Raw genomic sequence first — 72,089 nt, forward strand, 5'->3', positions numbered from 1 at the left:
TTATTGATTTCAAATGTATAACAGAAAGAAGTGTAAAAAAAAAGTGAGTGGGTCTAAAGCCTCTGCACTTCATTTGTTGATGGCATGACAGAAAAATAACAAAATGACAACGTAGGTCACAGACAAGAGGTAACTTTAATTCAACATTGTGAGAGTCCAAAAGTTATCTTACAGCTCAATTTTCATCAAAAACAATAACAATCTATACAGTAGAATTTTTTTCTTCCCTTATATCATAGAGCTGTTCAGTGTATTTGCAGTCAAAGACAAAACAGAGGAAAAAATAGACACCAGCTATTTGGTTTGCATCTTTTTTTTTGTTGTTTGTTACCTAAATACAAAACTTTGTCACCCATTACCAATATTTATAATCAGGATGGAACTTTGCTTACAAAGAAGCCATTGTATGACAACAGACCTCTGTAGTTCATTTGAAACAGATATGGTGCAGCCCCTCCCGCCCCGGCCCAGACCAGCGCAGGCACACAAGTGCCTGAAAAACACTCGTCTGTCAGCAGGCGCCTCTGTTAAAACGGTCCTTTCTATCCACTTAACAAAACCAGGCTCTAGAAAAGAAAAGCAGAGAGAAAAGCCCTATTCTCTGTCCAGCAACAGCTTGAAGACACACGGCAGACACAAAGAAAAGACTACAGAAATGGCTGAGGGGCCAAGGAGCTCCCTTTCATGCTCCCTCACTTCTTCTCGTTCTGTTTGGCTTGTAATGAAGCTGTATTGTCCAAAGGCTAATACAGGGAGAGGACTGGGGGGGTGGGTCGACTGTCAGATACTAGAGTCAGACCTACGACTCCATGTGAGAGATTAAAATTGTGCTGTGACAGTGCTCATCTTCACTGTGCGCCCCTTTGTACTACAATTAAAACAGCTCTGTGTTGTCATACCGTTATGATCCTGTGGTTAATGAGAAATATTACCATCATGCTGTAGAAATGATTTCATTAATCAAAGAAAGGGGGAAAAAAGCTACATAATTGCTACAAAAAAGACAAAGTGTTTCCGTGAACACTAAAGTGCAATGAGCACAGCTGAGACAGACCTCTCAGCGTTGACTGTCCTTCAAAGCATGCCATTGCTGTAGTATTATAGTACATGGGGGTGTGTGTGATTGTTGAATTATGGCTCTTTGTATTCTAGTCTGGCTTCACCACCAAACAGAGTGGGTTTGTGCTTTGTCCCCAAGTTCCCATGAATTCCTCTGTGGCAATAGACAATTGTGGTGAGGGTAGAAAACTGTACACGTGATTGAATGAAGAATGGGTTTGCATTGTTAAGGCATCTAGACTGCTGGTAAAGATTACAGTGACAGAAAAAAAGAAAGAGTATATAGATACAGTATGTAAGCAGGCATAAATAACATAGGAAAAGAAAGAACAGAGGGGGAAAAAAGAGGAACACAAAGAAAGAAAAACACGGAGCATTTTCTTAGTTCTCTTGGTTTCCACACACACAAAAAAAAGAAAGTGTCACTCAAGAGAAGAACCCATGCATATTATCAGTTCAAGAACAGTATCAATCTGAAAGCCTCAAAGAGTTGAAACAAAAAGATATAGATTTACAGTATATATTAATGTGTGTATATATTCTTAAAAAATCTACTTCAACCAAATACTCTGATAAGATGCTACTTTTTTTGCCATACAATAAACATTTTCATAAGGAAAAAAAAAGATTTTTTTATTAACTTACAAATAATACAAAAATAGACAATGGCATGTTTTGAATCAACAAATGAAAGCATGTTATACCAATGCAAAACAATCAACATACAAAACAAACAAAACAAAATCAAAGATAAAAAAGTCACATTTAAATAGTGAGAGACAACAGTAGATAATGAAACAAAACACTGTGAAATATGTTCACTTACTGTATTAAACTTACACAACACAACTAAACGGGGGTGAGAGGCAATGTACAAATACAAGGGATAAATACATTATTTATAGGATATTTTACAGGAATCCCCTTTTTGTATCCAAATCCGTGTTTCTCACGTTTAGCAGATGAGATATTGACAACACACAGTAAATCTATCTTCTGTACTGAGAAGCTGCCTTAAGACATTTAATGTTAACATTTCAAACTAAAGCTATTGCAAAAAGAAAAGAAAATGTCAAATGAAAATTTCAACATTTTTTTTTTATATACAAAAATATATCACATATATCACGCATTTATTCTAATCTGATATTTGCTAGACTCCTTCAGTACAGTGCTGGCTGAACGCACACATCCTCTGGCTTTTCAAGTCTTCACTAAAATCTCCGACAACATGTCAATTTGGCTAAATCATCACCTTTTCTTCACATGACAAGCAGAAAAGCATATTGCAAACAGCTCAATCCTCACAGTTTTATTAAAATTCAAACAAACAAACCAAACAAAAAAGAAAAGAAAAAAAAAGGCATGGTTTCTGATGTTGAAAATAGCATAGGGCGATTTTGATACACCATTTTTAGTTCTAGGGATAATTAGCAGCAAAATGAAGGGTTTGATTTTTGTTATTTTCTGTATTTCTTTGCCGTTTTGTGTTGTTGACCTTAGTTTCATTTGGACAGTGTGTTGTTATGTGGTTTGAGTTGAGAAGTGGCTGAGCTAAGGAAAGCATCTTCTATTGTGACAGAGGTTACGTAAACTCTGCGGCCAAACCGACACTTCACCGTTGTCTATGCGAGTTATGGATTTGCAAGACGACGTGGGGCCTCCAGTAATCAAACCCAAACTTTACAGGCATAAACATAAAGATAAATAAATGCTCTTTTCATGAGGTCAGTGTCACACTGTGGGCAAACTATCAGTCTCTATACACTCCATCCAACGCAGTGTCAGAGAAGCTACACTAATTCAACCAAGAGGGAAATAACATCACAAAGGTTCGTATTGTTCCTTTTTTTTCTCCTCCCCTATCCCTTCAGATGAAATCCCAATGGAAAGGCCTGAGTTTAACAGAGTCCTGCGTCTTATCTTGACTTCCTTCAGTTCAGCTCCGGAGCATAACAGAGACTCGCCAGACTCTGCTACTGTGTCTTTTCCTCTCAACATTCCCAAATCTCCAGCTATCCCAGATCCTCTACATGGGTGGAACGATCATCCCGGGAATCGCTGCTTGGTGGGAAAAGAGGGGGAGGACGAGGGAGAGAAATGGGAGATTGCAGAGTGGGGGTAGAGAGAGAAAGACAGAAAGGGAAAAAAAGAGAGACAGAGAGAGGGAGAGAGAGAGAGAGAACGGTCAGTCATATGATTGCTGGGTTTCATCTGTCATCACAACAGTCACATAACAGAAATGTACTCCAGCATCTGGCGAACAAAGACGACTCTCCCTCATTATCTCTTCATTCCGAGGCCCCGAAATCAAAACATTTTCCTCCGCTGCGGCGCTAACTTGGCGCGCACCGACAACATCATTCAACTTTTCGCAGGTTTTCTGAATTGCTTCATGCGAGTGCTGCCACTGTTAATTGTTAGCAGTTACATTGTGTAAGCCCGTTGTGCATCACGGAGCATAATTCAGACACGAGAGAGAGAGAGAGAGAGAAAGCAGTGACGTGGGATGACAGAGGTGATGAAATTACACTCGACACTCGAACATGGAGATGGAATCCATAAACCTTCACGGGGAACTTTATTCACATTTTTACCTTCTTATATCATGCTCTGCCTCGCCACCAGATCCTATCCTCACCTCCTCACTCCCGCCTCCCCCTCGCCCTTCCCCCCATTTCTACACTGAAGCCATCACAGGGAGGAATTTTTCATATAACATATTGGCTCTCTATTGATTCCCCTCCCTCTTCAATCCACTAATTCCCTGGTTATTTCCTAAGTGTCTCCGGCTTGTTGGGATTAACAGAGTGGTGTGTGTGTGTGTGCGTGTGTGCACTGTGTGTGCACTGTGTGTCAGTGCACAGTGGCCACCAGCCCCTGGGTCACCGTGGTCAGCGCTCATCAACGCCGACAGAGGAAGTGAGGAAGTGCTTAGCTTGGGGCTCTGATAAAGATTCCCATCCATCATTTTTCTCTCTCAGGATCTCAACACCATACAACATCCTGCCTAGACGAACAGACCCCGCGCTGCTTTCGATGGAAATGGGAGAACAGAATGACCCTCGGTGGCATGACACCCCCCCGTCCCACCCCCCACCCCCCCCACCACCACCAGTGCTGCTGCGTCTTTGCAGAGACACCCACTGGAGCGCGGGCAGGAAGCAGGAAGCGAAAACAGGAAATGGAACACATATGGTGTGGCATGCTGTCTCTCTGACCAGTCAAGAGTGACAAATAAAAACAGAAATGAGAAGGCAGGGCAGGGCAGGATGAAGCCGTCGTTCGCAAAATGAGCGGTGGGATAGTGCAGAGTGGAAAGAATACAGAGAAAAAGAGAAGATGAAAGAAAGGGATAACATACTTCAGGAGAAGGCCAGTCCCTGCAGAGAGCTGGCTGATGAGTACTTGCTAGAGTCCACAAAAGACTGATCTACTGTGAGGGAGGAGAGTGGAGGGTTCAAGGAGGGTAAAGAAAGGAAAAACAGGGAGTGAGGAGGAGGGAGATTGGAGGAAAAAGTGGGAGCAAAAGTGAGAAATTGTTACCATAAGGAGGTGAAGAAAAGCAGGATTAAAGCTTGACGATGAACGTCTCTGACTGAGTAAATACACTTCTAGCTGCCGAAATCTTTCACAAATTCATTGGATACCATGTAAATATTGCCAGGTGGCTACTTGTCTGCCGGCTTACCTTGCAGGCTGTTAGCATTAGTGCTGGTGCACGTGGGCGGAGGGGAGTTCTGGGGTCGAACGACGGGGGCAAAGGCGCTCTTCTGCTTGACAGCGGCAGACACCATGTTGGCTGGAGAGAAGGAGAAGATGCCGGAGGAGCTGCTGCAGTTGGAGGGGAGGCTGGTCGACGAGGCCATGGTGGGGCTTGATGGGACGACTGAGAGGAGGGGGTTGGGGGTAGGGAGAGGGTCGGAGGTGGAGGGGGTCACAGGGAGCGCATCAGGGAGGCGAGGCGGGACGGGACGGGGAAGATGGAGACGGAAAGGGAAGAGACGGGGTTAGAGTGAAGGCCGTGGGCAGAGGACAGGCAGGCGGGACGAACAGAAAGGGACTGGTCAATGGACGATGGCAGGAGGGACAACATTTTGGACTCAGATCAGCTGGCTGAGACTTTTTACTTTTAGTTTTTTAAAGTAATCACCTGGCAATGAGATATTCCATAGCTAAGACAAAAATGTGTTTAGCTGGCACTGAAAACAGCTCGAAGCATTTTCTTCCTTGCTTATTTTGATGACTCATCCTCTGCTCGGGGGTTGTAACAACTTGATAAACATCTCACAAACTTGGGGTGCTGTACCCATAATTTGTCTCCAGAGCAACTTACAAACCACATCAGCGCGATATCAAGACATCAGGAGATTTCACTCAACAGCCTGAGACAGTGGCTCCAATAAATGAAGTTTGTATTTCCAACATCAACATGGGTTCATCAGCAGTTGCTGTACATTCTTGTCATGCGTGTAACAATCTGAATGGTCACAACAGAAAGTTCAACAACTGTAATCTTTGGATGTAGACACTTCTGAGCTGTGAGTACGTAAAGCTAGTGAGGTAACTGCTAACTGTTTAGCTCTAGGCTACCATCTAACAATTGAGGCTATTCAAGGTTCCTCCTGTCTTCTCTTTACTGAGCTGTTTACTCACCACTTGTGTTTTGTTCTCTGGATTTTTACCACATTTCACTGAATACAGTTTCTTTGAAAAAGGGCCAAGAAATCTCTATGCTAATGTGGCTTTGCTTACTCAACACTAACTGACATTTAGTGCAGAAAAACAGGACTTACAGACTCTACAGTCAACTGTATGATGTCATTGGTGTGAAGACACTGACATGCAGACAGAAAGGTTCTGCGTGAATAATGCGCTCGGCCTACACCTCTAATAGTCTACTTGCCAAAAATGAGTACCCGGAAATGTTGAGTACCCCAAAGTTTTATGTTAGAAATATATAGTATGGGTCCCCAGTATTCAGAAACTGCCGGATGCTAATTTATATATATTGGGCAATTAGCACAATTGACATAATTAGCATAAATTAGCATAGTTTCCTATATGGGCAATATTTCTGCAAAATTGACTTGGCTGATCTGGGCAATATTGGAGTGGTTTTAGGGGTTATTGATGATGCTGAATCCATTTCTGACATTTTCAAAATTCAAAATGGCTGTCTAAACCGAAGGGACCAGATTGAAATCCATCAAAATCGGCCCACTGGCGGTTTAAATCTGGTCACTACCGGTTTAGACAGCCATTTTGAATTTTGAAAATGTCAGAAATGGATTCAGCATCATCAATAACCCCTTAAACCACTCCAATATTGCCCAGATCAGCCAAGTCAATTTTGCAGAAATATTGCCCATATAGGAAACTATGCTAATTTTTGCTAATTATGTCAATTGTGCTAATTGCCCAATATATATAAATTAGCATCCGGCAGTTTCTGAATACTGGGGACCCATACTATATATTTCTAACATAAAACTTTGGGGTACTCAACATTTCCGGGTTCACAATGGGGCCCTATGGGCTGGCAAGTAGACTATAATGTCTGCCTCCACGTACGACTCTGCACTTTGCTATTGGTGCAGTTTTATGTTTTAAACTTCAACGAGTTGAACTTTGCTGATCACTGTGATTCCACTGGAGCAGATTATTAGGACTCAAACCTTTACTGTTTTTATATGCTGTGTCCAGGATTTGGAGCCTTGAATGTGCAAAATCCTGAACTTAACTTCCACATCATTATTGGAGCGCTGCCTTAGACTGTGAATATTTCACAGCTCAAGAACATTTTGAAAAGAGCTTAACTTAGATTTTGTGGAATGAAGACTGTTAGCTGGATTAACTCTTGCTACAAATTCCCACCTACTGTAGCCTAAGCCACAGTTATGTACAGTCAAAAATGAGCCGAGGGTTATCGTCACAACGAACACCCTGTCTTCTCCTGACATCATACCATCCATCCACTTCTCCTGGGTTTGTCTTTTGTCTGCTAATACACTAAGAGCATTTTCCCCCTCAGTGATTTTACAATCAGCCGAGTCGTATTTCACCTGCCCTCTGATATCTGCTTCTGCCTTTATTGTTGTTATTATCCAACACTTAGCTTTTATGGCTCTTCCTGACAAATCCTCGCAATAAAGTCATAATCCATTTATGAAGGGGCCTAACTAATCAATTAATGAAAATTGGACCTACAAAGGCAGGCCGAGGGGCCATTGATTGAAAGTGTCTGTGTGGGGCCGATGAGCCTGTTAAAATACTTGTTAACACCCAGGAATCAAAGAGCTGAAATGGAATTGCTTCTCTAGCAATTAGTTTATTGATTTAATCAAGGGTCTTTAATGTAGAGGGTGAATGTGTGTGTGTGTGAGCAAAGGTGGTGGGGTGTGTATGTGTGTGTGTGTGTCAGGGGGGTGCTAGTTGGTCTGCTCCCATGGCCAATAAAGTGGGGATTTGCGTTTGACTCTGTTCTTAAAGAAACAGATGAGCCAGCTGAACTGAAAGACTTTCTCCTTATGTGTCACTTCTTGTTTATACCTCCCTCTCTCAATCCCTGACTTATTCTTTCAAGTTCAAAAGGCTCATATTCAATCTTTTCTGCCTTCCGTGCGCTGACTTTGTCATCCCCATCCTGGTATCGGATCTAGGATGTGGTGTATTTACTCACTAGCATAGGGCGAGTTGCCTGCAGATCCATTGAGGAAGTTGGGCGAGGTGCCCAAGGTTGCCATGCCAGAGTTAGCGTAGCCATTCATGCTAGTGGAGACAGAGCTGTAGCTACTCTGCTGGGGGGTGGAGCTGGGGACATAACCATGAGGGGACACACTGCTTGTACTCCTACTGAAACCTATGGACAGGGAAAGAGAGGGAGACGGAGAGAGAGTAGGTGTTAGAGGGTATAGCAGATGGCAGACAAAACAAAACAAGGAAGCCTACATGCAGCGCTGCCAAAAACTCTTTTCCTCGCACGGCTAATGGACGTAGCGGTATCAGCCAAAAGAAATTTTTGAAAAATCTTAGACGGCATATGGCAGAGCAAGAAAGCAATGAACAGAGCAGAGGAAGAATAATATGAGAGGGAACAAGCCGCAATCCAGCCCCTTAAAAAAAAGAGCCCTTTACCCTTACTGGCTCATCTCCAGTATTAAATATATTGATAAGGCAATTAACACTAAAAGGCATCTGCAGTTCTCCTGTAATTTATAAAGAATGAAGCCAGTATCTCTGACAGGACCTTTCTCTCCTTTATGCTTCACAGGGGCAGCGAACAGAAGGAGGACACGATGGAAAGATGACTATAAATATACATCTCAGGTCCAACATGCTGACACTGGAGAAAAAAAAATACAGCTGGAATTGAACATCAGGAATTTCTAGTCTCTAGTGCAAAGAGGGCTGCACTTCACCACTGGAGTAGCCTCCTCTTCTATAATTAGGCACCACCGAGGCCCTAATCTCATCTGCTTTGGGTTGGAGAGCAGTGGGCCACAAGTCAAGCAGCTGAGATCTGTTGTTTTCTTTATATCTGAGGATGTGTCCGGATGAAGATGAAGGGCGGAGGAAAAGGTGAGGAAGCTCGTTGGAAGTATTGAGACACATCCAGAGGCCCGGTCCATCCACCCTCCTCTCCTTCCCCTGATACATGTGATGAATCACCACTGACTGCACCCACATCTCTCTCTGTCAGACAGGGGCCGACCCCAGTCTAATATACACACCCCTAGGACCCACTCATATTTCTCCATCTTACTCCATCCCTGGCTCTCTTTTTCTCCATTCTTCACTCTCTTGTCTTCGTTCTTTCCTCCTCTCAAGTTTTCCCCTGTTTCTAGCTGCCGTCTTCCCTCCTCCTCCTCCTCCTCCTCCTCCTCCTCCTCCTCCTCTGCCTGTCCTCTTTTTTCAGATTCTCCCTTCTTTGCTCCGCGCTCTTAAATCACCCTCTCTGAATTTCCCACATGAAAAATAAAATTTCCCTATCGCACTACTCATCTTTACAATCCATCCTGAAAAGAAAAAAACAAATAAATCTCCACCACATTTCCCATGATGACAGACTTTGGGCTGTTTCCTCTTGAGTTCGCTCACCCTGATTGGCTGTTTGCGCCACCTCTGACCCAGTGAAGGAGTTTACGGCCATCATGCCAGCATGGACGGAGCCGCTGCCAAGACTGGCTAGCTGGTTGTGCCCTCGTGGCACTGTTGTGTACAGGGCCTCTGCGATATCCGCTGCTCGTTTCAGAATCATCTCCTGACAATGGGGGATAAAAAAAAAGAGCTGTGGTCAGCAACAGAGGCAGGAGAAGAGAAGAGAAGAGAAGAGAAGAGAAGAGAAGAGAAGAGAAGAGAAGAGAAGAGAAGAGAAGAGAAGAGAAGTCTGATGGAGGCTTTATGCTCTTACAAGAATGCTAGATCTGCTCTTGAGATATTGTGCATGTAAACCTAGCAGGCTGAGTGGTTTTTATCAGTGGTCACAGGGAGTGGTGGGATTGGTTCCAGTAAATGGAGGAAAGGCTCATTAACAGACTCATCAAATCTTTAGCCTGCCTCTTCCTCTCTTCCTCCCTGCTTCACATTTTTATTCTCCTCTCCACCTCCTCCTTCTCCAGAGTCCAGTGTTATAATCCCACTTCTCCGTCTCATCTGCCTCTTCCCATCCTCCCCTCCTCCCGCTATGTTTTGTTTCCCCTTTACTTCTCCTCCCTTCTTCCTCAGCCTACAGAGCTGGTAAAAGATTCGCATTCACATATTCCCATGTGTGTCTTTGCGGGTCCAAGATCTTGCGTGAACACAGCAGGGTGCTGTGGGGCCAGCGGAGACGCTGCCTTTGATGCTGCCAGTGGTCCTAACCACAAACATAATTCTATCTAAGAAAAGATATTGATGTTTGTGTACATGCTTGTGCGAGTGAGTGTGTGTGTGTGTGTGTTTCTCTTGTGTGCGAGAGCGTGTGCGTACCTGGTTATTGTGAGGCATCCCGTACAAGGCCTCTACCAGGTCTGCTGCTCTCTTTAAGATCACCTCCTGCAATCAAGCACAGAAAGACAAAGGGGATTGATCATCAGTGTGATGCCTCGACGAGTTCAGTCACTTTTATTACATTTCACTTCTTACATTATGCTGTGAATGCAGAACAGTGAGCGCGAGAGGGGGAAAGAGGCAGACAGAGGAAGAGAGAAGAAGAGAAATGGGTCTGTCCCGACACTTTGTTACTAGCCGTAGCAGTTTGGGAGAGCAGAGGGAAGATACCGTTATCTGTGAATAAAACATGAGCCTATATCTCTCTATCAGTCAACCATCTTCTACATCTTCTCCTCCCTACTGTCAGTGCCGGATCATGAATCTACTGCACATGATCACGCATCAATCTCATTTAACACAACATATCATCAGGTTGACGGCTATACAACTCCCCTCGTCAGCTGGGACACACCCGTCTCCTGCCCTGTATTAACCCTGGTAATGATCCAAGTGAATAGTCCTGCATTCACTTTGTGATGAATGTAGAACATCATTGCTCAGATGAAGACCGCCGAGTGGAATTTCCCACATCAAACATTTATCCTAACGCGGTGTTGCCGTTTCTCCGCGCTCATTTTCTACCGCTTACCCTCCTTTCTCTCCTCTCACCGTCTCTATTCTTTTCCCTCGCTGAGCGTATGAGTGTGTGACTCCAGGCAGTCGTTATATGTGCGTGTGTGATGTAGACACCTACAGCCCTACGAAACCCTTTTTAAAAGTTAATGTGCCGGGCCCAGGATATATGCTGGAGGCGCGACAACCAGAAAATTGCAGCCCCCTCTCCTCCAACCTTCCCCCTCGTTTCTTTCTCTCCCTCCTTCCCTTCCATCCGTGCACACACACGCTGTGCGTTATACCCTCCTGAGTGTATCCCTCGCTGTGAACAAGCCCTGGAGCATGTGTGCTCTCTGTTCCGTGACACACCGCCTTTCAATCAGACCTCATATCACACACACACGCACGCACACACGCGCGCACACAGGCGCAACCGCACATGCGGCCACGCATATGTGGAGGCTGTCGAGCACGCCCAGGACATGACGAGAGGGTCAGCAAAGCAATAAAGATTGTAGAGCGCTGTCCGAGGTGCTAAATTCACTCAATAATGGGAGCGCTGCCTCTGTGTTAACCTCCCATTACTAGCACTATCTGGGGGAAGCAGAGAGGGAGGTAAGAGGGTGGGGGGAGGAGGGGGGGAGACGGAAAGAGGGGAGACCAGAGAGGAGGCCTGCTCGAGGTGATTGAGAGATGTAGAGGCCCTAGGTAGGTAAGTGGTTCTTTAGTATGTATGCTCCGCTCCTCGCTTCCTTCTCTCTGCTTTTCCTCGACACCCTGTGCCTCCCAGGGATTGCTAGATAGATGGATGGATGGATGAGGGGAGGGAGGGAAGGGGAGGAGGAGGAGGAGGGGGAAATGAGGGAAGTGTGAGGCATTAGGACACAAACAGATCCACAGCTGGAGTGTAACGGTGTTCAGGGAGGACACATCACCTCATCTAAATTTTTTTTTTTTGCCTCTGTCTGAGTAGCCATGACTCTCATAGCTCTTCAGTTCATTCTCCTCAGGACCTGTGCTCCTCGCCGTCTGTGCATCTCCTCTTGTAATCTCTTCCCTCTTCACCTGCGCCTCCAAACTACTTTCTCTCGTCTCCCTCTCCTTCTTCTTCTTCCCTTTCCCCCCTCTCTCTCTATTAATCACTCTCTCGTGGTTCTGTGCCCTGTCTGTACCTATCAGTCTCTCGTTAGCAAAGGGATCTGTCCAGTAGCTAAACACGATTAGGCAGCGCTCCAGAGTCGTTCTGATAAACAGATAAATGTGGTTAGTGGCGTGCTGCCTCCCTAGCTCTGATGCTGTAAGGGGAGACCATTTCCTGGGCGCAGGGTCTCTTCCCGTAAAGTCAGGCCCACAGAGACGTCAACAGGAAGGGGAACCTGATCCAGAGCAGAGCCTGGCCTCGTCTGGCAGGGCGGTCGCTCATTAGCCGGCCCCAGACCCCCAGCTACACTACAGCCTTAGCTAAACACCCTCCAGTCTGGCTGTGCCTCCTCACTACGACTACCTGAACATCAGCCACAACACAGTATGGGAGCTGTTTTCAGCTGGACACTGGATCATTACCACAACATACAGAGATAGAGCAGGCACGGCCTGATATCCTGCTTGTTTCCTGTTTAGTGTGTATGGGTGTGAGGGTTCATTAAAAATCCCCTTGCAAAAGGTGCAACTAGAGCAGAATGCCTTATTTCCCCAATCAATTTAATCTCCATTAAAAACTGACTGAGGAGCAGCTACAATGAGGTTTTTTCTACGGTAGCCCTGAATAGACATTTGTTGCTCAAGAAGTTGCCAGTTTGTGCCCTTCTCTGTAATGATTGAGGCCAACAGTTGAGAGAAGTGTGGTCAACAAACTGTTATTACCTCAATAAAGGCACAAATCAATACAGCTGAAATGAACAACCGGGCCTGCCAGCTACCACTGTTCATTTAGAAGAGAAAGAGACACCACAGAGCGAGGGAGGAAGAGGAGGAGAGAAGAGATGGATGGATACGAAGATATTTAAAGAGATACAGGGGGTTGATAGGCTAAAGACCAGAACTCACCAGGACAAGTCTTGTATCCACCAGACATGACACACCGAGAGGACAAGTGATTTCTCTATCTTCCTTCTGCATCTACCTGGGCTCTCCATCTCTGCCTCACGGTGACTTCCCTCCGCTGTGTGCGTATGTGTGTGCACGCACATTCGCGGAGAAGCGTATATGTGCATTTCTATGTGTGTGTGTGTGTGTGCGCCAAAGCTGGCTTGTGTGTATGTGTGTGTGTGTGTGTGTGTGCTGGAAGTAATAAAGTCCACCCGGGGTTGACTTCGATCCACTGACCCAGCAGGAGGTAAGACTGGACAGCTATGATGGATCACCTAACCTGCTTCTGCCTCTCTCTTCCTCTCTCCCCTCAACCTCCTTTCCTCTCTCTCTTTCCCTCTTTTCCTCCCTCCATCTATCCCTTTCCTCTCTCCCACTTTGCCAGTCTAAATGACCTTACACTCAGTGGAAGGATGAATAGACTTGTTTGTGTGTGTCGCTGCGCAAATAAAGTGTTTGTTTGAGCAGAAAATGACCATGAACATATGATAAAATGTTTATGCGCACGCTTCGCAGTGTGTCCTGTATAGCCCACTGTCAGTAACACACAATCGCCCCTCTGTATGTGAGGTCATGCTGACCTTGTGCCATGTATAACCATATGTGCTATGAAACTCTAGAAGTTGTCAATACGTCTATGCACCTACACTGTTACCAAGACAAATTCCTATAAAATAAAATAATTGCATGTGGCAACCGGCATGGAGCGCTGACACATGAGAGGAGTAGAAGCACGGTACCTTGGGTAATCTCTCTTGGTCTCCGGGGTGTCTGGGGATGACCTTCTGTAACCTCTGGAAACCGTAGTCTATAGTTGGCTCGTTGAGCGCTAAGCACAAACAAGAAGAGAGAGAGAGAGGGAGGGAAAACAATGTTTAATGCTTGATTCTTGATTCTTAATAATGAAAAAACACCTACTGTTCAAGAGCAACTGAAGGAAGAAGCGGGAGAATGGAGTGACGGCAGAGAGGACTGAATTAAGCACGGTTTGTACATGAATATTTCAACATTAGACTAAACACGCTGAAAATGTGGGTGTTCTCTATTAAGTCTGGTGTGTGTCTTTGTTTGCCTGTGATGTAATGAATCTCTCTCTGTCGCCTGCTTTGGTGGTTAATAAAAAGACTGTCAGGAATCAGGAGTGAATGTGTATTTGTGTGAATGTGTGTGTGTGTGTGTGTGTGTGTGTGTGTGTGTGTGTGTGTGTGTGTGTGTGTGTGTGTGTGTCCTGTGGTCTTGCGTTGATCAGCGACTAATATAAGCAATTACAGAGCCTGGTTCCAATATAACAAAGGCTTGATCGCTCCGGGGAACAAGCTAAACACACACGCATACATAGGGATAGTTGCATGCACTCACACGCGCATACACACACATACACACACACAACCACACACACACACAAACAGAGTCAGATCATTGAGGCAGCAGGGAGAAAGCACTCTCTCAGCATGCTGTGGTCGTGCTACGGTAATTGAATATGAGAAGATTTACCATGAATATTTAAACATTAGAATAAATACAATGAAGATCTGAGGCTTATAGTACAAACACTTCAGAGGAGGATTGTTGGATAAGTGCTCTCTCCACATAATTCATTCCTAATGTACTCTCTCTCTCTCTCTCTCTCTCTCTCTCTGCTGTCTTTTGCATGCCCCCCCTGTGTCTTTGTGGGATGCCTGGGGAGTCAAAGCACATAACATACATGGAGAGCAGCCTTGACTACTTTTCTGGACGACAGCCTATAAGATGCTGCTCCTGTAGAGAGTATGTGGCTTTGGCATGTGTGTATTTGTACTTGGATGTGTGTTAAAAAAAAAAAAAAAGTGAAAGACAAGGAGCCATTATGCATGAGGATCGCCTGTATGAGTCTGTGCTGTCCGTCTGTTTCCCCTGTGGGTCGCAGCTTGGACGTTTCCTGAGGGCTGATGCCCTGCTCGCCTCACATCTGAGCAGCCAGGCTGACTAGGCGGCCCTCAGAAAAAAGGCCCCTAGAGGCTATGAGTACAAGCTGTCCTGCTGGACCTCTAGTGACTTCACCATGGCGCCTCCTGAGCCACTTACTCAAACACACAAACCGAAAGGAGAGCAAAAGAGCAGGAGCCTATGATGCTCTGTTTTGGCAACACAAAGGTATTTGGACAGCTCTCCCAGCGGGCCGTCCCGGTAATCCATAAGAGTGAAAGAAAGGAAAGGTGAAAAGCGGGAAGAAAAGACGGCACAGAGGGGAAAAAGTAGAAGTAGGGATGCCAGAGGCAGGCTCAACTTCTGAAGAATGACACACATTACAGGCCAGCTGGTCCACTGATAAAATAAGCCAAAACAATGAGATGATCACATGCAACAAATAAAGTATGAATTATTTCTGAGGACAAATATTTGACATTACTTCCCTATTCTCTGATCTCTCTAAAGCCTTAAGGAGGATTTGCCCTGGATTAGGCCTGCAGTTTGAAGAGGGGATTGTTCCGACAACATCCTCTCTTTCGTCTCAAAGGCTTTTGTTTTTATGATGAATTTTTTATCAGTTCTCCACAATGTGCCAAATGAGCCTCGAGTGAACAATAGCATAAAAACCCCAAGACATACAGAGATACCCCCTATTACAAATAAGGAGACAATTTTGGTAATTGAGAGAGGAAGTGATATTGTCTCTGCTCATTTTCAAGGACCATAAAGCAGGGGAGGAGTATGTGGGGGACAGCGTACACCACTAACTACCTGGCTGCATCTCTTTGGGGATTATCTTGGCATCTTATGCTCTTATACCCATGCTCAATATCTCACATTTCACAACAAGAATTAGTGCTGGAAGAAGAGAGAAAAACTCCCCTGCCTAGAAAGAGGAGTGGTGTGCAGGTACACTCCGGGATTCAAAGCACACTCTCCCATACAGGTATATTTATAATCCTTAGCTGTCGCTCTCCAGAAGAGCAAATCAAAGCCAGTAAAACATAACTGCCATAAATAAATGAATAGATGAGCAACAGCCCTGGACTGGAGGGATTCACCTAGCAATCACCCACATCAGATCAGATCAATGCTCATGGAAATTTCATGAAGCCTAGAATCCACACCGCTTCATATTTCACTATAATAACCCACAGAGCCGCAGGGGGAGTGTGTACGAAGGGGTGAGGGGGTAGCAGGAGGAGGAGGAGAGGAGAGGAGGCTAGGGTGGAGGGGTGGCTGGAGGTACGAGCTTCAGGGGAGGAGTAAAAGGGGGTGGATGTTTGGGGGGGGGCAAAGAGTAGGAGGTGAGGGGTGTGAGGCATAATTGAGAGGTCAGTGGAGGAGTCGTCCTGGAAACACAAGGGAGGAGAGGAGATGGGGGAGGAGGAGGAGGAGGAGGAGGAGGAGGGGAAACTATACAGCAAGTGTCCAGTAACCCTGTCTCCCTCTCCTCCTGTGTCACAACACTGTGTGTGTGTGTGTGTGTGTGTGTGTGTGTGTGTGTGTGTGTGTGTGTGTAGTACTTGCAGGGTTAGGTAATTGGCTCTGAGGCTTGATGTTAACACCTTAACAGGCCTTCAGACAGTGGGTAAGGAGCTGATCATATCACAACCTTCTGTTTCTCTCTCTTTCTCCCTCTCTACTCCTTCGTCCTCCCCTCTTTCTCTCTCTTTCTCTCTCTCTCCACCTCACCCCCCCCCCCCCCCTTTCCCCCTCCCCTCTGCAGTCTCCAGTGCTCAGGTGTGATCTCATAAGCGCTGCCTGGCGATCGATGCCGCCAGTGGCAGGGGGTTCAATAGCCCTGAATTACGGCTTCACCCCCCCCCACCCCCCCCACCACCACCCCACCCTGCCCCCACCCCTTCACACAGATGAGAGCTGCCCCCCTCATCACCACCACTGCACACACACACACGCACAACACCCCCACTGAGTACTCACAATCCAGATCAATACCTTACAATTTAATTTTTATCCATTTTTCCATAAACCCCAAGATTGCGTTTATTTGCAGAATCCGACAAGCTAAATAAAGCATCGCTTGAACATGTCAGGGAGACTAATGCACGGCTGGAAATTCATACACAGAAAACAGATGAGTAGAGCTTTTTGCTCCTAAAGCAAGGGAGAGGCTGAGGCTGAGGGAGGTGAAGAAGGAGAGGATGGAGGAGGAGGAGGAGGAGGAGGAGGAGGAGGGGGCACTAAGAGATTCTACAAATCAATGGAGGTGTGGATGCTACAACAATCTACGCTCTAATTATCTGTTGCAAAAAGTGCATGTTGACAGTTAACAATACCTGACAGCACGGATCCTCACTGGGAGAATACAAACTCTAAAAAAAATACGGATGAAAAGTGTACGCTTGAATTAAGATATAAGAAAACATAAGAAACCTTTCCCCCTGGTGAACGACGCTCATTTCAGCAGGGTATAAAATCATCTACATTCAAAATCCATTTACATCATCATCATGGAGCAGATGCTCCTGTAATAAGAAGGGAGCATGCTAAAGAGGGAAGACAAGCCACATGGTGCAGAAAATTAATCTCAATCTCAAATAGAGGTGTGAATTTCCTCGCAGTTAAGACTGTGTGCAGTAAATGTGAATGTGCAGCTATCTCAGCTGGCCCTGTCTCCAGCTGGAGACCAGCCGTTTTAATCAACAGCAGGCCTCCACCCAAGCTCAATAAAAGACAGCATTCACAAATAGGAGCAAGACAAGTAATTGACCAGCTCTCGGCTGCACCCCACTTTTATTACCAGATGACTACATGCTGCATGTGTGCCTCTATTGCGTGCGAATGTGCTCATGCGTGAGTGTAGGTGTACCACATGTGCACAAGAGTGTGGAATATGTATGTAAATCTATGCTAACTTTATATGTATCCAGGCAGGCGACAGATTTCGCTGATTATCACACAAATTGCACCAAAATCATTACATCAACAAAATCAGCCTCAAGGATGTTTCTAAATTTGAAAGTGTTCAGGCAAAAACAATGTTTCCCAGTGTGTGTGACAAGCTGACTTCATCACAATGTGGAACAACTTAATTAGAGCTAAAATAAATCTGAACTTTACGGAGCATGTTCATGCTTACAGCGCTTAGTGTGTTTCACTGCAGTGTCTGTGGTGTATGCAATGACAGACAACTGACAGTAACTTCCTCCACTCCTAAAACTAATTTGGGGCTCAGAGGCAGGTATAGAGAGAGAGAGAGAGCGAGACGGAGAGAGATGTCAGCAGCATCCCGGCTGGTTTAAATTCTGTTCTTGACTTTTGTCTTTTCCCTTGCAGTTCCCACTCCTCCTCGCAACTGAGTGATGTTTCCTACACACCTAATCTGCACTCAGCGCTGAAAAACTACCCCTAACGTTTGTGTGTGCGTGTGTGCGGATGCGTGTCGGTGTGCACGGTGCCGGCCTTAATGTGAGCCAGCAGAGCCTTTTAATATCAGCAGAGGCTGTAGTGGAAGCACTAAGCAGACAAGGCTGCATACTGAGGAGGGAGGGATTGCCTTTTGAACGACAAGGGTGATTCATCAACTCCCCCAATCTATGGCCAGTATCCCCGTGTCACACACACACACACACACACACACACACACACACACACACACACACACACACACACACACACACACACACACACACACACACACACACACACACACACACACACACACACACACACACACACACACACACACACACACACACACACACACACACACGGGTCCTAGTGGCAGAGAGCATTATCACTCTATATTGCATGGAGAAAAGAAAAGGGAGAGCTTCTCTGATGAATGTTACAAAGACAGCAATCCAGTAAAAGGTGATACACAACCAAACATGGAGATGCATTTGTACAGGAGGGGAGGGAGAGGGGGGCAGGCAATGACCTGATAATGAGAGAGAGAGGGAGAGGGAGAGGGAGAGAGAGAGAGAGAGAGAGAGAGAGAGAGAGAGAGAGAGAGAGAGAGATTAGGCAGAGCTCTCAGCCCCAGAGGTGCGTAAGGCAGAGGGCAGCGAGAGGAACAGAAGGGGGATAAGGGGATAAAAAAGACAGAAGAAGAGCAGAGAATGAAAAAAAACATTCTTTTATTCTTATCAGTGGAGAGCTTAATTGCCTTTGATGAGTCTAATTGGAGCTTTCTGAAGTCTAATAGCAGAGGAGTCCTCAGAGACGGCAGAGGACACATTACTGTAATAGCTCCTCTGAATCTCCTCTGCACCAAAAGTCCCCTGCTCGTCTCCTCTGTCCTAAACTACAGCTGATTTCCCCCCCGCCATTCAACAACGGCTGGTTATGGAGTATCAATGACCAGGCAGAGGAGGGAGAGAGTTGAAAACCTATAGATGGCTTATGTGTGTGTGTGTGTGTGTGTGTGTGTGTGTGTGTGTGTTGGGTATGTTTGCAAAGTAGCAGTAGCAGCAGTATTGGGTATGTGTTGACTTAATTAGGTCTGTGAGCTGCTCGCTTTCCTCTCCTCAGCAGAAGTTGATTAGCAATGCCAGCTGTCCCCAATGTAATTCAGTGTGCGCATGTGTGTGTGCACATGTAATATAGGAGTATATATGTGTGTGTGTGTGTGTGTGTGTGAGCGTGGGGCTGTGTTGATGTGTGTGTATGTGCTAGCTGCCAGCTGCCACGCCGTGCTGCCAATCCTCCATGATTAGTACCCACTGGCAACTGGGCTCAAACTGGTGCCAAACAGACCCAGGAGGGCAACATGGCCCATGGTAATCCTCCATCCCTCCATCCCATCCTTCCCATCTCTCCTCTTTCTCATCTACCTCTCTGTCTCACCACTCTTATCAATTGCTTTTTCCGTCCAAATGCTCTGCTGCTCATCCTCCCGTAGCGTTCTGCCGCTCCGTTCAAGACACCAAATGTGAGCAGGCTTCCCCCCTCGCCAGGATGAGGTAAAACGATAAAAATGGGCTGATGGAGGAGCTTTGGGAGACGTACAAATACCCACTGAGGGTACAGAGCAGTGGCTGAAGTGAAGTGTGTGAAGAGTAAAACTGGGATCTATGCCTCGACACGGTTGACTGTGTCACTGTGAAGGTGCCAGCGCTTGGCAAGCAGCAGCACAGTGTGTGTTCAGCTCCCAGTGGATGACCTCTTGCTACCTCTCACCTGTTGAGATTCTTCTATGTGCATCCACAGAAGCCAAGAGGCAGACAGAGAGAGGAGAGGAGAGGGGATGAATTCATTCAAAGGAGCAAGTTTTGAATAAGTGAATGTGACAAGGTGAAAGAGTGGAGGGCTGGGAAGAGATAGGGCGATTATGCATACGGTTCCCACATGTCTGGCACATTTAAAGGCTGCGCGCACACATACACGCACCTACACACACTTCTATACACACAGCTCTGTGAGTCTGGCAGAGTGCTGGCTGTTGGACAGCTCTGGCATGGCAAAGACTGCCCACCCATCTGCCCTCTGTCTTAGTAATGCAGTTACTCGTCGACGTGCATGTGTGTGTGCTTGGAGTACATTTACGCATACGTATAAACAACCGCAGGGCGGCCTATCGCAGCCGTTTCCATAAGTACACAAACACAGAGTCATAATTATGACGCATGGACATGGGTTTCGTCCACGCACAGTAATTAGGACACACATGAGATTCAGAGAAATGCATGCCGCTGCCGCCACAACGCACACGCTCTCCCTCATTTGTGATTTTGTCAAATGTTGGCAATTCCAGCCGGGGCTTACAGCCTAAGTCTATCAGTGGTTGAGATTACAGACAGATTTATGTGATTCACAATCTCCCCTGGGACCTGTGGCCTCGCATTGGTTAATCACCGCTTCGCATTCACTCTCTCTGCCGCTCTTTTCACCGCATGGCTATAACTCTGCACCGATACGGTCTGATGTAACACCCGACCCGAGCTATTCATGCCACCACGCTCAAAAAAAAAATCACACTCTCTGCAACGGACCTCTTCCTTTCTGAGTCATGTCTTTGACAGGGTTAAATCTCAATAATCCCACTAATCAAAAGGTTAAACCTCCCCCCTGACCTTCACCTGCTTCATAAAAGAGAGCAAACACTTTTCCTCCTTTGATCATTGGGCTTTTCTTTTTTTTGTTCTGAATTATTGAGTCATGTTCTTGTTTAGCATGCACATTTTTTTTCTCCAGAATCAGCGCTGAGAAAATGACACTTTTTAAACTCCACCAGGTTTTAGCAGATATTGCAAATGTACAGACACGATAAAACTTCAAAGCCACTGGGTAAAGGATCTTTATATGATTATACTCAATCAAATGATCCTAAAGGTAGCCTATATATTGTTTGTGGAATCCAGGGGGAAAACTGTATCAGTGCATCTGAAGTTGGATTATTGTCTGATGGCAGATTGGTAGATTTTCTGCATTGTATCTTCAGATTACACAGTAAATGAGTGTCTAATTATTAGTATGTGTTATTAGAGCATAGGTAGTACCTGTGTAGATGAAGCGTCCAGGTGTGCCTTTGCAGAACTGTTTGGATTTGTAGGACAGCGTGACCTCCACCACCCCGGGGATGTGCCTGGGTGGAGTCTGCACACGAATGGCATGGGGGGTGATCAGCTACAGAGAGGTAAAGAGGGCAGAAAGATTAATGCAATGAAATTTCACATCCAAACACGTGCTCTGGGGACCATTCTCATCTCGCCTCAGACCTTTCCCCCTGCAGCTTTTGACTTTTCTTTCTTTGTATAATCAGCCTGGAAAGGGTGCGTTAGCGCTGAAGCTCTCAGGTGGCTTCGTAGCCTGAGGCAATGTCACTGTGAGGCTTAGAATGGTTATCAGTGCTGACATGGACTCTGTAAGACGGGTTCAAAAGCAGTTATCTGTTTATGAATAAAACACACCTTCCCCCTGCATACGTCTATTACACAGTATAAGTAAACGTATAATATGCTTGTCTCCCCTGCCCCTGTCTCTGTGTTTGTCAGCTGAGGCTGTCTAGCAGCCGTTAGCCACATTAAAGCACCACTGTGTCTTAAACAGGCTCACTTAGTGTGGTTGATGAGACCACTCGCCACATACAGTACGAGTGTGTGTGTGTGTGTGTGTGTGTGTGTGTGTGTGTGTGTGTGTGTGTGTGTGTGCTGAAGGGTCTTTGAAGGAAAACGGTAACAAGACAAAACACAGATGAGACCTCAATGAGTGCTCGTTTTCTGCACGCTGTAGTGAACTAGCACTCAAAGCTAGCAGCGCTCAAAAGCTATCACTGCTGCTGCCAGTACCTTGTGTATGTGCATGTGTGTGCGGCGCTCTAACTGTCCCTTTCATTGCTCACTTAGCCAGGCTTTCATTCTACCATTGTCTGGCCCCACTCACCTCTCAGCGAGATAATATAGGTGCTTTTTATAGAATTATTTCTTTACTAAAGAGAAAGCTGTTTAGCTGTGCTGCTCACTGACCTTCAATTTCACACATCCACTGCATTTACATTTTAGTCATGTGGCAGATGCTCCTTACAAAGAGATTCATACTGTACGGTGAGCACATACTCCAAGGAGGCAGATACTAACATAATAAAAGACAGGAAGAGAGGCTGAGTAGAAATAAGAGCTGCCAGAGAGAGAGAAATGAGAGAGCAGGCTGCTGTTCAGGTTGTAAAATATTTCTCACATGGGCTTATACGGCTGCGATTAATTATTGCTTTCATTACTAATTAATCTATGGATTATTATTTCAATTACCTCATTACAATTTTAGTTTATAAAATGTTAAACATTATGCCTATTGCAAGTTTCCAGAGGCTATGGTGGCAACCTTCCCTGTTTTGTCTGAACAGGGTCAAAATCTCAAATGGATTGAATTTACAATGATGCAAAATAACTTACAGATGAGCGCCTGCAACCAGCTAATGTTTAGCATTTTTACTTGACTTGAAATGATAAACATGTACAAATTGTTGTTGCTGAATCACATTGGATTAAACATTTGAGCACTTATCATTTCTTTGCTCCTTTCTTGTGATATATTAGCTACACACTTCCAGGTTTTTAATCTTTGGTTTGCTCAAAGCTCCTGCATGTGGACATTTCTTTATTAAAAAGTGGCTGAAAGCCAAAAGCCAGTTGGAAACCATTGCTTCACAGCCCAGTGGAAGGCCTCTCTTCAATATTTTAAAATATGCTCAGGATCCACACATATGCACATGTTCTTTCAGGTGACCGGATGGTGACTGACCTCGCTCCAGACCAGCATGGTTCCAAAGATGACCTGCAGGCCGTCAAAGAAGTTGTCCCCGATGATGATGACTGTAGCGCCCCCTGTGGTCCAGCCTTCACTGGGGCTGATGGCTTTGATGCTGGGGGTTGCTGCAGGATTCACAGACAAAATAGATTAGATGTTAACTGACCTAATGACAGCCCATAAAGGTCTCTGCTATTGGCACCATGTACAGTCCTCTCTTCTTCCTTCACACACACACACACACACACACACATCACCTCTCTCCTCTCTCCTCTCTCCCAAGGGTCGGGGCCGAGCGAGGAATACTAATCAGAGTGATTATACGCACCCCGTTATTAAACATCACCCCTGCCCTGTGTGTGAGGGCAGCGGCAGTGCGCTTGTTTTATGACACGTGGCAAAGCGTGCGGGCGTGTAAATGTCAGGTGTGCTGAGTGTCTGATCAAAGGCCACGCGACCGGGGAGCAGAGCAGAGCCAACAGTAGCTCTGCCCTCTGAATACGCCGCCTTCATTAAGCAAACACTTAGCTCTTGCTCAGTTGTCTGTTTCATATATCTGACTGTGCGGCTCCGTCAGCGCTCGGCCGCTGAGGACGGGGCCACACAGGATCAGCTCCTGCTTGTATATATTTGCAATATGTTTTGTTTTGTAAGCTCCCTGTGTTTTCTCTTAAAGCATATTCTTTGTATCTTATCGGACAAAGTACATGGAATAACAACAGCAGACCACATTTTCAATAACTGGTATTCAGTGTGCTTTTTGACCTTATCTGTTGGTATTATGGACTTGAAGATTACTGGATGTGATTGAAGAAAAGAACAGCAATGGGGGAAATACATATTTGTACAAGCTAAATCTCCTCTCCTTAACAGATATGCAGCTTGTCAGACATGCTGTAATTCTGTAAAGCGGCATAATCCACTTTAGACTAGGCTGACTTTTTTCCCCGCAGCCTAGCCTTTGCTCTTTGCCTGACTCCCTGTTCTGTTGATCCTCCCCAACAAGCTGGAATGATATTTAGCCCCCCGATACGCCTGCAGAGATCAACGTTCACTGAGCAGCAATCTGTGGCCGTAATCATGGCCTAAGATGCCTCTTTTTCACAGCCGCTGATATTATGTGCGCTCCATGTGCATGTGTGGATGTGTGTGTTTATGTGTGTGTGTGTGTGGATTAACCAGATGGTGGAACGTGAATCCATGTGATAGGATTATACTTTGGGGTGTTCCTCACTGCCATCTGTTCAACTCTATGCACTGCTCATCTATTACCGCCTGAAATGGGCCCCCAAAGTTGTGTATCCTGCACACAAACTCAACACACACCAGAAAGAGAAGGAGAGCGAGAGGGGGGAAAAAAACAAAAAGAAACTTCTCTCTTCCTCCCTCTCATTTCTTTTCTCTACACGATCATTCACTTTTACCCCTTCCTCTCATCGCCCCCTCACTTTTACCCCTTCCTCTCTTCCCCCCCCCCCCCCCCCCCACGCCTCTTGTTCTTTCACTCCTGTCGTTCCTCCTTCTAACCCCCCATCATAAGGAGAATAGAAAATCAGAGAAGAGGAAATTCCCAAACAAATCTCCCCGACACAGGGAACATCTGTTAGCATACTGCAAGTGCTCTTCTTTCTGTGTGAGATCCAAGTCTCGCTGACGTCTCCAATATGTCTCGTCTTTGTGAACTTTTCTAAATCGTCTGTGAGACCAGTCGCAGGGACAAGTGGTCCACCTACCTCTGGAGAATAGACATTAGAAAGACTTAACCATAACATTCAATCTTAATGCAATCTACTGCAGGCCATCATGTAAATCCCTTCTTAGTTTTTTTGTCATTATCATCCCTGAGGTTGACTTTCCTCAAAGAAAAAAATATGTTTCTCTTATTCAATGTCTGGGAAATCGAAATGAGAAAATAACTGGATTAGGGACTTGGGAATCAGTGCGGGCTCCTAAATCATGTGCACATGTCATTATGAAGTATTAAAGGTTTGGGTCTGACTGTGCATGCGGGGGTGTGTAGGTGTGTGTGCATGGGCTTTTTTTGTGTGCGTGCATGGGTGTGTTTGAAAACCGGAGGGATGGGGAGTGATGGAGGGCTGGAGGATAAAAGCAGGTCTCCGAGGAAATAAAGCCAGTGTTGGCTTTAAGCAGAACAGACCTCATAAGACACATAGTGCTTATGCGAGGCAGAGTAGAAGGCCCAGAGGCAGAGACCTGAGGGGAGCAAGTCACAGGGGAGAGACGAGAGACTCACTAGCTACCACTCTCTCCTCTCTAAGCGCGAGTTAGAAACCCTACAAGAGAGGAAAGTGAGAATCCGGGAGGAAGCAGGAGAGAGATAAGAAAGAAAGCAAGAGAGCAGGTTTGAGAGGGATAGAGTGGAGACAGAGAAGGGTTGAGTGCAGAGCCAGACAGAGAAGGGGGGAGAGAGAGGGGGTGAGGGGAGACGAGGGGGAGCTGAACAGACAGAAAGAAAGTGAGGTAGACAAAGAAAAGCTAGGAAAGGGGGGAGAGAGTCTGGGTATTTTGTTCTTTCTTTTATTACCGTGTTCCAGGTAGGATGGAGTTCCTTCCGACGGGTCCAGCCTTCGAGCTCGGCGCCCGTGTTTGGAGTTGTTGTGCACAAACATGTTGTCGGACACGGCCAGCACATGACCCTCCACGCTCACCGTAGTCGACACCACCACCTGAGACACGGGAGAGATGGATTGCAAAGCTGATCAAAACAGATTCTGTGTGGGTTCGTCACTACAGGTGTCCCATCTGTCACCTCATCGATTATAGCTGCTTTAAACAAGAATCAAGTAAATATATAGACACTTTTTTTTCTTTTTGGAGCTTAAGTGTAATTCATTTTCATGAAAAGTTGTTCATGTGTGTAAAAATGTGTGTAACAGGGCTGCTGTGTTGCCTGCTATGCTAGAGTCGAGTCGGGTAGTTTGAAACTTTGTTAAAACACTTTGTTAAATTCTGTTGGGTGGATACTGTAATAAAGGGGTAGGGAGGTTATGTTGTTGTCACGTTTGACGCCCTGCAGTCCCAGGAAGGGTGGCCATTTCCCCTTTAACAATTCAATGGAGAATTATCACAGAGTGGACACGCAGACAGCGGCGTCTCACCTGAAAACGCCTCATGTCTCGAGGGTTCCCTGCGTTCTTCAGGCAGTTCTGGTTACACTTCAGGAAGAACTTGAGGAAGAACCTGCACACGTGAAAAAAAGAGAGAGAAACAGATGAGCGACTGAGAGAGCATTTGTTTGTCAATGAAAACACAGTGAGCCACTTTAATAAAGCGTAAAACACAAATAAAACAGACGAGCGGGCTCCTACGACATCCCCGCCCTCATCTATCAGTTGTTTTATGACAAAGTTATCAATGTAAAAACAGCTCGGGGGATATTGAGTAAGATGCTACCTTGTATATCCATCTCTGGGCTGCTGTCACAGCTTGCCATAAACTCACCGGGGCAGACGCAGACGCAACCCCCCCCCCCCCCCCCCCCCCCCCAACACACACACACCGCCACCCCCACCTCAGCTGCAGAGCGGTGTGACGGAGTCGGTGCTGTAGCTACTATGCAGCACAGTGTTGCCATTCCTGCCTCTCTCAATCTCAGTGTGAGAGACCACATCAACAGCACCTGCCATGCATTATTAATAGGCTGAGATGGCAAGTATGGCTACCCACATCAATACTTAATGAGGGAGGGGGGGTGGGGGTGGGGTCGGAGGAGGAGGAGTAAAGGGGGGAGTGTGTGAGTGTGTTGTGTAGGTTGGGGAGGAGGGGAGGGGCTGGTGGCTGACAATTTATTCCCTAGCCCCACCCCAAGGCTGTAGCCTGACAACTTCTTCTTTAACTGAAACTATAGTACTGTACATCTCTGTACTCTCCCCTCTGCATTGTCTGTCTCTGTGAGAAAAAAAAAACTATATCAAATGAACCGCGAAAATAAACAGCGCCGTGTACGAATAAACAGGAACCCTCAAAAGGGGGAAAATAAAACTACAACATTTCCCGGCCCCCTCCTCCTCCTCCTCCTCTTCCTCCTCCTCCTCCTCCCTTTGAGGTAGCTCAAAGAAGTGCTGACAGCTGAAACTGCTTACAATACAGATCTCCACCAGCCAGAGAGAGAATCACTCCTTTGCTCAGCTTTTCTTTCATATGTCTTATTTTCTCCCCTGTGTTCATTTGTTATGGCGAGGATTCTGCACTGGGCAGCGCGTTTGGAGCCAACTGCCTTAGATATAATCATGCACGAGCGAACGCATGACACACACACACGCACGCATAGAGAGACATGTCAAGAGAAACACAGTAAGCAGCGGCGTGCCTTGGACAATTGCTTCATCCATAAGGAAAAAAAAAAAAACAAGAGAGCAAAAGAAGATAAATGGACAGACCAGAGTTCTGTCTCATTTCAAGGGCCAGCCAACTGCTGTGCGCATTACAAGCATCTGATGTAACACAAGAACTCGTGAATTTATCCTTGACAACTTTTAAATGCATGACAGCTGGTTAGTGGTAGACGCACTTCTTCAACTAGAGAAGAAAAAGCCTCTTATGATCTGAATAACAAACTGTCTTTCTCTGGTGCTTTCTTTTTTTTTTCTTCTTTCAGCTTTGTTTGTGTTCTGATTTACAATCTTGCGGGCGCAGGACGCTAAATCTCAGTGAGAAGGGGTGGGAAAGGAAAAAAAACAGAGAGACAGAGAGAGAGAGAGAGAGAAAGAGGTAGAAAGTGATAGGAGAGAGTGATAGATAGACACAAGGACGAGGTAGAGAGTATGTGAAATCCGAAAGGAGAGACAGACCACCCTCCTGTATATTTTAGAAGCTGTAGGCCAATATCTCAATAATTCATGAAGAGGAGAGATGGAGGTTTTTCTTTTTTTTTTCTAACAGTGGCTGTTGGACCCCACAGGCTGAGGGTCTCCCAACTTTCTTATCTCGTCGAGGTCAAAGAGCAGCCTCGCAGACAGCTGTGGACTACATCCACTTGTCCGACATACCCCACCTTCCTCGCTGCACCTCCTGTTTAATTCATCAACTCTGCTCTTTCCCCAGCTGTCCTTCTCCTTCTCCCTCTGAGGTATTCATGATGGATGGATGATGGATAAATGGAAGGAGGAAAGTTGGGGGTCACCTGAGTCAGAGGTGACCAAATGAGAAGGTTAAATATTGGGAGTTGGGAGTGGGAGACGGGAAGAGGAGATGGTGGAGAAGGAAAAGTGAGACAAAAAAAAGAAAGAAAAGGAATAAGATGACGAAGAAAGAAAAGAAAGTCAGCATGCCTCATTCGCTGTGCCATATGTCAGCAAGTCCCCTCGATCCCCCCGCATGCGTGGATCATCTGATTCATTATTTACATGACTTAAGGTGTCTGGAGTCAGCCGCACGGAAACATTACAAAACTGCAGCATGTTGATTCCTTGGTGCTCCATCTCATCTCCCCGGGAGCTGGGGGACAGGAATCATTTCACACATTTACATGGCTCAACAGAGTGTGGGTGTTTGGTGGTGGTGGTGGTGGTGGGGTGGGGGGATAAAGAGCAGCGCGTGTTGATATGCAAAAGCAAAGAGATTACCATAAGGATTTATGGATAATCTGATTGACAGCTGACCGGTAAATATGGACAGGAAGCTGACAATAGCATCTAATTCTCTCATTTGGTCTGTTCAGCTCTCTATCATCATGTTTACTTCACTTTTTAATCAATACGAAAGCAAATCTGATCTCTTTTGACAGATAAACCCCCACATCCCTGTTTTGAGCTGTTTCAACTCTTAATCCACTACCTTTAGTTAGGCATCTAAACCGCTCATCCTTCACAATCACCATTTTTACTGCTCTGTTGACTTGCTGACTGGTTTTTATGCAGCCTTAATGGCAACATGTTAATATACTGCGTATATATTAACATTATAACCATATAGGTTGTGAGTCAGTATATTACCTGGGGGTTTAGGGATTTAATAACATTCAGTAGCATTGTTCACATCTACGGTTGCATATATGATGCATTTGTTTTAAGGCTGATTGTGGCATTTATTTTGTTACATTTTAACAATGTCACAATGTGAAAAAGAGTTTCAATCATTATGCACATTGAGATGAAATGTACAGTTGAATTATTACATGATATGATAAAGACAGCTAGGATCATGAAAATCTTTATCCGTCGTTTCGACTCCTCACCTCTGAATCTCTATATATCCTGGCTCACAACCTGTGTGCGATCTTTCAAAACACAGATAATGATACAAGAATGAAAGAATATCTCATCTCACCACATCAATTTTGAGTCGATAGACAATATTACCTCCTGCATTGATTCTAGCTTTGATTATTGCCTCCTCTACCTTTTTTGTGTTTGAGACTCTCGCTGGGTTCAAGGCAAGCTGTTTTACTGTGCACACTCTGCGGCTACAAATATTACCAGTGCAAATTGCTGCACCGACCGGATTAAATGAAATAAAACCATTTCGCTCTCACGTAATTACCCCCAAATCCAGGAATGGCTGTGGAAGTGAATTTGTGTAAATAACTGCTTGGCCTCTTGAAGCCTCATGGCATAAATTTGCAACAGCGAAAACGAACGAATAAACACATGCAGCCGGTCGCTGTAGTAATTTAATGATCTCACACTTTCATCATATCGTAACGGGCATTATTTGTCACTTTGGAGCAATTAAACATAAAATCACCCTCTGCCCATAAAAAACAAAACAAGGAAAGCAATTATAACACAACTTTTAAGTAATCCCTGTAGCATCTAAATATTATTACTGTAGTGATAAAGATTGTCTAAGCGATTAGCTAACAGCATGGAAGCCTCCGAGGGACAATTCTGTTATATTTTCTAATAATTTTCCTACATTAGCCACAAATGAGGTAAAGAGTTGTTTTCCTTGTCAAATTTAACATGGATAACTTTAGAACTGTGGTTTTATGGTCCTCAGTGCTTCTAGTTTATTCTTCTTTTCAGCCTTTTGTTACACATTGTGCTATACATCTTTGTGTCTCATTTCTTTATTCTTTGCCCCTCCTCTTTCGGCTCTCCCTGTTTTGTTCTGAGGCAGACACGATGTAAAAATGGCTGTGGGTGATGCCATAACTCAGCCTTCCCCTCTCCCTCTCCCTCTCCCTCCATCCATTCCTGCCGTACAGATCATCTCCAGAAGAGAAGCACTGTGTCTGGCTCCTAATATGCTTCATGAGGTGTGTAATTCACTGTGCTCCAGAGGGGAGCCATTTGTCTCGGGGGTTAACTAAGTGACACAACAGCACTTCCCCATTCCTGTTACCACCGTGGGACATGTTGAACTAATCTAGGCAGGTAGAGAGATGGAGGATCCTGCACTTTAGCAATTAAGCATTAAGATTTGTTCAGGAAATCGATCCTAATGAAGTCAGAGGGAAGTTCAAATTAAGTGTAAATATTTGTAAGCAAATATAATGTTACAGCAGAAAATAAAGGAGTGATAAATAGGAGACTAAACTAAAAGCGAAGTCTGGCTTTCTCCGAGCATCAAATATCTTCCTCAACCCCTGTTTTGTGTATTTTCTTTTCCTCCCCTTGTGTTTCGTTCTCATTTTCTTCCTCTTCTCTGCAACTCTTTCTTTCGCTTTTTCCGCCATGCATCACTGACACTTCAACCAAGAGCCTGACTGGCTTGTTTTCGTGGTGACCTGTCTCCCTGCCTGCAGTATATGTTTAAGCGTGGAAGAGAACACATACACACACACATGCACATGCACACATACACACACTAATTTAGGGAGATTTATGAGGGGGGCCTTGCACCAGGAGCCATGCAGGCTGACCCCAGGGGTGTAGGGGGGCACTGGGTGGGGGAGGGGGCTTGGCTCCACAGGGGGGGACATTAATAATCCAGAACCAGGTCTGTCTCTGGGACTGGCCCTGGGCTTCGGACACCAGGCTGCAACAGTGGCCCAGTTTAGCCATACTGGGAGAGAAACATCCAGTTTCACCAGTGCCAGATAAACAACTATACACAGACAAAGACATTGACAAAAAAAAACCTACAAAACATAAAAGAAAACATGCAAAATCTCATATCGAACACACAGGAACAGGGGGGCAGTTGACGAAAACAGAGCCCATCATACAGACACGCACACACTTTGCTCCATTCCTTAGGAGTGCTACTAAAGTAGCGACGAGCACCTCTATATTGCCCTCATGTCTATCTTAAGTATCATGATTTATTTAAATAGAACATCTCACTGCGCTAAAAAATTCATCTCCAGCTCGCTCTGTGCGTCGTCCCATCCTCTTCCTTGTCTGTATCTGCTCGATGTGTGTGCATGTCATGTCAGCTGGATGTGCCCTGTCTTTAAATATTTCTCAGTACAAATGGACCCAGGAGGAGGGAGACGGTGGGTCAGGGGGAATCCGCGCTGTGCCTTCACCGCTCAGGGAGAGGCCCCACTTGGGAGAGATCGCTCCTCGCTTTCCCCCGCGGAGCCGGAGCTCCAGTCTCAGCTTGGGGACAGAAGTCCCAGAGACACTTAACCAATTGTGTTTCATCCATTTCATCCGAAAAGGATCATTCAAAATTCAACTGAGAAATCGTGCGGGGAGCATTGAAAGACAGGCGGCGAGATCTGTGCTGCTCTGGAACAGCGCTGGAAGAAGGAGTAGCTGGGTTCAACAACTTGTAGCCTGATAACATCGGTACCTGTGGCCTGGCTTTGCACCAGAGCACTGGGGGTAAAAATGCAACCAAATAAACATCTGTGCATGGGTGTGTGTTTGTGTGTGCGTGTGTGTGTGTATCAAAGCCATGATGAATAAGAGGCTGTCTGGGTGATGGACAAGCTTGGCAGGCGGTGCTGATTGAAACACTTCCTCTGTCAGGCCTGGCCCATTAATCTGATGGAGACAGAGACAAAGAGAGCGAGAGAGGGAGAGAAAAGAGAGAGAGAGGAGGGGGGGGAGTGAGAGAGAGAGAGAGAGAGAGAGAGAGGGGCTCCAGGCCCTCAAACCATGGGATTAATGAAGGGTCCTGGTCCCTCTCACCTCAGCGCTGTCCTGCCACGCTGGGACGCTCTGCTACCCTGTCCAGCCCAAACCCTGCCCTCGTGGGACTGACCAGTGAATAATGGCCCTGTCATCAGCCTGGGTAGACGCCGCCGCACAGCCGAAGGGTGTGTGTGACCGCGTGCGCACATGTGTGTGTGTGTGTGTTTGTGACTGTGTGCTTATGCCTGCCCGTGTGCCTCCCTGTGCAGTCATTTACCCTAAATGTTCTCCTCTCTACCTTAGTTGAAGACTGATGTATTCATATTGAATAGTGTTGATTTAAGCACATGTTAAACTTAATGCATAATGCATCGACTATATATAGCTTGATAAAGAGCATTGTGTCAACCCGGGACCAGCCCCATACATTGTGGGGATGAATGTGCCGCTTGCAAAAGTTCTTTCTTTTTGTTCCATTTAAGCACCGTATTAAATCATAACTATGACTGTGACTGTACACAGGCTCAAGGTTATGTTTCTAAATGCAGCAGGATCAGAAATCAGAAACTTAATTAGTGTGCCGCGTTTGTTCTCGGGTAAAAAGTTGTTCCCTCCAATGGGTCTTGAGGGAGGAATAGGGAAACAGAGAGTGGGAGAGACTAAGAAACTGTGAGACAGAGAGAGAGTGTGTGTGCGTGCGACAAGGGAAAGACTGATACTGAACAGAGATGTATGGTTTCCTGTAGTGTGTATGTGTGTGTCTGAGGGAACGCGCGTTGTGTGTGTGTGTGTACATGTGCACATGTGTGTTTTGGCCTTGCATCCCTCTGTGTTTATCAAACATATTACAGCTCCTTCTAGATTCCTCACCTGCACACCCCCAGCCTGCTACATATGGCCCACCAATCACAAAATAAGGAATCATGCATACATTAGCATAGCTAATGGCCTACCCTCTCCATTTAATATGCAAATTTTCTGAAACATTACTGAATGCCGTCTGTTCTAAATGAATAAATTTGAATCGCAATTAGAATAATCCTTTATAATTAATGAAAACTGTCAATTTTGGTTCATAAGTAATTTGATTAAAGTGGTGATGGGACACTTATGAAGTTCATCGGGCTGCAAGGAGTGTGAACACACACTCGCACGCATGCATGCAAGCAAACACACACACACAAGCTGCATGACGACCAACAGCAGGGCCGTGGCTGCATTATTGATGAAGATGATTAATAAACTTATGAAAGTGGTTGTCACACATGCCAGACCCCCTTTTTTTTTTCCAGCAACCCAACACAACTTCTTTCCACTCCTTTACCGCCGTGGAGAAACAACAGATCAATCACGGCTTTCTGCCACCTGACAGAGAGGGAAAAGTGAGGGAGTGATTGAAAAGGTTTCCTGGCCTCATGGTGCTGTGTCAGTGGCCTGTCTGTCCGGTGGGAGACACTGATGGACTGTCGAGAGCAGAGTGAGCGCCGCGACGAGCGCACACACACAAACACACACATGCCAAGTCATTACAGGGGGGCTGGAACACTTCTCTGTTGTTTCTCGCAGGAGGAACGGGGGCCAGTGCTGCTGTTTGTGTATAATAACATGTTATGAGGAGCTCATAGTTAAAGACGACGGAGGCCGGTGTGCATCAGCATCCCCTTCTTCACCATTAACTCTCTCATGCTGTGCTGTGCTGCTACTGGAGCGTATAATGGTGTCACTTAAATTAGGGTCACTCAACTGTGGGAAATTGTGTATCGCTTCCCCTTGTAGGCTATGTATGTGAATGTGAGCGCGCTGGTGTCTGTCTCTGGGTGTGTGTGTGTGTGTTGCGTGTGTTTGAGAGTGTGTGTTTGCATGGCTTCAACCCAATAATAATGGTCCAGATAGTGTAGAGCCTCGCAGACTAATTAGCCAAATCACTGAGAAAATAGCAGCTTGCTAATTAATGGGTATTATGGCATTTCAGAAGTCACTGCTCTAATTGGGAGGGAACTGAGCCTCACATTTCCATACTGCAGTAATACCAGCTTTATCCGTCCGTCTATCTGTCCGTCTGTCTACCTACTTGACATGCTTGCTTTTAAACACAATCCTCCACAGGCACGCAGGGAAAAATAATTATCCTGCGTGAGCTCATATTTTCAAACATACATGCAGCTATGTACAGGATATGTATAAACACAGTGCCAAGTTTTTTTACACGCAAAGGAAAGTATTTCCACCACGGGGAGACGGGAATCACAAGACAAAACATTCCTGTGACCTCTGACCCATTATCTTTTGTATTTATTATAATTGAATAGCTTTATATTGCTGCGAGAGGGAAACCTGCCTGATGCAAGTGAATTGGTGAGTAATATAATCCCTCTGAATAATTCTCCCTCTTATGTTGTGTGTGTGTGTGTGTGTGTGTGTGTGTGTGTGTGTGTGTGTGTGTGTGTGTGTGTGTGTGTGTGTGTGTGTGTGTGTGTGTGTGTGTGTGTGTGTGTGTGTGTACCTCCAACCAGCCACTCATCTGGTACACAATGCATACATGCATATCCCCTATAGATTCCTCTTAACCCTATCAGACGGCGGGACAATCAAAACAGATTTGCATTCAAATGCCACATGCTCGGTATCAAATATCAAATCAAGCTGGAGTCACTGAGACAGACAGACAGTCACCTCCTCCTCCCTGCTTCCTCCACCTCCCCTCCTGCACCTCCTCCTCCTCCTCCTCCTCCTGCTGCTTTTCGCCTCTCAGGGTCCCAGGGACTCCCATTCTACCCCGGACGAGCTCTATCGAGGAGTGACAGGCTGTGGCCGGGGCTTGATTGACAGCCTGTTGATGCTTCTCTTTCCACCACACACACACACATACGCAGTCTTCTCCTTCTACATACACTCCACATTTGCCTCCACCACATCCCCCTGCCCGTGCACTGGTCTGGGTGTCTGTGATAGCCCCTGGGCTTGTGCCCCGCAGGCTGCACAGCACTATACATACAAATCACAGTGTGTCAGGCTTGTGAATGGGCCCATTTTGACTTTGTCCTTGTAAAGTCAGGCCCCCCTTGAAGCAGGCTGGATCTGTATCCTGCCTCTCTCTCTCTCTCTCTCTTTTTTTTTTTTTTTTTAACTTTCCCTCTCAGTCTCACATGCACACACAGGCAGATGCATGATGGGACTAACACAAAGGGACAAGTAGCGCACACACACATACACAGACACAAAACACACACTGGAAAAATGGCAGATTTAAATTTGGTGCTAATGGGCAGCACCTCACAGGAGCAGGGCATAAATACATCAACAACAACACAACTGCATAGACCGGGGTCCACACACACACACACACACACACACACACACCATTACAGCCAAGACCTGGGGCCTAATCTCACACACTCAGCTTGTACACCTGGTTAATGTTAAGAGGGCAGTTATAGTCAATTACATTCCCATATAACGCATAAACCTCCACCCTGCCTGTGTCGGAGAGAGTAATTGAAAACAGGCGCAGAACGCACCGGGGTCCAGGCAAAAAGTCAACTTCCCACCCCTGACTTTCCCATTCACTATATGCGCCGTCTTCCCGTTCCATATTCTGGTGTCCTGGGGGTAAATGTGAGGGGGAGGAAGGCGTGCGGTTGCCATTTGGATATGAGGCAGTGAAAGAGCAGGAGAATATGGAGTCACATGAGGTACTGGAGAGGAAGACAAAAGGAGTGGGAAGGGAAGGGGGGAGACGGTGAGGGCTTTGTCCCCCAGGTGAGGAGCAGTTTAGGGTCAGGGTGACAGGGTGGACTGGTGGTGGTGGTTGGGGGGAGTTAAGGGCTGGTGGTGGTGAAGGGGGTGGGGGGGTGCAGTGGTTGTAAGTAGGAGTTTGAGACTGACAGGTGACATTACCCTGCGTCATGGCTGGTGGGACAGAGGGACAGAGGGCGCGATGGTTATCCAAGCAGAGAAATGTCACCGACCAGACACCGCTGTGACACACACACAGACACAAACAAGAGCTTGCACAGACACACACATAGTATATACACACACACACACACACACACACACACACAAGCACACAAAGATCCAGGACAAAGGAGTCTGGAGTCTTTGAGAGCGAAAAAGGCTGGCTACAGTGGGCAGAGATGAAGAGATTACATCCTCTCCATTTAAAAAAGGAAGATGAGAATAAAGAGACAAAGCAGAAGAAAAGGCTAAGAGTCACTGACTATACTATTACGAGTCAACAACCTTGCATTTATTCACATTGCCTGTTTTCTAAACAGCCGTCTCTCAGCAAGTTGGTCCTACAGTATGTCCTCGCATTTGTCCCTCTTTCAATCCGTCGCTGCCGTTTTCATTAAAGCCTAACCTAATTTTTGGCAAAGCTTATAAAATGTCCATATTGCTGCTCATTCGACCCCATTGATTTAGTGTTTGGTTAAATATTCAAGACTGTGGATGCAATTAACATGCTGTTAATGAATAATTGATCGCATCTTAAGCGGCCATAAAACTCATGCATATTAATTATTGAAACAGGAAATATGAAAAAAAAACAACCTTCCTTGTTTTGCCTCAATCAACCTTCTTTCATTTTGTTTCTTTAGTCAGAAAGGCACGTTGAGAGTATTCAAGGGGGAAGAGTGCAGCTTTTTGAGTGTGTGTAAGAGTGCTATGAACACTATGCAAATGCCTCCTATAAACACTGCTTTAACAGCCCTTATATGCATTTAGCTGTCTTTTGAGTACATCCATTTTGCTCGTACATACATCCCTGGCTTTGCGTGTGTGTGTGCCTGTCGTAGCTACAGCTCGGTATGATGTGCAGTGCAGAGCAGTGCAGGTGAGCGTTGTGTTGTGACAGCCTCATGTGTGACAGAGGTAGTAGCTGCCTGTTTTGAGAGGCAAGTGTTTACCAGGAGCGAACACAACAAAAAACAAATCTAGCGAACACGGGAGGCTTGTCAGCGCGACACTGGAGATCAGTCAGCCAACGATAAGCTTCCCTCTCCCACTGTGTCTCTGCTGGTGTATGGTTATAGGCTGATGTTGCCCCTGGCACCTCCCTGGGCCCTGGTGTGTGGAGAACAATGGTGTAGAGAGAGTGAGCTGGGGGTGGGAGTCAGCCTGAATGTGCCTCGCATTAATGCTGTGGTGCACCTGTGGTCAGGTGAATATTCAACTCTGCTCCCTGTGTGTGTGTGTGTGAGAGAGAGAGAGAGAAGGGAAGCTAAACTGACTGTATGTTTGGGAGGTTAAATTCATTATCCGTACATCCTGCACTCCTAAACCACTCTAAAATGACTTGACATGAAAAACACATCCCCGAAGCAGCCGCACACTCCAGGAAAACACCAATTTACATCGTCGCTTGTTATTTATTTAGCACACAAAAAAGCCCTTGGAAGTGTAGGTGTGTGTGTGTTACCCCATCTATCTCCCTCTCTGGAACCTAACTAACTACTCGGTGATGTCGGTGCCTCGGAGCTAAAAGTGACAAGCCGTCAATTGTGTTCCAATATTAACCCCCTCTCAATGTCTGCGTGCCCGTCTTCTTCTCTGTGATGTCGGCTTGATCAAAGAAGCAGCACTTTGGTAAAAATAACCAGGGAGAGTGAGATGGAGGACACCATGCTGCTTACAGACTGATGAACGACGGCCAGTCTTTCAGCAAAAACACTGTTCCCCTGTTTTTCTTTTTCCTCTTTGCTTTGTCCTCCTCCTCAGTCTCACTCGTTATCTCCTTCTCTCTCTGTGTCTTGAAGAGGCAACATGAGGCGTCGGCTGAGCATGATGCAGTGTCCTGTCTACACAGCCAGGTGGTCAGAAGTAGTTCATGGAGTGTACAGTGTAGGATTTTATTGAAAGGAGGAGGCTATATGCTGAAGCTTTTTATTTGGAGAGGAAGATAGCTCGCCAACATTTTTTTTCTCCCCGTATTCCGTCCCTCTTTTACTGAAGAGAAAATGAAAAAGGTCTGGGCGGCGGGGGATAAAAGGGAGAAACAGACCACCGGAGAGACAGAATATGATAGAAAGATGCCCCGTGTCTGTGTTTCATCTTATCTTAGTAGGTTCACCTAGCGGTGAGATTCCTCAAACGCACCTTCAATCCTCAGCAAGAGAGGAGGGGGGGCTGAAAGGGAAGAGACAGAAAAGAAAAGAAAAAAGGTAGACACACACACACACACACGGAGAGAGAGAAAGGGAGAGATGGGAGGTGGATCTCTGTGGCTAATTCTCTGGGTGTGGGAAAGCAGAGCACCTAACACAGGTTGGCCTGGTTTCAGTAATGAGTTTGATTCTTCTCTCTGCCTCCCCAGTCTCACTGGGGACCAAGACTGCATAATAACATCCTCCACACACACACACACACACACACACACACACACACACACACACACACACACACACACACACACACACACACACACACACACACACACACACACACACACACACACACACACACACACACACAGGTCTATGGGGAGCTAATTATTCTCACCTGTGTTAATTATTGCTGTAAGCCAATCAGCGGACTCTGTGCTAATTAGGCAGTGTTAGGTCTGATTAGTGTTTTGCAGCAGGCCCACTCAAACTGTTATCTACCATACTAGTCCCCTCAGGCGAGAAGGGAGAGAGGAGAACAGGTGGATGCTTGCCCGCTGTGTGTGTATGTGTGTGTGTGGGTGTGTGTGCTCACATTTAATAACAAATAACTGAAGGAAAGCCTAAATTCACAATTAAACAAAGTCTAATCAGTTTCTTTCCGAATCAAACTTCCCTTAAACAAAACAACACATGCCATCAACTCATCCAGTCTGTACCCTCTGAGTTAATTGGTCCTGGTTTGGGGTCATTTCTTTTATCTGGACACACAGCCCTGGTGCCCTTTTAGTTAATGAGGGCTGATCCAGGATCAGTTATGTCACTAATGGCTCCTTTTGGCCAGGATAACACCTCAGATTGATCCACACATCACACATGCAACCCCTGTCCTGACCCAGGACTGCTATGTGTGTGTGTGTGTGTGTGTGTGAGAGAGAGAGAACATGTGTGTTTTCCAGAGAAACTGAAAAGCTTAAAAGAAAAACAACAAAAAACTGAAGAAAGGCAGGGAGTGAAAGAATAAATGGAGGGTCCATGGAGGATCTCCAAACTGAGGAGAAAGAAAAGAAAAAAAAGGAGTAAAGGGGGAAAAGGGATGAGAGGAGGAAGAGGAGGGAGAAGGAGGCTTGAGGAAACCTTCCTCTTATGACACGATTGATTTTCTTTCAGAGGCTTGAGCCTGTCACTACTGAACACTTGGTCCCCCACTCCAACACACGCACACACACACAAACTCTGTGCCCTGACCTCCACGTGTGCCTGCTGGTCCATACTGGGTCTAATGACACCGGGGCCTCCCACAGATCAATACTAAGCTGTCACTCAGCTGGCAAGCGCACGCACACACACACACACACACACACACACACACACACACACACACACACACACACACACACACACACACACACACACACACACACACACACACACACACACACACACACACACACACACACACACACACACAACAGCAGTTGGACAGATGCAGACACACACACGCTTGCGCGCGCACACACACACACACACACACACCGAGGCAGGGTATGCGTTTGCACATTTGTGTATGCTGGGAGCAATGTTTTCTACAACCTCAGCAGATGCCCTCCTTCTCCCCCTCCGCCCACATCCCCCCTACACACACACACACACACACACACACACACTGGACCAAAGCCATATTCACTCTCCTCAGCCGTTTTCTCACCCTCCTGCTCCTTCACACTGAGAGTCTGGGTCCTGATGTAATATTGATGAGCGAGGATGGAGGCCCTATAAAAAGTGATAGGTCCTTGTGATTGTAAATTATAAATTGTTATTGATTTCATGTCAATGCACGCATGCAAATGCACGCACACACACGCACACACATACACATAGGTGCACACAAGTATCCAAACAGACACAAGAGAGAAGAAGAAGAGTTTATCTATTTTTTTTCCTGCTCCTCTTGACTAACTTAATCCACGTCATTCACCACCGTCTCTTCCTGTTTCTTTTCTTCTTTCCATACCCCCTCCCTTCCTCACTCTCTCTCTCTCCTCTCCTCCTGCTCCTCCTCCTCAACAATCTCAAGCACTCATCCGCCTCTCTTCATACACATCTCAAGTGCCACTTAGAAAGCCAGACTCGGGGCTCGAGCCAAACTCTCCTCTCGGTGGCTCAGTGTTTGTGCAACTGTCTGCATGTGTGACTTGTGGTGTCTTGGAGTCAAGATCACAGAATGAAAAAAGAAAGAAAGAAAGAAAGAAAGAAAGAAAGAAAGAAAGAAAGAAAGAAAGAAAGAAAGAAAGAAAGAAAGAAAGAACACACAACAAGAGGAAAAAAACCCTCCCACACCATCACAGCCACACATTTTCTTGTCATTCTGGACAAACACGATAATTTATGTCCAAGTAAAAATCTGTTGATTGTGAAAAGCTCTGGCTTAAAACATTTGTTTTGTCTCTGTTAAATCACTAATTATAGCCTGGCACAACACAGGGCAGATGCAGGCTAATTCACCATTAGGCCGTTTGGTGTTTATTAAACTTTTATAATGTGATCACTCTGATAACGGCACAATTGTTTCCCTGGGCGTGTGTGATTATACTGTTGTACCCCTCTGTCCCCTTGTAATGGCTCCCACCGTGCGTGCGTGCCTGTGTGTGTGTGTGTGTCCATATATGTGTGTGTGTCTTGGAGCTTGCGGAGCAGTGTTTTCCATTTCTCATTAGAGTGGCACAGACTCCTGCTGCAGGGTCAAAGGAGGGGGGAGAGGGAGTGTGAATGTGTGTGTATGCTTGTGTGTGTGTGTATCTGTTTGAAGGGGAGTGGGGTGGTAATGAGCGCAGGAACATAATACTACGGCGTCCATTAATGCTCTGAGGCAGTGACATTAGGCATACTTAACTAATAGAGCCAGTCTCTGCAATTACCCACTGTTATCTCTGCAGCTTTAGAGGGGAACCGGCTTTAATAAATGTTTGTAGTAATGTGATAAATGCCAGGTTTGCTCATTTGTAATCTACACTGCGGGACAAGGGGAAGCGGGTGGATCTAATTGTTTTCCTCCGGATTCGAGAATGTGGTTGAGTTCAGAGAAGTCCTCTGTACAAAAGAAAAAAAGAAAAAAAAAAAGAATTTTTCCTGCAGGTACGTCTCTCTTGCTCTGTGTATGTGTGTGTCTGTCTATCTATCTCTCCAAGTCTTCTCTCTCAGTGGGGTACTATTACACCTGTCCTCCTGTCAAACAGAGAAAAGCAGTCCATACCCGACGCTCACCGTCACGTCTCTGCCTCCTCTTTTTCCTCTCCTCTCATCTCTCTTTCATCCCGGCCCACATCAGAGGCGCGGCCGTGATTGTGTGTGTAAACATCTTGTCATGCTAACACGGGCGTCATGACAGAACAGAGATGCGCTTCATTAACGGTGCACTTGCAAGTTTATCTTTGTGTTTGGGCATGTTGAGTGCGGCTATACGTCTGTCTATAAGCGTGTGTGTGTGTGTGTGTGTGTGTGCATCATTTTCTAGGGTCAGTGGAGGAGATGGATAAACACAGTGACAAAATTTTAGAAGCAATATCAGACACAGCGCTGCGGAAGTAAAAGTTCTCCGTGTTTCACTCAAGCGCTCCTGCAAAACTTCTCTCTGAATATCAACCAAAACTGTCAATTAACGCCCAAGTAATCACTTGTTACAGTAAGTGCACTAACAGTTTCTTCTACTCGCACTCCCTCATGCTTTTTGGCAGTAAATCTTCCCTGTTTGTGTGAAGACAATAGCCAGAGGAAGAGAGTGAGGGAGTGGTGTATTGAGAGAAAAAAAGAGGGTACAGGAGGGAGGCAGAGGAGAAAGCTGCGCTGTTAATTGTTTTCCAGAAAAAGGTTGCGAAGGTCTGCGCGTTTGAACTGAATGTCACCTCATGTAAATCACAGCTCCTGTGTTGGAGAAGCCAATAACCGGGATAATTAGCGTGACTCGAGATCGAGGAAGAACTCGCTGCCGAGGAAGAGCGTTCAAACGTGGGGAAGATTCCAAGTGTGATTAACCAAAAAAAAAAAAGAAAAAGAAAAACCTTCAGAGTTAAATCTGGAATATTGAGTGGGAGGACCAAAGAAAAGACACATAGACAGAGGGGCAGAGACACAGACGAGGAAGGAAGAAGAAGGAGAAGGAGAAGAAGAAGAAGAAGAGAGAGAGACATGGATGGAGAAAATCAGAGACACAAACACAGAAGGAAAGGAAACGAGTGAACATTCCTCTCAGCGAGGTCAAGCCATTCGGCAAACAAACAAACAGTGTTAGCAACACACACACACACACAAAGGGGGTGAGGCGGTGTAAAACAACAAAGTGTCTCAGTCGATTGCCTACGCCTTACTTTGTCTCCCCTCATCACTTACATAAACACAAACAAAGGCCTTTAAATTCAGCTCAGCTTTTTGAAGTGGAACTGTGACATGTGCCTGGGTCTCATTTGTTGATGATTAATGCAAAGTAAAAAGAATATATTAGGAATGGGAGAATATATCATCCCTTTGATCGAACAATGCTGTTGACCATAATTGTCTGCATGTTGACGTCCCTGCTTTACGTTTAATTACGGCAGAGAGACTTCCTTGAAGATTTTCTTTTTGTCTCTTAATGTTGCAGCTCGAATTAGTCGAGCTCAGTGTCACAATATAAGAACAGATATGAAAAGGTTGAACTTGGAAGTGATGATATGGCTACTGATGGTACAACAGCACTCACTATACAGGCGCCAGAGTAGAGTACAAGTGTTGTTTTATATTTTTAAAGCAAATAAATCATCCTGCAGAACATAAAGTGATGTGAACATTGTTAAAAGGATCAGTCCTGTGTTGTAAAGTCTCAGCGAGCGGCACTATCACACTGCATATCTCTCCCTCCCTGTCTCCCCCAGCGTCGAGCAGGTTTTCCTTCTATTGTGGCGTGTGAAACTGAGAGCGCCGATCACAGCGCCTGGCCAGCGATCCATTCTTCCTGGACAGATTGATGGAAAACAATCAACAGACTATACATCTTGCTCGGGCACAGCGGGTCATCTGCACTCATCCTGGACACCTGGACGCACATCCTGGGCTACAGCGCTGAGGTAAAGTGCCAAAAGAGGGTCTGGGGAGGGGAAACTGGCTGATGGGAAGTGAGACGCCAGGTTGCGGGGGGTATGGGGCGGCTGGCATAAAGCGTACTGTCTGCGTTCTCACTTAGCAGAAATAATCAGTAAACAATGAATCATCAGGGCGGCTGGAAGCTATACTGCTCGATGACACACGGGCTCTGCCTGCTGGGAGAGGAAGCCTGAGTATCCTTCACTGAGAGAGGAGCTGGTGTGTCTATTCAATTACGAACAGGGAGCCGTGCAGCACATTGGCTGTGAGAGAGAGAGCACTTAGTGGGGCCTTGCGCTTAGACTGTCCACACACATCAGAGCATTGAGAAAACAAAGCCCTTGCTCCTGCCACACACACACATAACCATGCATGTCCAAATGTATAGCATCACACCGAGAGGCGCTCACACTCGCGCTCTTCACGCCTCATTTGAAAAGCAAATTGAGCGCATCTTCTAGGGCGAGTCACGGACTAAATCCTGGAAAACGTTACTCTTTCCTCACTCGCAGCTCCGCCACACACACACACACACACACACACGTGCACACGTCATACATGAGACCTTTCATATGGTAAATATATCTTCATTCTATTTCACCCCCCTCCTTCTATCTCTATCTCTCTGTCCTGCAATTTCCAACACCAAAAAATGTCTTAAATAGCTCTCGGAGAAGTAGGACGCTACTCATTTGGGTCAGCTCTGGCCGGCCAAAACCCTTCATTCTGGGACAGAACAAACACTGACACAAAGGCAGAGGGAACGGCCAAGGAGAGCGGGCAGGTCAAGCAGGGAATGTCAAGCAGTAATGACAAAGCAGTTTACAGAGAAAATAGAGCTACAACTGTGCTATTTACAGTAGCTGCAGCCAAAAAAAAAATCCCCCCATGTCATGAAACCCAGAACGTTTCATTGTAATGACATTTGTAAATTGCAGTTTATATGCCCTAATAAACAGACTGCTACCTGCGTTCAGCTGGGGAGCATTATCTTAACTACCTATAAAGTGTGATAGCAGCTCCGTGTTAGTTTATTGGGGGAAAGAATTAAAGTACAATGTAATACACACAGAGACTTGAGCATTAAGAATACTTATTTCCAGTGTGTTCCTCATTATTTCCTCTCCACAAAACATAAAAAAAAGCTTGTGTTAATGTCGTGTTTCATATCAGTATAAACAAACATAGGTATACTTTGGGAATGATGTGTGTTTTTTTTTTTTTTTTTGTCGTGGGGTGTTCACAAATGAAAGCGAGCCAGTAGTTGGGGGGTGAGAGTGTTGAAGGTCTGGATGAGAGAGAAAGAGGCAGTGCTGTTTTAGAGGCTCCTCGACCTCCAAACTCTCTGCTGTCAATCAGCGCAGCCGTCCGTCCCCTGGGGCCACGCTTTCCTCCAACCCTGGGGGGGGGGCGGGGGGTGGGGGGTGGGGGAACCACCGCAGGGAAAAAAAAAAAGAACACAACCAAACAGATGCAGAGAGCTGCAGGTCAATGTGTGTGCGTGCTATATTTTTTGCACGCCTGTGGATTCTTAGGCCCGCGCATGCATGTGTCTGCATATGTATCTGTGTATTGTGTACGAGTTTATCTGAGGATGAGAGCTGCATCTGTGCCTGTGTGTGTGTGTGTGTGCGTTCTTATGTGTGAGTGTGACGCAGATTTGTGAGGCAGGCTGCACCTGAGGGAGGGGAGTTCTGCCTGCATATCGATGAGCCAGCAACTCTGCCTCTTTGCCCCTGAGCCCTGCACAAACACCACAACCAGCTCAGGGCCAGTCCTGCTGCCCCCCCACCCCACCCCCCAACCCCAAGACTGCAGGAAAAGAAACAGCATGTCAGTGAGAGAATATACCCTCTGATGAAGATCAGGGCACAATTTGAGAAGATCTCTCCTCCTTTTAAGAGAAGCAAGCTCAAAGAAAATCTTAAAAAAGTTTTTTTTTTTAAATGTACAGGGCAGCTACTGTCGTGTCGTGTGCACTGTATGGGCGACAGTGTTGCTCTCTGGGTCTTGTGATTGTTTGCTTCTCTTTGTCTTGGAGGGAAATGTCAGGTGGTCAGAGAGACACAGCAGAAAACCAACTGTGAGGGGAAAAAAGTAATGGAGTGGAGGAGGGGGGAAGGAAATACAACATGACTAAGATTTGGAAAGATGAGGAAAACCTCAATGTTTAGACACCAGCTGATCAGGGCAGATTACAGTCAGGAGAAGGCAGAGCAGGGGCCGTGAGAGTGTGTTTTCACCTTCTCACTAACACAGTCATGGATATGAAAGTGAAACTACACTGAGGGGACGGAAGGCGCTGCCAGTAAACTACATTAGCATCAAATGCAAATGAGCAGGGGGCTAATGGCTGGACAGGTGCAGACTGGGCCTCTAAATGACACACACACACACACACACACACACACACAAACGTTTGCAGTCACACACACACACACAAACACACTGCACGCACACACACAAATGAGATGGATGAATTAAACATGGGTGGGCTCGGCTTGGGGGGCTGGCAGGGCTGACATAAAGTCAATGACATACATTATTCACTAGCGCACGTTAGCCAAGCCAAGACAACACATGACCTCTCACCCCAGGAAGTGCATCTAAACATAACAACCAAAACAATGACGGGGTTCCCCACTAGAGAGGGAGACAAAGAGGGGGGGAGAGTGGCAAACAAACAATACATCAGCTGGGGAAATGCAATAATCCTCAAATCACTGGGAGTGGAGGAGTTTATTTTACTCTTTCCAGATGTGTCAGGTGATCCGGTCTGACACCGACACCCAGAGGAAGACGAGACACAGCTGAGGAGCGAACGTAACGACCGTTTAGTGCGTCTCTGGTCCACAGGTCCTATACAGCTACACCCACCATGAGGCTGAGACTCGGTCCGTTCCACTGGCTCACAGAACAGGAAACTGTCGGCCATGACATCATCCTCCCCGGGAGGAGCACTTCCTGCCCGACATTCTTCACTCAAGACACACACACACTCGCCAGGAAATGGCCTCTATCAACACACACACACTCCTGGGGAAATAACCAGCCTGGACGCGGATACACAAGCACGGACACGCATGCAAGGAAATGGGCCACATCAACAGCGGGCTGCAAGGAGTGTGTGCGAAACCCAAACACACACAAAAGCGCACACTCAAAAACAGCAATAAACCTGAAATAACACTGTGTGTAAACTTGACGCCCCCCTCCCCAACCCTCCTCCTCCCCTACACTGTGAGTGGAAATGGGGATCATGGGATATGCAGGGCTATCCAGTGGATCCTTATCTCTGGTCACAGAGAGTTTCCCTCCCTCTCCCTGCCTGGGGGACACCCTGCAGTGGGCCTCGGGGAGCTGGACAGGCAAGAAAGGGGCCACAGGACACAGGTGGCAGGAGGACACATGGGGCCGGAGGGACAGTCATACCCCCAAAGCGGGCAGGATTCAGAGATTAGGCCACAATTATATGGATGTCAATTAACAACAACAGTTCTGTGAGGAGATACGTTTAAGAGCAGCTATGCAGAGAGAGACCAAAGGTGGGCAAGGGTGAGAGGGAAATGTGTTTGTGATTTGAGGCCCATCCAGGCGCATGATAGACTGACTGGCAGTGGCTGCATATGATTAACCCCGCGCTAACCAGGAGCGATGGGGAAAGATGGAAGTGGAGGTGGAGGTGGGAGGGGGTGGGGGGTTAAGGGTTTCCCTCATATTATCCTGCCTCTGTAAGAGGCTAAAGTGGACCACACATGTTTCCCTGGGGAAGACACATTGAGGCGAACAGGAGCCTCTCACCTTTCAGCTGCTTCCCCTGCCTAGTGTCAAGCACAGACACAACTTGTCACGTCTCCCTGAATTTCCATGGACTCGCCACCACGAAGGTTAAATCCATAAAATATGGCATGAATTGCTTTTAACTTGATCGTGGACTGATTCAGATCAGATGGGACTTTGAAAACTTATCTGAGACAGTCAGAGACGACAACACGCGTCAGACAAACAGACCTTAACCAAGACAGACAGAAAACATAGGATGCTTCTTTAGACTTCACTGAAAATCTAAGTAACGTTCAAGCGCTTTTTTTTTTTGCTACTGTGGCCTAAACAAATGCTTCATAATTAAAATCTAATTCACATCGCTCCTTGTAGACGCTTTAAAGCCCAAACGCATTCTCTCCTCAAGAGGAGGGCGAGGTGCAGAAGAGAAGAGCGAGAGATTCTCCCGGTGAGCGAGTACAGTACCCAGAGCGCTGCCGATCCACACTGTACCAGATTTGTTCTCCTAACAATCAAATAAGTTTCTCATTAGCTGACTTTATTTTTCCTCATTCCTGCGGTTTTGCTGCAGTGGCCTGTTTCTCCCATCTTAACGAGAGAGAGCTAATTAGGCAATCAGACCCATTACTCTTCCAGAAGAGTTAGAGCTAGCCCAGCTAATTAGGGCTGTAAAATCTAATCATCTCTGTGAAACAGCAGAGGGCTAACGAGCCCTTATTTAACGAACTAAATAACTTCAAGGGTGGAGAGGGGCTGCTGATGGTATTTCTTTATGAATTTGAAGGAGGGGAACTCATGGTAATTGAGTCAGTTTCACCCTCACAGTTGTTTGTTTGTTTATGAATCTCTGATTATTACAACTGCCAAGAATATATTGGTACTAAATGAGCAAACGTATAAACCCCCCCCCCCCTTCCTCTAAAAACGAGCTACCAGCGCCTCCTCCTCCCCCTCCAACAGCTCTCCTCTCACCTGACCTATTTTCCTGTCCAGAAAGAGTGCTGCTCGCTGGAGAGAAAAACTGAGATATTGCTGTTGTTTTCCCTCCCCCTGTTCTAATTTGTTGTTCGTTAATGCTGCCCTCACACCTGAGCCATTGGGCGTCAGGGGAATACCGCAGAGCGAGCGAGCGAGCGGCCGCAACACATGCTCAGTGTGAGAAAGCTGTTCACGCCAGAGATCAGCCTGTTCCGTCCAAGGTGGAGCTGCTCAAACTACGGCAAGCTGTGGGTGGGGGGGAAAAGTTTTAGGACGGCTGCCCTGCAAAAGACCCGAGCGACACAGGCGCACAAATGAGAAGCTCAACAAGTATGCACACAGGAAAACAAAAAAAAATCAGAAATATGGCACAGAGTGATGGGCAGGCGTGTTGTCTGAGGCCATGTGGTGGGGTGCAGCTGTCTCAGGGAGCGCTGAGGTGAGGCCTTCCGCTTCACTGGAGCGGAACGAGGGTGGCGCACGCACACGCATAGATACACACATAGACAAACACACACACACATGCACACGAACACACGCACACGCAGGTAAAGAGTAGCTTTTGACAGAGCAGCAGCGAGAACAGGACAGCTGTGTTCATCAGATAGCACAGGTCACTGCCTCATTAACACTCACACAAATACACTCGAATGTGACAAATTCAAATCAGACATGAAACCTAAATAACCTACAATTGACTTCTATTCACCTGATGATGCACTTGTTATGATGCAAATGTTATGAATCATAAAATACAGAGGAGGTGATAACTGTGGAGAAATCACTTCAAAAATGAAAGTTTGTTGCTCTCCTCCTCGTCTCGATCGGAGCAGCTTTAAATCTGCACGCTTCAGCAGTTGCTCAAGTATAAACAAATAATTTCCCTCACACTGTTTGTCCACATGTGTGCCACACACATGCACACAGCACGAGCCAGACTGTAAATCTACAGGGCCGCTGTGTGTGTGTGTTGTTTTGTTTTTTTTGCCGCCTGGCTGTAAATCATTGCGAGCCGCTGCATCAGTCAGAGGTAGTTTATGACGGCAGAAGGGGAAAGGTGTGCAACTCAAAAGAAAAAGTGTGAGTGTCAAGAGCAGCGCACAAGCTTCAGTACCACACCCCGTCCCAGGGTGAGATTTATGCACACACACACACACACACACACACACACACACACACACACAGACACACACCAGACTGTAGCTGTAACCCTAACTGCTCATCAGCGAAGTCATCAGCCCGACCACACAAACACCAGTTTGACCACACTGGCAGCAGAGCTCCACTGCTCCAAATCACACACGTGCCACTGGGATATTATTTACTGCTGTTTCACACATTTTTTTCCACCTCACACAGACGATTACGGTTGCAGGAATTCAAACAACCTGTGGCCTGCTGTATTGGGCCCGCAGGTTTACATTTTATCATCCAGATCGCAGGTCGAAAGATGCTTTTCGGTGAAATCCCGTCATGATTTTATATCTGTAGTGCGTTTCTGCTGCCTGTGTATTCTGCACACACTTCTTGTTCAGGGACAGTCATACGTGCCCGCGATGACGGCGCAGCATCAAGTGGGGGTGATGATGGTGGTGGTGGTGGTGGTGGTGGGGGGGGGGGGTTGGAGGGTCAGAGGCCAAAGTTTGCTTACCTGTCGATGATGACAGGGTCTGACGGGGTCTCGTTCCTGTTGCCACAACTCTTCTTATCGCAGCATCGACTGCAGAGAGACAGAAGAGGGGAGGTGGGGTTGGGGAGCAGAGACAAAGGGGAGAGTTAGTCATCGAGACGTGAACAACAGAAAGAGCAAGATAAGGTACAACTCAGAGAGGCAGAGGAAGTCAGATGAGCGTACAGGAAAGGAGAAAAAGAGGAGGAAAGGGGCGTGAGATTTTTTTGCGGAGTGTAAGTCGACGCATGATTTGGATTTCTTCGGGGCTCGTGGAGGTAAGACCGGGGGCTCTAGCGCTACAGCAGGTGAGATTAACGGGGCGGTTTTAGGGAAAGTTTTGGAGGAAAAGCACAAAACCACTGAGCTCGAACGGGGCTGGGTACAAACTTGAATTAGCCTCCAGGGCTCAGGTTAGCTCCATTTCTGTCAGACATCACACAACCACACATCTTATGTTCTCTATTTTTCCTCAGTGCTCGTCCCCTCCCTCTATCCCGCCTCTCTCTCTCTCTCTCTCTCGCTCTTTCTCTCTCTCAGAAGTGGGTCACAGAGTGGTCCCACTGGACCTGGGGAGTAGTGCATGCTCGCTAGAAGGGGGTTGCATACTGATGTGACGAGTCCTTTCTGAATCATTTGACTGCAGCACAATGTAACAGTGTGTTGTGAGACCCCCCCCCCCCTCGCCTTCCATACCCCCCCCCCCCCCCCCCAAAATAAAAAAAAAGTATCATCACGTCTACCTTCTCTTTTTCGCCTGCTCGTCTGTGCGTGTCTGTGTGTACCTGCGTCTGACTGCTGTATGTGTGTGTGTGTGTGTGGGAGGAGATGGAGAAAGACATAAAAGAGAGGAGAGTGAGAGAAGGTGGTGGTGGTGGTGGGGGGTGCAAGAGATTGACCCCCCCTACACCCCCCCCCCCTACTTTCTTGAGTCCCTCAGGACAGGAGGCTTGGAGAGCCAGATCAGATTTCTGATCTCGACCGTTTCCTGCAGCATATGAAAACAAGTGGTCTAAATTGCCTTGTGTGATAACCAGGAAGTGGCTACACTTTTGCCATCAGCCATCTTTCTCCATGTAACTCTGCATGTGTCTCCAGACGGCTGCTTTTGTGAGAGACAATCACAAGCCGCGCGATGCTTTTATTGATTCTAAATGCACGCGACAGCCTGTGAGGGCTTTCGCTCGCTTACTACTTTTGAGTGAGTGCATGTGGGTGAATTTGTGCGTGTCTGTATTTTATGTGTAATTTGAGTCTGCCCCCCCCCCCCCCCCCCCCTGCACATAGCTCACTGTCAGGACACAGCAAACTGCATGTATTACACAGACTAAGGAGGATGGGTTTGAGTAATGAGCTTTTCCTTGTCCTAATTAGCTGAACATGAGAGGGATGCACACACACACCCACACATATACACAGACACATACACACACATACACACATACACCAACCAACAGAAATAGGCCAGGGCCCATCTCCCCAACCCACTTTGAGGAAAATGATAAGATTTCTATTGTAATTTAGCAGAGCTGCTCGTGTCTTTGCCCCCTCTTTACACCTACAGAGACACCGCCGACGTGAGAGGAACATTCATCTTGATCTGGACTGTGAAGCAGTGATCACGTTGGGCGTGTTTTGTCTTACCTGCACATGATCTCATGGGTCAACAGCACCCGACACATCTCTGGGTTTTTATCCTGGCCCTCATAGATAATCGCCTGAAGATGGAAGAAAATAACAGAAAATTCAGATGATTTATATTTTTTATGTGGCACGCTGGAAGGAGGGGGGGGAAAAAATCAACCACGATGCAGGCGCAAATAAAAAGTGTATGTGTGTGTGTGTGTGTGTGTATGTGTGTGTGTGTGTGTGTGTGTGTGTGTGTGTGTGTGTGTGTGTGTGTGTGTGTGTGTGTGTGTGTGTGTGTGTGTGTGTGTGTGTGTGTCTTTCATCTGGGAGCAGTGTTGTCAATCTGGCAAATGTGTGTATCGTGGGAATCCAGTCCTCCTGAACAGGAACGCTCTGTTCTGACAGAGACAGTAACAGAGAAATTGTTTGTGTGTGTGTGTGTGTGTGTGTGCGTATGTGCCCATGCGTGCATGTGTTCTCCCGTGTGTGCATTTGTGTTTGTGTGTGCACGTGTGTTTATATGCAGTGTACAGTGAGCAGTTGGACTGCCAGACTGGAGTATAGTGCACCATCTGGTCCATACAGCACAGCGTCCAAAAATCTAGTCTGGTTACCCCTCCAACCCCACTCAACATGCTCTCCAGGGCTGTGATCACCCTGCACGCACACACACACACACACACACACACACACACACACACACACACACACACTGATAAACATGCAAACACACACATCCACACATCCATGTGCACATCATCCCCTCCTACTCCTTTCATTCTAAGGCAAACTCTCTTCAAGCCTAATGGCACTAGAGGCAGAATTGGCAAAACAAAAGACCTGATATCAAAACAGCATTGAGGAGGCTTATTTTCTTCGTTATCTAATTCATCCTAACGGAGAATTCCCTCAGTGTGCGCCAGCTCACATGTGCTGCTCTGTATTTCTTTGTGTGATTGAATTGGCCATAACACACTCTGGGATAGTTTGTTCTGTTTCACATTGAGGAAATGAGGGTCAAGGTCCTCAAAGAGTGAGCTGGCATGCATCACTGTCTTTCCCAAACACTAACACAACTGCTCCCGCACCTCACTGGGATATTCACACACTGCATGTGCACAATCACACAGCCTCACACACCGCACATACACACCTATGCTGCCTGATGCTTGTAAAAACACACACACACGCACACACACACACACACACACACACCATCCCCACTTACTGGCTGCTGTGCAGAGGCAGAGTATGAGGACACATGTCCTCTACTTTTCTGGGCCTCTGTAAATGTATTCCACAGGTAAGACAGGTCGTTTATCAAGGAGGCTGTGCTGTGCTGAAGTTGAGGGTCTCAGACACAGGCATGCAGCCGGGCGGGGGGGGGGGAGGCAGTAGGAGGAGGAGGGCGAGTGGTTGGGTGGGGGGCGGCTGGAGGTGGAGGCGACATTCAGACCAACACAACAACCACCAAACTAATGCAGAGTTTTAATTCTGTGTCTCTTACCTGTTTAGTCATGGAGTCAATGAGGCGAACGTATAAGTCCTGCTCTGTCCTGATCCCTGCAGAGAGAGAGAGAGAGAGAGAGAAATGGTTAAAATGGGACTCACACAGATTTCGTGTCACATCTGAGGGGATATTTCACATCACAAGTTTTATTCATTTTGACTTCCCCTGTGATGCAGTATGAGAAAACGGAATGAGTTCAAACTCTTACTAACGACTTTCAGTATCTGTTGCTGTCAGCTCAGAAGTTAAATTCACTGTCTTTACCCTGTTGATTTCACCTCTCTAACTTACTGGCGAAAATATTAATAATAGGGAAAATTTCTAATTTAAAATATATGGAATTTATTTGAATCACAGCACCAAGACTAAAAATTAAAAGTGAAGAGGGGGAATTAAAATAATTTTATTTTAGCTGCTTTTGGTTGTGCACTGCTGTTGTTACTGTACCATGAACACACAGCAGCATACTAGCCTACTAATAATAATAATAAAAAAAATAGTAATAACAATAATAATCATAATTATAATAATGTTATTCTGTTAAAAGGAAAGTTTAAATATCAATATTTACCTATTTTAAACAAATAAATCTGATCCTTCACGATAACAGTTCAGTTAAATAAATAAAAGTCAAAGATAAACCATCTGAGCCTGTAAATCGTTTGTTTCCCGAGTTTCCTCACTTTGCTTTGGCGTATCGTTCACTCACTGCTTTTGTTACTGCTCCATAAAAATTATGGAATCCAAACTCACCGTTACTGTAGAGCAGCTGAAGTCTATAATGGATCCCATTGTTGGTCTTTTCCCCCGTCGTTTCCTATGAAAATTAAACCAAACAGACCCGGTCAGAGCGAGCAAACCCTCTCCTCCTGGGACTGTTACTGCGCCTCCTCATACTGGGTATTTTTAACAATTCTAACATGTTGTGTTCCTCCAACTGTGAATAGACTGAAATCACTTCTATCACTCACAAGCAGAGTGGGGGAACGAAAAGATTCTGTCTGCAACTTCAACAACTTCTCCTTATGCTATTTGACGAAATGTGTTCTGCTAAAGCGACGTCTTAATAATTTGCCATTTTGGAAAAGAAAAAACGCTTTATTGACTTAATAAACCTATTTACAACTTCATTAACATTTACTGGAAAATGAAAAATGTTGCCACATACATTTATCAAATATATATTTAATTAAATAATTATAATAATTATTATATGTGTCTTTGTATTAGAATGTCTTAACACTGACCAACAGTGGAGAGGCGTTTGGATGTAATTATTAATGAACAAGCCGATACTAGGCTGAAAGCTGATGAATAAAACAAACACGTAAAAGCTGTTAACTCCACTTGCAAACAGATCAATATTACAGTTGATCGACGTATCAAACACTAATATTGATGGGTGTTTTGCAACAAAAAAAAAAAAAGAAAAACCTTGACTGACAGAACCTGCAGGAACAGGCTTCACACGCTGTGCTGAACTGTCATAAAAAATAAGAGTCAGTACTGTAACCGCCGCAACTGGGTATAAAAGTTTCTTTTTATGCACTTGATTTACACCGTGGTGCAAATGAGTCTAAATTTGATTTGGAAGGTTTTGTAATTAGGAAGAAAAGCAAAAATAATTTGAAGTGTGTAAAGTCTTTCAGGAAACCACAGGTAAAAATCACATCAGGGAAGCCTCCAGGACCATGATCCCTGCTGAGTGCGTCTGGCCACTTTGTTAACACACGTCTGGTAATTTATCACCGTGACATAACAGGCCAGAATAATGTGTCAGTCATCAGCCAATGCACCGCGGGTATTTGTGCAATATAAGTGTATTTCTACCGATTTATTATAAAGTGTCATATGGGGGGGGGGGGGGGAGATATTCTGGCAGAAAGTTCCCAAACTCACCTTTTCCTTCTCTACAAAGTCAATGTAGGTGGTTCTCTCTATCTCCACCGGCTGACCCTGTCTGTCGTATAAAGCCAGGACGAAGTGGAAGAAGTTGGACTTTCGGAGGTTGGAGGGCGGCTGCTTCTCGAAGTGTGCCCGAGCAAGACCCACTCCGCTGCGGACACAAGCACAAAGCAGCAGCGCCCATAACGACGACGATTAAAATTAAATAAAGTCAATAATTTAGAAGAAAAACAAAAATGCAAACATAAGAGAAAGAGTTGCTTTTTAAAATCCAAGCTCGTTCTTGTTTGAACCATTTGCCCATGATAAAAAACCGTAACTACTTGTAATTTAATTCAAACCTCTCTCTACAGCGCACGAACTCTTAACTGCTTAATCAGCAACAATTAAACAAATCTGATCAAATATTAAGCTATGCGCCTAAATCTGTTACATACACTAATTTTTTAATGAAAGCATAATTTTGACAGATCAATTCGTGTCACTACTGGGCCTGCAGTCGATAAAAGTCTGATCATTTTATTTTAAGCCTCATTAACTTATATATAAGCCTAATAAAAAGTAAATAATTTTATTTCATTTTGGAAGAAAAAACGCTGCTATATTCAACCTAGAAAAATATATTTCTACTTGCAGCCAATGAAAAGTAACTGAGTCTACTTGATCACAGCCAAGAAAGAAAAGAAAGAAAGAGAGACAAGCGCTGAGAAGCCTTTCAGCTCACTTTCCACACAGCAAAGTTAACCTAAGCTCATATTTAAAGCCTGAGAGCCTAAAGTGCTTTGAGACAGCGGTGCTTCCCGTCCAGAAATGTGTTAACCCACTTTAAGCCTCATACACCATTCAATCATATTAGACTTTGAACTAAAAAAAAAGAGAAAGAAATAAAGAAAAAAAACTTATAAAGCCAGCGGGGAACAGAGGTTATCCAACAACTCTACGTCCTCTGGGACCGCACGCTGCCCCAAGTGATGCAGCTTTAGCTCCGTCTTTAACACCGCAGATTGTTAACGTGCTCTCTCTCCCCCCTGGTCTCCACGCCCCGGTGTCAGCGCAGCGACAAGGCCGCCTCGGGCTCACCTCTGGGCGGCTGTGTTGGCGTCCAGCACACCGGCGCCCTGCATCCATGTCCGAACTGCGTTCATCCCGGCCACCATGGGCTCTTCTTTCATACTACTCCCACTCCTCTGGATGCTCTCGTGGATGCCAAACATCAAAACGCACCTTCACACTGTCGCTATCTCTCTCTCACTCTCTCTCCTCTCTCTCTCTCTATCCTCCTCTCCTTGGGCTCCCTCCTTTTTTTCTCTCCTCCTGCCTCCCCTCCGCTTGCGTCTGTTTGATCGCGCTGTCAGAGGAGCAAAGTGGCGTGGTCTATTTCACTTGGCGTTTAGTTGCGCGTGTGTTTCTCAAAGTAAACAAAAGATGCGACATGTGGAAGGAAAAGGGGAGCTGTCAGCATCCAGGGTTAGCTGCACCTCATGTCAGCGACTCCACAAGAAAAAGAAAAAAAAACACACCGACAGAGGGGGAAGAAGGCAGCAGCTATGAAGATGAACAACGTGAGCGCGATGAAAGGGGAAGCGCAGGATGAGAGGCTGCACTGAGTTTGGCGACAGTCCCCCGGATCAAGGTGCAGCTGACAAAAAAAACACAAGCAAAATGTCAGTTGTTGTTTTTTTTTTTTGTAACAAACAGTCCACGGTGAGAGAGAAAGCCAGGAGATGAAACACGCTTCAACCCTCCTTTTCGCTCCGCTGCTTTATTTACAAAGTCCTCTCCTGTGCCCTGCTCAGATGAATGAAACGGAAGATTACGCGCAATTAAGAGGCAGTCCTGGGCAGCGGCGGCTCCGCTCCTCGTCAGCTCTTGCTCGGGTGATTTGCGCTCTTTTCTTCCCAGAGGAATCACTTTGGACCATCTCTGGGATGCCAAACAGGAGAGAACTAGTAGGTGAGGGAGGCGTGGTCTACGTGGCGAACAGGAACGCCCCCAAAACACAGTTAATAACACGGACAATCACTTGTCCACCAACCCGACCAGCACGCTGCCCGCCTGCCTGCTGTCCCCGCCTCGTCCCACGCAGCGTCCCGCCCCAGCCACTTAGAAGCTGCGTGTGCGTGTGTGCTTGCGTGTTGATGTGTGTGTGTGTCTTTTTGGGCATGCGTTTAGAGTTTACAATGAATGTATTCTCGACTATCAAACATCAGCGGAGTTGGTTTAATCCAGCCAGACTTGCCCACAGAGACTAAAAGTGCAGAGTGGAGAGGAGACCCGGGCAGGTTGTTGTTTGTGCTGCATCTATGAAAATGTGGCCACATCTGTCTGCAGAACCAGACGAAAGAGAATCGACAACTTTGTTCATCAGATAAAACACATTTTCCCTCATTATTATGAGGCAAAAAAGAAAGAAAAAAACGCGCAACAGCTCAGAGAGACAGGGGAGAATATTTTGAGTAACAGCTGCACCACTTGTGTGTAGATCTCAGTGTTTACTCGTGCGTATTGGTAATTCTGAAATTAATTCAAACTCATCACAATAACATCCATATTTTAATTTCCCCACATTGCAAATGTGCGTTTTTTTTTCTTTTTCCTTGTATGAACCACCTTTCAAGAACCACAGAACTGACTTGATTTTAAAGGACAAAGTAGAATATAAATGTTGTATTTTCTCATAAGAGCTGAATCAACTGTGTGGAGCGGTCCAAGTGTTCATTCAGAGTATCAACTCTGGCAGATTATGAGCTTAAGAAAAGTTTCAGCTCACCAAAAAGCCTGGCAGACGCTGCGCACATTTTTCTGTTACAGCCCGATGGTTTGAAATTAGCTTTGATTAGATGCATTACATAAATCTTGCGGGACTAAGTGTTGAATCCAACATAAATATGAGGATTACAGCTAAACTGTGTTCTGTCCCGCTGTCCAAAAAATGTGCAATCACTCAAAAATAACAAGACAAACAAACAAACAAAAAGTGTACCTTTTTTTTTTTGCACGGTTGCTCACAACAGCATGAAACAAGCGGGTTGACATGCATGAGAACCGTCTCTGAGTCCATCTTGCAGAGGATGTTGCAGCAGCTCTCATCGGTCCTGGTTTCCCCCCTTATCATTATGAAGTAATTTCTGAATTGTCAAATTGAATTGTCTAGGGGCCATCTGTTCAAGAAGTCCTGTTTAGTTAATTATAATGAAATGGAAAGAATGAGAGAGTCGTCTTTTTTTTTTATCAGGAGGTCATCTTTGAAAATTAAGATTTCGATCAAGATTTCTTAAACTGAATCCTCTTGACACGTTCACACTGTCGGGATTACACGTTGGTGAAAGTGCACAAATAAAAGCCTCATAAATGTTTAAAAAATCCAGACTAAATTTACACAATTTGGTGTCAGGCTGTAGATTTTTATTGATTGTTGTAATAATCTAACATTTATCTATTTATTTATATCATATCTGTTCAGCCTTTATATCATATCCTCACCTACTGTTCAGCCTGTATAGCCACAGCCAGTTGCAGGAGAGTCTGATAAATGAGTTAAACGGTCAAGGTTAGACACCAAACCCCCGCAATCGTCTCATCATTGTCTAAATCTGTTTATTTATGTCTCATGCTGTGGGAGGAGAAATGTGAGAACCCACGTGAGTTCACGATACAATAAATAGTGATAAATAAAAGCAACGTGAGATAAAATGTCTCTCATACTCACACTGCCTCAGGTTTACCCTCCACAAATACACACACACGCGCGCGCGCGCGCACACACATGCATACACACACGCGCGCACACACACGTTCAGAGTTATCCTTCAGCACATTTGTTTGATTGTGGCCGGGTCTCTCGCCATGATCTGTCTGCCTTGGTCGGCATGCGGACCAGCGCGAACACCCGAGGCCCCTGGGGGTGGCATATATTTATATCCCCCGAGCTCCAACACACACGCTGTTATAGCCCGAATATCAGTGCCTCACTATCCAAAAACAGAGATGTCAGTTGGAGCCCGATGATCCAGACATGTTAATACTGTCATTTACTAACTCTGTGGAAGCCAGACATAAAGGTTTGCAAAATATATCCCTGGCTATTACGCACAGGCAGGAATGCAAAGTATCTAAAGGTGTGTGTGTCTGTATTTGTGTGTGTGTGTGCAGCCTATACGTGTGTAGCCTATACTCTTATGTTCAAGTGTCCACATGTGGGAAGGCTATTAAAAATCCGCTGTGTTATAACTCTAGACATTTTGAAGTGAGTGATCAGAAAGGCGCTGCAGTCCGCCTCCTGCACAACCACCAGATGTTCTCGTAAATCAAAAGGTTGAGCTGATGATAATAATGGCCCGATTGAATTGAAGACTCTTAAAAATGACTAGTTGTTAAAAAAAAAAAAATCAGGCATATGCTTATGAGAATGGGCCTTATGTCTAACAATATGCTCTCTAGTCGACATAAAAGGAGACAAATATAGATGTTAACTATTTAAATATGTAGACAAGATACCAGCACAGTGTGATTTCTTTGATATCCACATAAAAGGACAACGTTATGGTGAGTGTGTATTGGCTATTTAAACAGCTTCTAAAACATGCAAGAAAATATTTCACTGCTACACAGAGAGAAAATACAGAATTGAAAATAAAACCAGGACAAAAAAGAGAGAGAGAAATAGCTATTCTTACCTGTAAAGAAAACAAACAAACAAAGTGTTTAACTTCCTATTGATGACCTCTCCCATTAACTTTAGGTCACTGGAGGATCCATCAAGCACGAAACGGTCCGGTCACAGTTTCTGGTGCAATGTTGCCATCTAGTGGCCTTAAAGAGACATTGCATGACGAAACACAGCGTTAACTTCCACTCATGAGGTTGGCTGCATTCTCAAATGTAGCACTTGCATAGTAAGCAGCATGCAGATAAATGCCATCTGTCCAAATTGCTGTTTCTCTGTGCCCATTAATTAACGTGGTCAACAAATGTGAACAAGGTCAATGAGACTGTAGATTCATGAGAAGAACAAGTTGGGAATGTAATTGGTCTTGTAGGCAACATCAGAAGGTGGACCATCAGAATAAATCATGTGCGTCCAAATTAACCCCTGAGCTACCAACTTGCATCAGATCTTTGAGTTTTAAATGGGATTTACAAGAATTTACTATATTTACCATGTAGAGTGATGGGAGGGCATTTTTAGGGGAGAGGTACCACATTCAGTGAAGGCCGAGGTTGATTTTAGTCGCATCTTTTTATTTCAAACTGGCTAAAACACAAACGTTTTTTTAAACTAGATATCTTAATTACAACAAATTGTAATGTTCCTAATGAACAATATTTGTTTTTTTTAAGACTGATTGGTGCCTCAGTCCGACTGATTTAACTTTTATTTGAGTAATGACCCTTCAGTATGAAATAGTGTCTAGTTGCAACTCCTTGTCACCATTGGCATTTATTTTGTGATCGGTTTAGCCGAAAACACATTTTTGCTGTAAACATCTTAATAAAATATACTAATCCATTTTTAGAAGCCAAACACAGTCTTTCAAGGATCTAAAAAATGACATTAGTATTTATTCTTACTAAATGTATATTCAGTAGGCTGCTATAACTTATATACTCGGTGACATGACTGGGGAAAAGGCGTCTAAAAATTCTTTATTGCTTTGTTAAGTGGACTTAAAATTTTGTCAACTGTCAGAGTAGAGGCAGCATGCCTCTTCTTTTGCATCATGTGCCATTTGTAGAAACATGTCACGGCCCTGCCTCATCAAACTATGGAGCTTCTATTGACAACACCTCTTAAGTTAAAGCAGAAGTGAGTGATCCAGTCGTTTTTGCTAATGCTGCGTTCCAGGTAGGCTTTTGAAATCGTAAATTACAGCTTCAATTCACAACTTACGACTTTGTAGCGTTCCAGGCAACCCACTCGTGTTTTTCCGACCTGTTTTACCTGTGAAAGTCACTATAACGGCCACTCGTAACTTCCGACCCGTGAACTCCTACCAGATCAAACTGATACAACTTCACAGGACGGAAAAACACGAGTCTACGAGTTTCCTTGAACGCACCATAACAGTCCTCGTCCCTACGTCGCCACATTCACGGCGTCCCTTGGCTGCACACACAGCCCTGCATGCCGTTCTCTCTCCTCATTGGATAAAAACTGTAGGATACGATAAATGTTTTCTCCTCGGCTCAGAGCAGAACAGAGGGACTGGGAGACCCGTGTTTCAGACCAAACACTCTATGTAAGTGATTGCTGTCGGAAGATATAACTATTTAAGACTTATATTAACACAAATATATCACTTACTTCTGCTTTAAGTAAAATTAGCTTTTATATCATTTTTTCTTTACTGTTCAACGTTTTTCGGCGAGAGGAGATCAGTATGTCAAAGGCATCATCAGGAATCACATCACCACTGACAATTGCAATGTGTAAAACAATTTGACATTCGACCTAATGACAAGAGATACGGTGTGTTGTTTCAGTGAAACTATGTGGCTCATGTGAAACATGTTGAATGTACTTAATTGTTCCAGACTGTGTATAAAAAGAGTGATACTCGGGCAAAGGTCATAGGTGACTCACCTAAATTCATTGTACAATCAAGTATCTAAATCACATCTACATCTACCCCTACTATTGCTGGGTGGTTGCTTGTTTTAGGATACCCTATCTTTATAGGCCCATTAAACATACAGTAGCCTACTATGAACTAGAAATCATCATTCAATTGATAGTTTCAGTATTTCAAGCAAAAGTACAATTGAATATCCAATGTTAGGATTTGATACATGAACATACAATGAACTGATATTTCAGTTTTTAACTATTTATCAGATAAAACAAGCACATGTGAACATGTGAATTTGAAATCGGGATAGAAAACTTTCATTATTTTTTGACAATTCAAAGACAAAACCATTAGTTAATCTACAAAAAAAAAAAAAAAATGTTGTTAGCCCTACAGCTGTCAAGAGACTTATTGTCTATTATCAGAGATAATAGACAATAGACAGAGATATCAGAGATCAACAAACAGATAATGACATTTATTATAATAATAATAGATTAGATTAAAACATGTAATTTTGGGGGGCATTGTATTGCTCACTGGGTTGAGCAGGCACCCAATATATAGAGGCTATAGTCCTGGCTGCAGCCGGCCCAGGTTTTGCCCCGTCAGCAGCCCTTTGCTGCATGTCGTTCCCCCTTCTCCCCATTTCTTGTCTCTCTCTGACTGTCCTCAATTGAAGGCATAAAAGCCCCCCCCCCCCAAAAAAAGGAGATCATTTTGGGATTTTTGCTGTCAACAGCGCAGGGCAGAATAACAGCTTTTACAATAGCTCACATTGTTCAGGTTGTATAGGGGAAAATGCAAATACAAAAGAAGAAGCATTTCCCAAAAATGTGTCAAGTGCCCCCTGTAATATCACAAAACAACTAAAAATCAAAGGTCAGTGGTGTAAAGTTTAACATATGTGGTATGTTGTCCCTGAAAGTGCTTACATCACTTTACCTCTTCTGCTTTTTATGACAGGGAAGTGAAGAGAAGGTTAACCACAATCTCCTGACCAGTCCAGATACAGACCAATACTGGGAAGAGTGGTGATTGCTATTATGTCTATATGTCTTGTAGTTTATTTGGGCTTTTCTTACATGTCACATGGAATTTTGGTAATAAACCTATTAATGTGCTTTACGAACAACCATACTGGGATTTCACACCGTCTGGATCTGCTTTTCTTTTTTCTGTCATAAGTTACCATTGAATATAGCTGATTCAGTGTCTTTCCAAAGCAGTTATCATGTTTTTGTTTTTGCGACTACAAAAGGCACACAATTAAAATTTAAACACAGTTTACATCGTTATTAATATGAACAACATCTGTTGTTCATATTATTAACCATGTAAACAGTGTTGTAAGAGATTCAAATTTAGGCCATAAAGCAACACTTCTCATCTTACTAATGTCCAATGTATTAATTTAATTACATAACATACATGATGTTACATGTTACATTTAAATATAAATCATTTTACAATCTACCCTGACCTGTGAGAAGACTTGTCATGATTCTTTGTTGACTTTTGTTCAGTCAAGGTAAAAAGTGTAAATCATGTCTAGCACTATACAAGTGTAGCAGTAGCAGCCTGGTGAATATGGTCACGTAACTACTTAACTAGTTAATGGAATATTGCAAGGGCATTTAATAAAAAACAATACTTCTGTTCCATAAAAAATGTGCTCTATAGCTTTCCTTATATTATTATGTTATGTTTTTCTTATGAGACTCTGGTCACTTTGAACTACTAAACCAACTCATGTCTAACATTGTGAACACAACACTTTTTTTCCCAAGGGTTACAAGCCAACAGTCTTAAAAACCCATAGTTACTAAAACTAGGTAACGCCAATACCTGGCAGTAATAAATAATAAATACAGTATACATGAATAAAAATTATTAGGTTAAGAAACACTCATACTTCCGCCACTGTAAGAAGAGCAGGTGACTGGTAGTAAAGTTGAAAGTAGTGACTAGTGTTAACTAATAGCAGGAGACACACACATCAGCCCCTTTTGCGGTCTAGAGGTCAATGTTTCCATGTTAGCATTTAACCATCAATATTGTGTGGGTGAACTTCCCCTTATAAGGATGTTTGAAATAAAGTATATTGAGGAACTGCGTCTGAGCCCAGTTTTTATATTACGGTGTGTTTAGGGAGTCATACTACTCTATACCATTTCCTCATTAACATCGGTATGTACTGTAGGTTGCAATTTTACAGATTTTTTCTGTCACATGATTTGAAGCATTACCGCAATGAACAGCAACAATTCATTGAAGAATTGTTGCTGTTCATCGCGGTAATCTTTTTTATGCCGTAAAGCAGATACAGGTTGGGTGTCTCAAAATTGTGATTTGGAAGAACATCTGTCCTAGTCGAATGCAGAAGAATGACAGAGAGACCAAAATGGAGGGAGAACATTAAACGTAAACTTTGTTGTGTCTTGCAAGTGACAGAGGAAAAACCATCAACGGCCTATCGTTGTATAGGTGTCAGTTCAAAGCTAAACCACTGTCCCGTGATTTGATGGAGAGTGAAAGAGGAGAGTTTCCAATAAAAGCCACACTTTCACCTAACTAGTTTGGGAAAAGCCATAAAACCTTGAGTAGGGTGATGACATTTAAACTTATCATCTGTTGGTGAAATAGAAACAACTATTGAGGTTTCTGTTCTCTATAAGCCACAAGGCTGATTGGGTTTTCTTGCTGCTGTTGAAAAGGATGTAAAAGATCTGGCACGAAAAGTTCATCCAAGGTGTTCAGGGACACACTCAGTCAATTCCGTGAATCACATGTTTGAATTATGGCCAGAACAAGGATTAAAGGACAACCTGGGGCTATATTTCCTAGTATTTTATGTCTAAGTGTGCCACAGGTGGGAGCCAGGAACAGAATCAAAACATAAACATCAAAGCAGGGTTGATAGCGTAGTGGGGAGAGATGCTACTCTAGCAAGTGGGAGACCAGAGTTCGAATCAGATGTGAATTTTTTTTTTTTAGCATTAAGCCATAAAGTCCTACAATACCGGTTGCCATTGCCATGTTTGCTTCCATAAACACCGCTGTGGCGTGATGTCATCAATGATCAACTGCGCATGCGGGTCACTTCAGGAGCGTGAGCTGTTCACACAGCAATCCGTAGACAGGTCACATTTAAAGACGTAATGTGAACAGCCAAACAAAAAATCGGATTTGAGCAATAAATCTGAATTGTGCATTAAGACCTGCAGTGTGAACGTAGCCATAGTGAGCCGTCAACTTGACTCTTGCAGGAGACTTTGTATTACAGCTCCGTTTACAAACACGTTGGCTTTCTGGACGTAAACAAACCACTCTATGTTGGAACAGCTATCTGACGTCTGTGAAAAAAAATTGCGTAAGATAGGTCTGCTCCCATTATATGCTGCTGTGATGATGCAGGAACAGATAAAACTACTGCGAAACAGGAGCAATTAATAAGAAAATCTTCAGATTCCTCCTTTTAGACCTAAAATATTAGGAAACTATAGCCCCAGGTTGAATTTGCCCGGAACTGTCCTTTAAGGTAAATCTGAGTGTGGGCAAGAGACAAAAAGACTGGTGGTCAAATTTCACTTCATTTCTTTATTAATCAATAAGAATCGTTTTACATTAAAAACTATAGAGCTATCAAAATATAAATAAATACTACACTTCTTCCGATGAGATGTGGTGACTTGATTTTTTTTTTTTACTGAGGTTTGTTCTTTTTGTTCCTCTTGTTCTTCTTGTCTCTCCTCAATCTGTACCGGCACAAAAATAAGAAATTAGTCTCAAATAACTCAAATCAATCACACTCCAAATAAGCAAGACAAAGGCATATACTGTATATAGCAGAAGTTACAACCTTCAGGCATGTTGTTGCAAAGGCTGTTTTAACTGACAAATGCAAAACTCATCTTTATTTTCAATGAATATTAACTGAATCTCTGACTATTAAAAACACATAGAACCACCACAGGGAGCACAGAAAATTATTTCTTGTGGAGACCAAGACAATGAGAGAGAGAGGACAGGTACAGAAAGCTGAAACACTAAGACTACAAGAAACAAAAGACAACATGGCAGAAGGAGAGTCACAGACTGGCAAAGGCAAGGTCACCCAAAGTTATACCTAGAAAAAGAAGGGTGGTAAATGTCCCATGATACACCACTAGTTGGCACTGACCTGAAGTGGCTCCACTCGCTCCACTGTGAGTTGCAGAGAGCATCCTTAGCTCGGACACAGACAGCTTTGGCCTTGCGCTTGACTTCAAACTGACAATTGTCAGTCAAGTTCTAAGAAAAATATATTATATATAAGCCATTCATGTTAATCAATATTTATCGTTCTCGTGGTTTTCTGTGTGTGCAGTTCAGAATTTCCCTTTATTAGATTGAGGTGTTTCAAATAAGTTTTGCATTACAATTAAGAAGTAGATTCCTCTTACCTTTGTCGCCTTTGAGTCAGTGCATGGGTTGTCACACCTTTTGCATCCCCGCCTTAGCTGTGCAATCTGGAAAGTGAGGGGGAAGTAGGAGTAGGGACTGCTCCAGGAGCTCGGGTAACTCCACTCTATCGTCGATGCATTGACTTTACTGATCCTCACCTTGTCAGGTTTCACTATCAAAGATTAAAGCAAACAATGTGATTGGAAAGAAAACCAGAAACACAAAAACAAAGAAATATAAAGAGATGAAAGAGAAATAGAGAATCCGTCTCCCAGAGATGTCTCACCTATTTCTGCCAAGTAGAAGTGTTTAGTGTAGCTTTCCACCAGGAAGTGATCAGTCTTCACGTAGACAGTGATGTAGATCTGCTGGCTCTCCTCAGCGAAGGGGCAGTGCTGCTCGTCCAGGCAGGAGATGGCGTGTCCACTGGCATCTACTGAACAGCTGAAGTTACTCTGACCTGTGGAACATCTCCAGCGCTGGACACTGGTGTCAAAAGAGCACTGGGTCTCATTTTCATCAGAAAAACTGCAAGTAGAAAAAACAAACAAATAATCAATATACTTCGATTCAAAGAACTTACTGATTGTATAGTTTCGTCTTTGAATTAAAGAACGACAACAAGTTCTCAAGGGCAAATAGGTGATGGAAAATATACTGATAAAAGTAAAACTTAAAAACAATATCACTAAAAAACATTTCAAGCTGAATTATTTTTATGTATCTAATCTCAAGATATGAACATGACCTTCAGAAAATATAAAAAGTACTTTGTTATGGTTCCTTTCTTGAGGAGGTATTTATGGATGTGGCTGTGTAGTCTCAGCTCTGACATGAGTCTGAACATTGTGTTATTACTGGAGAGGGAGGCAGGAAACATTTCAGTGGTTCGTGAACGTACCGCCAAGCTTTGATAAATGCGACTCTGCCAACGCGACTTCTGTGCCAGGTCCAAGTGCAGTGGAACTCTCCGTTGTAATTTTGAGCAGAGCACTTCAAATAATCTTCTAATGACAGATGAAGATGCAGAACGAGATGCACAAAAAAAAAAAAAAAAGGTGATCAGTCAGATGAAACAGTTACAAATGTTTCTAATTAATGATATTAGTGATTGCTTTAACATGACAGTGTGACAGACATCCCTAAATTAAACTGTACCTTCGTCATTTCTCACAAGAATCTTCCTGCTCTTGGTTTCGTCCTCTTGGACCAGGACCTCAGTGTGATTGACGAGTGATCCGTCCTTGTTGTGGCAGGTGTAGTTGCCCCCACCCAAGCTTTCCACCAGCTGCACTAGGTATGTGTTCCCTTTCTGTGCTTCCTCAACTCCGTTCTTCTTCCAAATGATATCTTGTCCCTTGTCTTCTCTCCCCATTACTTCCTCTGCTGACTCTAAGCAGCTCAGCGGTTGCTGAGAGTCAGAGTCAGTCACCTCTACAACCAGGACTTGCAGAGGACACACACACAAACATTAAAAGACGGTCACAGTACCTAAATATTATTTGAATTTGGGGTGGGTATATTCTCATAGAGATCAAACATACCATTGGGGACCAGAGTCCAGTAGCTCCTGGGATTTTGGCAACTGACTTGTACGATGGCAGAAGCGATGATGCTCCAAATGAGAAACTTCATCTGAATGACAGCAAGAAGACGGGGAGGGAGACAGTGGTGAGGTGGTGACAGGGACAGGAGCAGTGGACAGCAGAAAAAAAAGAAGAAAAATAACAAATAAACAAAATAATTTCAGCGTTGAACTCCAAGTAGGAGTTCAAGACAAAAAGCTGAAAATTTGCTGCAGTAAAGTGTCAATACTATAATCTGAGTTTATACATTCAAAAACGTCTAGACGTTGTCAAAGTGATACTAAATGAACAAATAAAGCAAAACATATAGACAAAAGCATGTGCTATTAGTCATAACATACCATAACAAAGAAACTAAATATTAATACAAATTATGATTATCTACCTGTAAAATACAGTAAATCCCGAGGAAACATTTTTATGACACTTCATTTCCACCAGTTATCCTTAAAATAGCACAATAAAATGTCTGATGTCTGAATGAGACATTTCTGTAAATTAATTTCACTAAGTAAACACACATTGTTCATTTCCTGGATTTACCTCACAGCTTTACTTTAAAGAGTGATAAACAAATTAAAACTCATATCTTACCTTGTCAACGACATCCAAAATCAGTGGCGGTTCTCGGGCTTCTCTCTGACTTTTATGCGAGTAACACAACTGACACATTTCAGAGCCAAATTTCCCCACATGGCCCGGAATAGAAAAGCCCAGAGGGACTTCGCTTTCGCGTCCGGGTGTCCACATGAGCAGAGGTAGCCTATTCAGTCACCCTTTTACTCACTTCCACTTGTGAGCAGCGTGAATTAATGCGCTAATCCCTTTATTATGCCCCTGCCCCTGCCCCTGACGAACCACATAATAGTAGGGGCATTTGTGCCTGTTGTTTCGTTGCTGCCAGTGCTGTAACCTACCTGTTTGTTTATTTTCGGGCTGGTGCGGTGCTTCCTATTTCACTTTCAGAGTCATTGTTTCTCTGGCACCTGTAAACCCTGGTTGCGACCACTCGTTTAATATCAAACCTACTGAAATTTCTCAGTGACTCTTTGAGCTGTCCCCATTACACAGGGTGATTTTTTTCTTGTATTGCATTTACATTTCTCACATGACAACAACGACAAAACACCAGTATCAACATCTGTAACTATTCTTAGACCTCCATTGGAAAAGAAAAAAAAAACGTGTTGCCACTCTATGTTTCGGGTTACCTACACTAAATTACGTGCAGTAGGCTATAGGCTATATGATTTAGCCAATATAATGACACGAGACACAGAAAATGCGTTGTTTTTCTACCATGCTAGGTCTTATTAGTTTGAGAGGAGAAGTCATTCATTCATCGTATAAAAGAGGCAGGGCTACATACTTTGTTCAGTTGGGTGTCTTCTGGCAAAACTGGAGCTTCCCAAGGAAAGTTTCAGCATCATCCCGGTGGATTCAGCGGGCCTCTAAGTGGGTAGGCTATTTAATAAACAGTTCAACTTCCGTCCAAATCTTCAGAATAAAAGCACGTTTCTCTCAAACGTAATTAACGTAAGTAGGATATCAATAAACTGTTTATTGATATGGCCCATCTGGCCTTCATCATTAGTAGCCTACATGTCTGTTGTTTTTATACAAGCAGGTTTGTTTTTGTCCCGTTGGCTTTAGTGCTATAGGCTACTGTAAATCATCAACACTTGTGGTATTTTGGTGGTGTTTTCTGTTTCCCTGTTTGTATTCTCAGCAATTCCCCCAAACAAATTCTCCATCCACGTTTTTTTTTTTACCTTTTCTGTTGCTGATGATGAGCAACAGGTAGGTGGCAATGCTATGTGTACACAAAAAAACAAAAAAGGTGAGGCTGGGAGATTTTTTATATGACAGAAGGGTTGTGGAATGGCTGTGGAGATTTCATTTCCCAGCATCAAGTTAATTCCAGGACTGGGGCCTTATTGATTTTTAATTTCTGTTTCTGTGTCAGCTCTTTCTGATTGTTCTGATTCCTGGGATGTTAATTGCTTGAATGAGTAAGGACTTTCTTTTTCGATACTCTTCATTACTAGGGACTTGTTTGTGCTAGCATCCTGATATAATTAAACCTGTAAGTCTACATGCCATTTAGTGGTGTATCATCTTATGAGGCAATCCTCAAGTTAAAGCCAGACAGAACTCCAACTATCACAGATAATCAACAAGTGATATGGTGCAAAGTGCTGTAATAAAAGAAACCACAAAGTTAAAGGGCACTCATTACATTTAGGGAAAATGTAGCAAACTCAGCCTATAGTTAGCATCATCAAGACTTACACTGAGAGACACAACTTCAAAGTGAAAACAGGGAATGGAGAATAAAATAGACTGGGCAAGCCAAAGAAGAATGAAATGCGTCAAGGACTGCTAAGAGTTGTAGGACTGAATATGAAGGCAAAAAGGGCAACAAGATCCGAGATGAGAAAAGTGAAACGAAACATGAGTGTGGGACTCTTACCAGGTACACAACATTTCTTATGGTCTGTACCTGTGTGACTTTCAAAATAATGGAGCCATGGAGGTAAAGGTATATTACCCACTCATTGTAAAAGTAAATTATTCGCAGAGCACCAAAACCAAGAACAGTGGGGCCCAACAGTTAGTAGTAAAAACAACACATCACACAGTAAGGTCACAAGTGTCATTTAAGATTTTGAGCCATGCCCTTCACTTCATTAGATCTGTTTGTGAAGGTTATTAGCACTTGAGAGTGGAGTTTCTCTCTGTCTGTACTTCCCAGTATCGTACTCACTCATCTCCAAATGATTTGATTGTTCGATTGTGGTGTAGATCATGTGAGGCAGTAACATAAACCTGCAGTGATGAAACCTTTTTCTCTCAGTTTCATGAGCTGTACTGTCTGTGGCTGATACATTGAAAGTCAGAGTCACATTCCTTTTTTGCTGCAAGGAAAAAGACATTTTCAAGGATGTTGTAAGAGCATGAAGAAGTTAAAATATTTGCCCAGTCAGTGGTATTTAACACTTCCTTCTTGGGAACTCAGAGAGTAAAATGTGATCGTCTCATAGAGAATAATTTGAGGAATTGCGTATAAATTCCAGGTTCCTGTCTGTGAACAAATACAGAAATCCCATTAAGACACAGAGTCTTTAAGTGAACATGTGATGGACTTTATCACTTGAATCCTGTTGTAAATTTGCACATGAAGACAACTCTATACACCATGGCTTAACATGCACATTTACAATGATCATGTGTAAAGTCAGTGTTTTGTTTTGGGAGCCTTAGCCCTCAGCTCCAAAACCAAACTTCTCACACTTCTCCTTATTTTATGAGAATCCTTTATTAACATGGCTTTGGAGAGTGCACTTTTTTTTTGTTTTTACTGAGAAATGAGAAAAGTCCTTTGTGGTGACAGTTTATTTGATCCTTTGTGTAGTATTTGTGTCTGACCACTAGATGTCCCCAGAGGATAAAAGGTGTGTACCTGTATGATCACAATTTGAAATCAAAATCTATAAGTAATAGTTGAGAAGTGACACTTACTAAATCCTTGTGGCAGTCACCACAACCTAAGCAATATTATTGCATCACTCATACTGTAGCACATGTGCACTTTTGCCTAGTGCAGATTGAGGTTTAATTGAGTATGGCTGATGTCCTTGCTCAAGTGTCATAACTCGATGTTCCACAGCTGTTGAGAATTACACGGCTGGGCAAGAGACTCTACGCGGGCTTGTGATCTGTGGCCGTGCACTGAAATGTCTCCCAGATGCCCCCAAACCATAACAGCTGAAGTGAAACCAGCGCTATGATCTCATCTGTGTGAGGGATGGAAAGTAGGAAAACAAAAGAAAACACGAGAAGACACTGATGATGTAATGTGCGCGAGGTAGAGGGAGATGAGAAAAGGAGCTGATTGAGGTACAGAAAGGTCAGCTCATATAAAGTGGTGGATTCTGCTCCCCGATGCACAGCTCCTTCCCTCTTATTGACTGAGCCTGTTGTGATCCGGAGCTCGAGCAGATTTATTTTTCGGTGCGAACAGACCTCGGTGGCATTTAATTTGTTTTGGTTGGCATTCTTGAAGCTTGGTGTATGTGTGTGGGTCTGTGTTTATGCTAATTCTGTGTGGACTTTGGGGAAGAATGGAGTCCATATTTGTACACAGATTCACAGATTTGTGAACTTTCACGGACAGGGGATGTCTGCACTGTAGTTCCTGCTCTTAACATTTCATCAGGCAGAAAACCATTACAAAGCCAGGTTTATTGTGTTAATAACAATGATGTTAAACTGCCAAGTGAGGAATTTACAGTATTGTGCAAGTGTGAATGCCAGGGGACTTTGGACTGAGGCACAGCAGGTCCAGGTGCTGGACTGTTTGATTCCCATTCATTCCTCCTGTATTCTGACCATGTATGGGACTTCTAGAGGTTTAACTCTACTCTTTACTGAATCACTATGCTGTAGCAGAAGTATGTCTTCATCTGTTTTGGTCCTTTACTACATTTTTGTCATTAGTTTTTCTTATTTTTTATTTGAAGACACCCAGGCCATGATGCAAAATAAGACTTGAGCTTACTGCCATATAAGCAACTTTGTGAGGATGAACTAACAACAACACTTTCAGATAAAATGCTAGCATTGGCATGCAAATGAGACATGTTCAGTAGGCTATACACATACAAACAAATCTTAATCGACTAATCACTTATTACGTTGTACATAAAGTCATCATTGTTACTAGAATAATCTGTGGCTTAGCACCTTGTGACTGAGGGTCCCACTGTAAACATATTAGGCTACTTCCTCATTAAATGCCTATTAAGTGAAATCCACTGAACTGAACTATAGGGGTGATTTAAATTAGCAAGCAATGGGATTTGTAATTTCATGCCAAATCACTAGCTGGTTTAATAGGCAATGGTACCCA

General features: G+C 44.6%; 2 protein-coding genes across 2 annotated transcripts; both read right to left on the bottom strand.

Annotated features, from left to right (window-relative positions):
- Positions 1-2,086: 2,086 nt before the first annotated feature.
- Positions 2,087-55,790, bottom strand: LOC310992269 (transcription factor COE1-like; the record flags this gene model as incomplete). The annotated part of the gene is made up of 16 exons (XM_083980288.1): positions 2,087-3,120; positions 4,751-4,948; positions 7,742-7,921; positions 9,130-9,322; positions 10,030-10,095; positions 13,476-13,564; positions 21,150-21,276; positions 22,891-23,021; positions 25,442-25,583; positions 26,016-26,097; positions 49,515-49,583; positions 51,177-51,250; positions 52,669-52,724; positions 53,425-53,488; positions 54,571-54,727; positions 55,657-55,790. 16 exons carry the CDS (start codon positions 55,788-55,790, stop codon positions 3,089-3,091), a joined length of 1,794 nt encoding a protein of 597 aa, XP_083836414.1. The 3' UTR covers positions 2,087-3,088.
- Positions 55,791-64,249: 8,459 nt separating this feature from the next.
- il12ba (interleukin 12Ba) lies at positions 64,250-67,226 on the bottom strand (the record flags this gene model as incomplete). Its single annotated transcript, XM_083980289.1, has 7 exons — positions 64,250-64,262; positions 65,329-65,438; positions 65,591-65,763; positions 65,878-66,119; positions 66,493-66,598; positions 66,750-67,037; positions 67,136-67,226. 7 exons carry the CDS (start codon positions 67,224-67,226, stop codon positions 64,250-64,252), a joined length of 1,023 nt encoding a protein of 340 aa, XP_083836415.1.
- Positions 67,227-72,089: the final 4,863 nt, after the last annotated feature.

This window comes from Trachurus trachurus, assembly GCF_905171665.1.
Source record: "Trachurus trachurus genome assembly, chromosome: 10".
Lineage (NCBI taxonomy): Eukaryota > Metazoa > Chordata > Actinopteri > Carangiformes > Carangidae > Trachurus > Trachurus trachurus.